The sequence below is a fragment of the Eleutherodactylus coqui genome, chromosome 8 (genome assembly GCF_035609145.1).
Source record: "Eleutherodactylus coqui strain aEleCoq1 chromosome 8, aEleCoq1.hap1, whole genome shotgun sequence".
In the NCBI taxonomy this organism is placed as follows: Eukaryota; Metazoa; Chordata; class Amphibia; order Anura; family Eleutherodactylidae; genus Eleutherodactylus; species Eleutherodactylus coqui.
In genome coordinates, this window is record NC_089844.1 from 168963148 (window position 1) to 169035236 (window position 72089).

Here is a 72089-nt window from a genome sequence, read left to right on the forward strand (position 1 = left end):
TAAAATGAGTCCATGAGGGGGGAGGGGCTGTGACAAGGTCTCATCTACTTGCACACAAAGTTTCAGTATGTAAGAAACTTAGGTTCAAAAGTGACCCCAGTATAATCTCCAGGTTGCTGCACAGGTAGACCAGAGGGGCAGCATATTTCGGGAAGCGTCGCCTCTCCTAGGCATTGATTGCACAATCTTTACTCTCACTGGAGACCTGGCAGTAGGGAAATTTTTATTTTATTGCATTCCAAAGGTTGGAAGTGACGGATGTCTCCTCCGTGAGCCAAGAACTGATGGGAAATCCATTGCCCAGTTTCCGTGAGTGCAGCCTTTTGCAGACATCTGTAATAATTGCACATTGGGTACAGTTTATAAAGTGACTACAGCCCACTGGTGTACTGGCAGAAAACGACCAGAATACCACAGCGGTGAGCTGCCAAAGCTGTGTGGTTACTACCAGTGGGCACCCCTCTTCTCCGCCACTATTTGAATGAACTGGGCATGGTTGGCATACAGGCTGCAGCTGCTGCTCATGTCCACCCACTGCACCTTGCCTGCGTCGTCACCAGCTTGTAACGTCAACTTGTCCAGGATGTGCCCTGTTAAGAAGATGGCAGAGACTGGCATCAGAGGTTAGAAGGAAAGGAGCAGCTATACTATTATTACTGGACTGTAATATACCAACCTGTCTCATCGTGGTAATTGACAGCTTGGGTCTCCATCCAGGCATTATCAGTGTTACGAGGGTCATCCACATACCCCCTGTACACCTGTAAAGAACAGTCATAAGTGAAGGCTTACACACAGCCATACAGACCACCCACCAGAAACAGTCCGTATCAATCAGTTTTCCTCTAGCTGGGATGATAACGCCAATATTAAATGGGCATGAATCCCGGTAAATGAGGACTACAAACCCACATTAATGTGGACCATCAGGAAGCATTACCGCTAAGTGCTGCTGAGAGAAGAGGCTCTGGATCCTCTGCTCCGTGTCCTTCTCTTCTCCTGTGCTCTCCAGAGAGTTCAACGCTTCCTCGCAAAACTCCCTGCGCAGCGTGGCAGTCACCAGCTCTCCGGGATCCACCATCCCCTGCCGGAGCACATTAACATAGTGTATAATCAGGAGTACACTGCAATAACAAGCAACCACACTGCACTACCTAGAAGAGATACTGAGATGCAACAATAGGGGGCAGTATTATAGTAGTTATATTCTTGTACATAAGAGCAGTATTATAGTAGTTATATTCTTGTACATAGGGGGCAGTATTATAGTAGTTATATTCTTGTACATAGGGGGCAGTATTATAGTAGTTATATTCTTGTACATAGGGGGGCAGTATTATAGTAGTTATATTCTTGTACATAGGGGGGCAGTATTATAGTAGTTATATTCTTGTACATAGGAGGCAGTATTATAGTAGTTATATTCTTGTACATAGGGGACAGTATTATAGTAGTTATATTCTTGTACATAGGGGGCAGTATTATAGTAGTTATATTCTTGTACATAGGAGGCAGTATTATAGTAGTTATATTCTTGTACATAGGGGGCAGTATTATAGTAGTTATATTCTTGTACATAGGAGGCAGCATTATAGTAGTTATATTCTTGTACATAGGGGGCAGTATTATAGTAGTTATATTCTTGTACATAGAGGGTAGTATTATAGTAGTTATATTCTTGTACATAGAGGGTAGTATTATAGTAGTTATATTCTTGTACATAGGAGGCAGTATTATAGTAGTTGTATTCTTGTACATAGGAGCAGTATTATAGTAGTTATATTCTTATACACAGGAGGCAGTATTATAGCAGTTATATTCTTGTACATAGGAGGCAGTATTATAGTAGTTATATTCTTGTACATGGGAGGCAGTATTATAGTAGTTATATTCTTGTACATAGGGGGCAGTATTATAGTAGTTATATTCTTGTACATAGGGGACAGTATTATAGTAGTTATATTCTTGTGCATAGGGAGCTGTATTATAGTAGTTATATTCTTGTACATAAGGGGGCAGTATTATAGTAGTTATATTACTGTATATAGGGAGCTGTATTATAGTAGTTATATTCTTGTACATAGGAGCAGTATTATAGTAGTTATATTCTTATACATAGGAGGCAGTATTATAGCAGTTATATTCTTGTACATAGGGGACAGTATTATAGTAGTTATATTCTTGTGCATAGGGAGCTGTATTATAGTAGTTATATTCTTGTACATAAGGGGCAGTATTATAGTAGTTATATTCTTGTACATAGGGGGCAGTATTATAGTAGTTATATTCTTGTACATAGGAGCAGTATTATAGTAGTTATATTCTTGTACATAGGAGCAGTATTATAGTAGTTATATTCTTATACATAGGAGGCAGTATTATAGCAGTTATATTCTTGTACATAGGGGACAGTATTATAGTAGTAATATTCTTGTGCATAGGGAGCAGTATTATAGTAGTTATATTCTTGCACATAGGGGGTAGTATTATAGTAGTTATATTCTTGTACATAGGGGGCAGTATTATAGTAGTTATATTCTTGTACATACGGGGCAGTATTATAGTAGTTATATTCTTGTACATAGGAGTAGTATTATAGTAGTTATATTCTTGTACATAGCAGGCAGTATTATAGTAGTTATATTCCTGTACATAGGGGGCAGTAATATAGTAGTTATATGCTTGTACATAGGGAGCAGTATTATAGTAGTTATATTCTTGTGCAAAGGCAGCAGTATTATAGTAGTTATATTCTTGTATATAGTAGGCAGTATTATAGTAGTTATATCCTTGTACATAGGAGGCAGTATTATAGTAGTTATATTCTTGTACATAGGGGACAGTATTATAGTAGTTATATTCTTGTGCATAGGGAGCTGTATTATAGTAGTTATATTCTTGTACATACGGGGCAGTATTATAGTAGTTATATTCCTGTACACAGGGAGCAGTATTATAGTAGTTATATTCTTGTACATAGGAGCAGTATTATAGTAGTTATATTCTTGTACATAGGAGGCCGTATTATAGTAGTTATATTCTTGTACATAGGAGGCCGTATTATAGCAGTTATATTCTTGTACATAGGAGCAGTTTTATAGTAGTTATATTCTTGTACATAGCGGGCAGTATTATAGTAGTTATATGCTTGTACATAGGGAGCAGTATTATAGTAGTTATATTCTTCTTGTACATAGGGAGCAGTATTATAGTAGTTATATTCTTCTTGTACATAGGGGGCAGTATTATAGTAGTTATATTCTTGTACATAGGAGGCAGTATTATAGTAGTTATATTCTTGTACATAGGGGGGCAGTATTATAGTAGTTATATTCTTGTACATAGGAGCAGTATTATAGTAGTTATATTTTTGTACATAGGGGACAGTATTATAGTAGTTATATTCCTGAACATAGGGGGCAGTAATATAGTAGTTATATGCTTGTACATAGGGAGCAGTATTATAGTAGTTATATTCTTGTGCATAGGGAGCTGTATTATAGTAGTTATATTCTTGTACATACGGGGCAGTATTATAGTAGATATATTCCGGTACACAGGGAGCAGTATTATAGTAGTTATATTCTTGTACATAGGGGGCAGTATTATAGTAGTTATATTCTTGTACATAGGGGGCAGTATTATAGTAGTTATATTCTTGTACATACAGGGCAGAATTATAGTAGTTGTATTCTTGTACATAGGGGGCAGTAATATAGTAGTTATATGCTTGTACATAGGGAGCAGTATTATAGTAGTTATATTCTTGTGCAAAGGGAGCAGTATTATAGTAGTTATATTCTTGTATATAGTAGGCAGTATTATAGTAGTTATATCCTTGTACATAGGAGGCAGTATTATAGTAGTTATATTCTTGTACATAGGGAGCTGTATTATAGTAGTTATAGTCTTGTACATACGGGGCAGTATTATAGTAGTTATATTCCTGTACACAGGGAGCAGTATAATATTAGTTATATTCTTGTATATAGGGGGCAGTATAATAGTAGTTATATTCTTGTACATAGGGGACAGTATTATAGTAGTTATACTCTTGTACATAGGGGGCAGTATTATAGTAGTTATACTCTTGTACATAGGAGGCAGTATTATAGTAGTTATATTCTTGTACATAGGGGACAGTATTATAGTAGTTATATTCTTGTACATATGGGGCAGTATTATAGTAGTTATATTCCTGTACACAGAGAGCAGTATTATAGTAGTTATATTCTTGTACATAGGAGCAGTATTATAGTAGTTATATTCTTGTACATAGGGGGCAGTATTATAGTAGTTATATTTTTGAACATAGGGGCAGTATTATAGTAGTTATGTTCTTGTACATAGGGGCAGTATTATAGTAGTTATATTCTTGTACATAGGCGCACTATTATAGTAGTTATGTTCTTGTACAAAGGAGCAGTATTATAGTAGTTATATTCTTGTACATAGGGGGCAGTATTAAAGTAGTTATATGCTTGTACATACGGGGCAGTAATATAGTAGTTATATTCTTGTACATAGGAGCAGTATTATAGTAGTTATATTCTTGTACATGAGGGGCAGTATTATAGTAGTTATATTCTTGTACATAGCGGGCAGTAATATAGTAGTTATATTCTTGTACATAGGGGCAGTATTACAGTAGTTATATGCTTGTACATAGGAGGCAGTATTATAGTAGTTATATTCTTGTACACAGGGGGCAGTATTATAGTGGTTACATTCTTGTATATAGCAGGCCGTATTATAGTAGTTATATTCTTGTATATAGGAGGCAGTATTATAGTAGTTATATTCCTGTACATAGGGTGCAGTAATATAGCAGTTATATTCTTGTACATAGGAGCAGTATTATAGTAGTTATAGTCTTGTACATAGGGGGCAGTATTATAGAAGCTATATTCTTGTACATAGAGGGCAGTATTATAGTAGTTATATTCTTGTACATAGGGGGCAGTATTATAGTAGTTATATTCTTGTACATAGGGGGCAGTATTATAGTAGTTATATTCTTGTACATAGAGAGCAGTATTATAGTAGTTATATTCTTGTACATAGGGGCAGTATTATAGTAGTTATATTCCTGTACATAGGGGCAGTATTATAGTAGTTATATCCTTGTACATAGGAGGCAGTATTATAGTAGTTGTAGTCTTGTACATAGGTGCAGTATTATAGTAGTTATATTCTTGTATATAGGGGGCAGTATTATAGCAGTTATATTCTTGTACATAGGAGGCAGTATTATAGTAGTTGTAGTCTTGTACATAGGTGCAGTATTATAGTAGTTGTAGTCTTGTACATAGGAGGCAGTATTATAGTAGTTATATTCTTGCACATAGGGGGCAGTATTATAGCAGTTATATTCTTGTACATAGGAAGCAGTATTATAGTAGTTGTAGTCTTGTACATAGGAGGCAGTATTATAGTAGTTGTAGTCTTGTACATAGGAGGCAGTATTATAGTAGTTATATTCTTGTATATAGGGGACAGTATTATAGTAGTTGCAGTCTTGTACATAGGAGGCAGTATTATAGTATATATATTCTTGTATATAGGGGGCAGTATTATAGTAGTTATATTGTTGTACATAGGGGCAGTATTATAGCAGTTATATTCTTGTACATAGGAGGCAGTATTATAGTAGTTGTAGTCTTGTACATAGGTGCAGTATTATAGTAGTTGTAGTCTTGTACATAGGAGGCAGTATTATAGTAGTTATATTCTTGCACATAGGGGGCAGTATTATAGCAGTTATATTCTTGTACATAGGAAGCAGTATTATAGTAGTTGTAGTCTTGTACATAGGAGGCAGTATTATAGTAGTTATATTCTTGTACATAGGGGGCAGTATTATAGCAGTTATATTCTTGTACATAGGAGACAGTATTATAGTAGTTGTAGTCTTGTACATAGGGGACAGTATTATTGTAGTTATATTCTTGTACCTAGGGGGCAGTATTATAGTAGTTATATTCTTGTACATAGGGGACAGTATTATACTAGTTATACTCTTGTACATAGGGGGCAGTATTATAGTAGTTATATTGTGGTACATAGGGGACAGTATTATAGTAGTTGTAGGCTTGTACATAGGAGGCAGTATTATAGTAGTTATATTCTTGTATATAGGGGGCAGTATTATAGCAGTTATATTCTTGTACATAGGAGGCAGTATAATAGTAGTTGTAGTCTTGTACATAGGGGGCAGTATTATAGCAGTTATATTCTTGTGCATAGGAGGCAGTATTACAGTAGTTGTAGTCTTGTACATAGGGGACAGTATTATAGTAGTTGTAGTCTTGTACATAGGGGACAGTATTATAGTAGTTATATTCTTGTACCTAGGGGGCAGTATTATAGTTGTTATATTTTTGTACCTAGGGGGCAGTATTATATTAGTTATATTCTTGTACATAGGGGACAGTATTATAGTAGTTATACTCCTGTACATAGGGGGCAGTATTATAGTAGTTATATTCTTGTACATACGGGGCAGTATTATAGTAGTTATATTCTTGTTCATAGGGAGCAGTATTATAGTAGATATATTCTTGTACATGGGGGGCAGTATTATAGTAGTTATATTCTTGTACATAGGAGGCAGTATTATAGTAGTTATATTCTTGTACATAGGGGGCAGTATTATAGTAGTTATATTCTTGTACATAGGGGGCAGTATTATAGTAGTTATATTCTTGTACATAGGGGGCAGTATTATAGTAGTTATATTCTTGTACATAGGGGCAGTATTATAGTAGTTATATTCTTGTACATAGGGGCAGTATTAAAGAAGTTATATCCTTGTACATAGGAGGCAGTATTAAAGAAGTTATATCCTTGTACATAGGAGGCAGTATTATAGTAGTTGTAGTCTTGTACATAGGAGGCAGTATTATAGTAGTTGTAGTCTTGTACATAGGTGCAGTATTATAGTAGTTATATTCTTGCACATAGGGGGCAGTATTATAGCAGTTATATTCTTGTACATAGGAAGCAGTATTATAGTAGTTGTAGTCTTGTACACAGGAGGCAGTATTATAGTAGTTATATTCTTGTACATAGGGGGCAGTATTATAGCAGTTATATTCTTGTACATAGGAGGCAGTATTATAGTAGTTGTAGTCTTGTACATAGGGGACAGTATTATTGTAGTTATATTCTTGTACCTAGGGGGCAGTATTATAGTAGTTATATTCTTGTACATAGGGGACAGTATTATACTAGTTATACTCTTGTACATAGGGGGCAGTATTATAGTAGTTATATTGTGGTACATAGGGGACAGTATTATAGTAGTTGTAGGCTTGTACATAGGAGGCAGTATTATAGTAGTTATATTCTTGTATATAGGGGGCAGTATTATAGCAGTTATATTCTTGTACATAGGAGGCAGTATTATAGTAGTTGTAGTCTTGTACATAGGGGGCAGTATTATAGCAGTTATATTCTTGTGCATAGGAGGCAGTATTACAGTAGTTGTAGTCTTGTACATAGGGGACAGTATTATAGTAGTTGTAGTCTTGTACATAGGGGACAGTATTATAGTAGTTATATTCTTGTACCTAGGGGGCAGTATTATAGTTGTTATATTTTTGTACCTAGGGGGCAGTATTATATTAGTTATATTCTTGTACATAGGGGACAGTATTATAGTAGTTATACTCTTGTACATAGGGGGCAGTATTATAGTAGTTATATTCTTGTACATACAGGGCAGTATTATAGTAGTTATATTCTTGTTCATAGGGAGCAGTATTATAGTAGATATATTCTTGTACATGGGGGGCAGTATTATAGTAGTTATATTCTTGTACATAGGAGGCAGTATTATAGTAGTTATATTCTTGTACATAGGGGGCAGTATTATAGTAGTTATATTCTTGTACATAGGGGGCAGTATTATAGTAGTTATATTCTTGTACATAGGGGGCAGTATTATAGTAGTTATATTCTTGTACATAGGGGCAGTATTATAGTAGTTATATTCTTGTACATAGGGGCAGTATTAAAGAAGTTATATCCTTGTACATAGGAGGCAGTATTAAAGAAGTTATATCCTTGTACATAGGAGGCAGTATTATAGTAGTTGTAGTCTTGTACATAGGAGGCAGTATTATAGTAGTTGTAGTCTTGTACATAGGTGCAGTATTATAGTAGTTATATTCTTGTATATAGGGGACAGTATTATAGTAGTTATATTCTTGTACATAGGGGACAGTATTATAGTAGTTATATTCTTGTACATAGGGGGCAGTATTATAGTAGTTATATTCTTGTATATAGGGGGCAGTATTATAGTAGTTATATTCTTGTATATAGGGGGCAGTATTATAGTAGTTGCAGTCTTGTACATAGGAGGCAGTATTATAGTATATATATTCTTGTATATAGGGGGCAGTATTATAGTAGTTATATTCTTGTACATAGGGGCAGTATTATAGTAGTTGTAGTCTTGTACATAGGGAGCAGTATTATAGTAGTTATATTCTTGTATATAGGGGCAGTATTATAGTAGTTATATTCTTGTATATAGGGGACAGTATTATAGTAGTTATATTCTTGTGCATAGGGAGCAGTATTATAGTAGTTATATTCTTGTACATAGGAGCAGTATTATAGTAGTTATATTCCTGTACACAGGGAGCAGTATTATAGTAGTTATATTCTTGTACATAGAAGCAGTATTATAGTAGTTATATTCTTGTACATAGGGGGCAGTATTATATTAGTTATATTCTTGTACCTAGGGGGCAGTATTATAGTAGTTATATTCTTGTACATAGGGGGCAGTATTATAGTAGTTATATTCTTGTACCTAGGGGGCAGTATTATAGTAGTTATATTCTTGTACATAGGGGGCAGGAATATAGTAGTTATATTCTTGTATATAGAGGGCAGTATTATAGTAGTTATCTTCTTGTACATGGGGACAGTATTATAGTAGTTGTAGTCTTGTACATAGGAGGCAGTATTATTGTAGTTATATTCTTGTACATAGGGGGCAGTATTATAGCAGTTATATTCTTGTACATAGGAGGCAGTATTATAGTAGTTGTAGTCTTGTACATAGGAGGCAGTATTATAGTAGTTGTAGTCTTGTACATAGGAGGCAGTATTATAGTAGTTATATGCTTGTACATAGGGGGCAGTATTATAGCAGTTATATTCTTGTACATAGGGGACAGTATTCTAGTTGTTATATTCTTGTACCTAGGGGGCAGTATTATATTAGTTATATTCTTGTATATAGGGGCAGTATTATAGTAGTTATATTCTTGTACATAGGGGGCAGTATTATAGTAGTTATATTGTGGTACATAGGGGACAGTATTATAGTAGTTATATTGTGGTACATAGGGGACAGTATTATAGTAGTTGTAGTCTTGTACATAGGAGGCAGTATTATAGTAGTTATATTCTTGTATATAGGGGGCAGTATTATAGTAGTTATATCCTTGTATATAGGGAGCGGTATTATAGTAGTTATATTCTTGTATATAGGGGCAGTATTATAGTAGTTATATTCTTGTACATAGGGGACAGTATTATAGTAGTTATATTCTTGTACATAGGAGCAGTATTATAGTAGTTATATTCCTGTACACAGGGAGCAGTATTATAGTAGTTAAATTCTTGTACATAGAAGCAGTATTATAGTAGTTATATTCTTGTACATAGGGGGCAGTATTATATTAGTTATATTCTTGTAGCTAGGGGGCAGTATTATAGTAGTTATATCCTTGTACATAGGGGGCAGTATTATAGCAGTTATATTCTTGTACATAGGAGGCAGTATTATAGTAGTTGTAGTCTTGTACATAGGAGGCAGTATTATAGTAGTTATATGCTTGTACATAGGGGGCAGTATTATAGCAGTTATATTCTTGTACATAGGAGGCAGTATTATAGTAGTTGTAGTCTTGTACATAGGGGACAGTATTATAGTAGTTGTAGTCTTATACATAGGGGACAGTATTATAGTAGTTATATTCTTGTACCTAGGGGGCAGTATTATATAAGTTATATTCTTGTACATAGGGGGCAGTATTATATAAGTTATATTCTTGTACATAGGGGGCAGTATTATAGTAGTTATACTGTGGTACATAGGGGACAGTATTATAGTAGTTGTAGTCTTGTACATAGGAGGCAGTATTATAGTAGTTATATTCTTGTATATAGGGGGCAGTATTATAGCAGTTATATTCTTGTACATAGAGGACAGTATTATAGTAGTTATATCCTTGTACATAGGAGCAGTATTATAGTAGTTATATTCTTGTACATACGGGGCAGTATTATAGTAGTTATATTCTTGTTCATAGGGAGCAGTATTATAGTAGATATATTCTTGTACATGGGGGCAGTATTATAGTAGTTATATTCTTGTACATAGGGGGCAGTATTATAGTAGTTATATTCTTGTACATAGGAGGCAGTATTATAGTAGTTATATTCTTGTACATAGGGGGCAGTATTATAGTAGTTATATTCTTGTACATAGGAGCAGTATTATAGTAGTTATATTCTTGTGCATAGGGGGCAGTATTATAGTAGTTATAGTCTTGTACATAGGGGACAGTATTATAGTAGTTATATTCTTGTATATAGGGGGAAGTATTATAGCAGTTATATTCTTGTACATTGGAGGCAGTATTATAGTAGTTGTAGTCTTGTACATAGGGGACAGTATTATAGTATTTGTAGTCTTGTACATAGGGGCAGTATTATAGTAGTTATACTCTTGTATATAGGGGGCAGTATTATAGTAGTTATACTCTTGTACATAGGGGGCAGTATTATAGTAGTTATATTCTTGTACATAGGAGCAGTATTATAGTAGTTATATTCTTGTACATAGGAGCAGTATTATAGTAGTTATATTCCTGTACATAGGGGGCAGTATTATAGTAGTTATATTCCTGTACATAGGGGGCAGTATTATAGTAGCTATATTCTTGTACATAGGGAGCAGTATTATAGTAGTTATATTCTTGTACATAGGGAGCAGTATTATAGTAGTTATATTCTTGTACATAGGGGCAGTATTATAGTAGTTATGTTCTTGTACATAGGGGGCAGTATTATAGTAGTTATATTCTTGTACATAGGGGCAGTATTATAGTAGTTATATTCCTGTACATAGGGGGCAGTATTATAGTAGCTATATTCTTGTACATAGGGAGCAGTATTATAGTAGTTATATTCTTGTACATAGTGGGCAGTATTATAGTAGTTATATTCTTGTACATAGGGGGCAGTATTATAGTAGTTATGTTCTTGTACATAGGGGGCAGTATTATAGTAGTTATATTCTTGTACATAGTGGGCAGTATTATAGTAGTTATATTCTTGTACATAGGGGGCAGTATTATAGTAGTTATATTCTTGTACATAGGGGGCAGTATTATAGTAGTTATGTTCTTGTACATAGGGGGCAGTATTATAGTAGTTATATTCTTGTACATAGGGAGCAGTATTATAGTAGTAATATTCTTGTACATAGAAGGGAATACTATAGTAGTTATAGTCTTTTACATAGGTAGTTTATATATATATATATATATATATAGGTTCTAGGTTCTGTTGCAGTAGATAATACACTGTAGTCCTACATGTTATGTGACTATTAGATTATGAACATTTCTGTTTTCAGGTTCAATCTTGTTTGTGAAGTAAGACTTTTTGATTACAGGGAATATATTTGCTGATTGCTGGTGGATTAATCACTGCTTTGTGTTGATATATTACCGTACAACCCAACCTGTTCTATTTGGGTAATCCGCCCCGTGAGAGCGATCACATATTGTGTAATCTTGCCCACATAGACTGTCACACAAGCAGAGTCTCTCAGTGCCTGATCTGTACTTAATGGGGATCATCACTGTTACACAGCCTCGTGTGACCTGAGACACCCCTGTTATAGCGCCCACTCCTGGTGATATTCCCCTATACATAGCTGATATACAGTAGCATCCTGTGCCTGAAGGAAGAGTGCGTTAGATTATGCTCACCCCGGGGATGGCCCATTGCCCGCAGTCCTTCCTCTGTATTGCTACAAACTGTAACAAGGGTTTCCCGGACTCGGGGTGCATTACCTTCTCCCCTGCAGCATCTCGTTTCCACCTGTAGGGGGAGCATGATATAAGACACATACTAGCACCATAGTAGCAGCTCCATGAGAGCAGTAGTAGTACTCACCTAGTTATGATGGGGTCCGCTGCGTGGTTAGGCCCCCATCGGCCTAATAATCCTCTTCCTATTACCCCTGTCCGCCCTGAGGGGTTCCTGAGAATGAAAGAGAATAATTGTAATCAGATCTGATTGCAAAGGTGATAGAAGACCCCTTTAAGACCCCCACTATGTCGGTCACACCCACCTTGGTGATCCGTCCATCACTTTGTACGTCCCTTCAAAGCTGGTTCTCTGTACCTGTCCATCGAGAGCGTTGTATTGTGGGGAGAAGCCTTCATTGCTGCAAATCACATGGATATTCTTGGCTTAACGAACTTTCTACTGATCACTCTCCAGTGACGACATTCAGTCTACTCCAGTCGCACCAAAAGCTGCATTCACATTCCTGCTGGTAGCTCTCAGGCAGTCGGATGTCTCTGTCACCCCTTGCTGGTTCAGTGTCGGACACAACCTGCTTTATCGGAGATGCGATCCTTGCATGAGCCAAGGGTTACACCAGTCCAGCTACCGTGTTCGTGCACAGTGCTGACAGATTCCAAGCAGCAGAAGGCAGAACTGTGATTGCAGCTCCGGGTGTTACAATACATAAGTGACTTACTAAAGCTGCTTAAAGGGGTTTTCCGGGCAAAACAATATTGATGACCTAACCTGAGCATAGGCCATCAATAGATAATTATTATAATCAGCGGGGATTCACTGCTTGGGACCCTGACCAATTAGCTGATCACACCGGTATAAATTGGGGCCGGAGTGGAAGCAGATGCTCCGACCCTTGAGCAGTGGCCGGCGCTTGTAAGTGCAAGCGCAGCTCTCATTGAAATCAATGGGACAACTGTCAGCGGGCATACAACCAGCTGATCGATCAGGGTTCCGAGCGGCGGACCCCAGCCAATTAACTATTGATGGCCTATCCTGAGAATAGGTCAGCAATAGTATTTTCCCTAGAAAACCCCTTTAATGGGGATCATTCTCTAGATGTAGGGCATTTGTAGACATGAGAAGGAAGATCTGCTGCACTGCTCTCATTGGAATTCATATACTGAATGGCCTCTTTATTAAAGACCCCCATCTAGTAACATCTGTGACCTTCATCACTGCAGCAATTCATCAGTAGGTTTTGAAATCGTTCTGCAGGAATACCGGCCCCTGCGGACAGGAGGCTTCCTGTAGTTGCTGCAGAATAGATGGAGATGCTGACATGTTCTGTCCAGCTGACAGGAAGGGGTCATCGATTCATGCTGCTTGCGCCAAATTCTGACCTCCCATCAGCAACAGAAATCTGGATCCCTCTGAGCAGGAGATGTTTTTCCGCTGCTCAGTGATACAAGTTTTGCGCTCTTTTCCCCTCAAAGTATCGCCTTTCTGTTTCTTTAAGACACAATGGCGCTGGAACTGGTCATATGCTGTTATACCCGTCCCTTCAGAGGAACGGACACATTAGTGTGAGCACAAGCATTGTATTCGGCTGCTCTTGGCTGTGTTGGTCAGAATGATTGCTGACATCCTCCTCCGACCCCTTTTGGTGATGAGTTGTTTCGGTTCAGAGGATCTCCTTTCACTGGATGTTTTTTCTGGCTCGCGCCATTCTCGGTATACTCTCCACAGTGTTAAATGAGAAACCCCCCACGGTTGGCAGTGAAATCCCAACCACCCACTAGTCTAGCACCGATGACCCGGCCTCATTGGAAGTCGCTCCGATCGCTGGATTTTCCCAACTAATGTGGATTCGCACTAAAACTGATCCACAGAAAACTTGTCCCGTGATTTTATGCCGCACTCCGGGGTCACGGGGAGAATCTCCATACTGGAAGGCGTCAATTATGAAAGGGCTGCATTTCTAATAAAGGGGCATTCAGTGTATAATGGATGTGCCCCCTAGTGGTTGTTCTGCTGTTTTCCACTAGAGGTTCCACCAATCAGAATACAAGAATGATTTGCGCACTTTTTAGCGTACCTGAAGTACATGTAGATGACCCCCACAGGATTCATAGTGAATGGTAAGCTGAAGTAGACTAATGGGTGGCTTTAGTGCATCTCTCACCTTTGCGGAGGGTCTGCCCAGGCGGGTTGGGCAAGGACTGAAGGGGCAGTGTATTCTACAGGCTGGTACTCTGGCCAGTCTTCTGACCAGCTGACCTTCTCTTGAGGAACCGGCCAGCGGTCCACCTTGGAGCCTGGGTAAGGAGAGGTCAACGCCTTGACGTGAGTCGTCATTGCAGGTGAGCGGCTGCGACACCAGTAAGACAGCAAGAAACTGTGGGAAGAACAAACAGATCATTCACACCTCAACCCACAAGAGAAAACCTCAGACAACGCCTGCCAGGAACACTCTCTGGGTGGGGCCAGCAGCTGCCACATCCTGAGCACCCCAATTCATGAATAGAATGCCAAAATACAGTTAAGACTGACACATGCAAAGCTATAGGAAAATAAGCAGGCAATACATAATAGACACTAATGGCATCGTACGGCCATGAGGGTTGTATGGAGTGGGTGCAGGAAACAAGTCTGTTCCATACCCAGTGGCAATCAACGTTCAGTCGCTGGCAACTGCCATGATCCGAGCTCCACCCCCCCATCCTCTCTGGGACACAATCGCAGGGTGCTGATGGGCTAGCATGGCAGCGCCGAGCCTGGAGAAGGAGCTGCCAGGCATGTATGCCTATTAATGCCTGCATGTAGGTAACAGTGAAAATCACGATATGCTGCAATACGGAAGTACTGCAGTATATAGTACAAGTGATCAAGCTATCGCAAGTTCAAGTCCCCTTTGAGGTCTAAATGTAAAAAAAGGTTTAATAATGTTTTTAAAAGTATTAAAAATAAAGAAAAAAATCTTAAAAAGTTCAAAACTCCCATTTTCCCAACAAAATATTAGCAATGAAAACCCCCACAGATTTGGTATCGCTGGGTTCATAAAAAGACAGAACTATTAAAATACCGCCCTCGCTATCCTGTACGGTGAAAGCTGGTCTCACACGACTGGAGACGTCCGACCCGCAGCCTATACGTAATTAACATTGCATATGGGCTGTGAGTACCCTCGTCATCGCTAAGCAATGAGCTAAGCTCTTGTCCTGAAGGGGTTAAAATAACCAAAAACCAATCAGTGGCCTTCTACTACAATCCATGTACAGAGCATACAACAGGAGGCAGTCACGTGTAATGCAATGTGCGCACCTTCCGAGCGCGGCGACCGCTGCAGCGATGGAGGCGGTGGTAATAAGTTGCATCGGGGGATGACCCGCCATCCGTGCGTCCGGCCAAACCCCTCAGTGTGGAGGCTTAAAAGGGAAGATGTGACAGGATGAGTGCATCAGCATACAACATGGCGGCACACACACACCGCTGCGGCGCGCCTGCAGGGAACGACACCTACTCTGAGGTGTGTGGCCTCAGCTCTGTTGATGGTGCACAACTGGAATGCCCACCTCAGCAAATGCCTGGCACACACCGGCCGGGCACAGCGCCCCCCCCCCCCCGTGCCTCCCATTATACACGGATCACGAGCCTCGGGTCCAGGCTGCACAGCAAAACTAAAACCTCTGCAGCCTTCTAACGCACTTTGTCTTTCAGTTCTAGACCATCTCCATGACTTCTGCTTGCTGTCAGTGAAAGGAAACCCTCTGAGGAGCCGCTTACAGACCTAATAAATCTCACAGCTGAGGGTTTGTTACCATGTATCAGTGAAGACACTCCTGGTGAATCCAAAGGGGTCTAAAATGCTGATGACTGCTAACGGAGATCCTGAAGTTCATCGCCTTTCTACGCGCCTGAAACTGAAACCTGTGCTCTAATTTTCACCATTTTCTGTCAGTTAGTAGAAGACACGGTGTAAAAAATTACGGTGTAAGCGTAAGATGAGATGACCAATCCGTCGCGGCGAAGCCAGCGCTGCGGAGCGGACCTCCCGGGACGCAGCATGACTATTTTTTTTTCCTGTTCCGTCCGCGCTCCTCTCTAACGGAGCGCCAGCCTCAACAGAGAAGCATGCGGCCAAGCCGCTCCAAAACCTGCGTCCAAGTGCCATGGGTTGTGAAGCTGCACTTACCCGGCGCAAATCTCGCGTTTTTTTCGCTGCAGCCAAACCGCAAGATTTCTGTCGGGATTGCGCCCCGTGTGAACCCAGCCTTAAGGTAGTTTGTGCAATTAATAATATGTGTTGTGCCCAAAAATATCTGGCGCCCCTCTCATACAGACGTGTAAATGAGCCCTTGGTGCAGGCGCAAAAGCAGACAGGTTTGGGGTAAAATAGAGCAAAATTGGTGGCTGGGTTAGTAATCCGATGTTTTGTGTAACCTACATCCTGCGTGACGTATTGATGATCGCGCGTCTGACTCCCGTGTGTTTGTGCCCTGCTCGTTGTCTAACATTGGGAGTTTTGGGGGTAAGAGTGGCTTTTTATTTATTTTTTACTTTTTCACATTTTGCACACAGTTTCCGTTTTTACGTGAGGCGGCCAGGAAGGGGTTAAAGGGTCTGCAGCTCTTCCTGTCAGTTGGGTATGGTCACTAGGCCTCACTGAGGTCAGCTCAATGCCAGGCTGCATGCTGCGACAGCACGCGGTACGAGTCGTCAGCGAGGCTGAAGAGCCCTTTCACATGAGCCGATCAACGATACAGCGTGCTGACCAGAGCAGGCCTTTCTGCGACATTTCCACCGGGCTGCGAGTCAAAAAGCTTCCGCCCGCGCAGAATCCACACACAAATGGAGCATGCTGCGATTTTTTTTTCCTCTGTGAGCAGAAACCGCAATTGATTTCCGCAGGTATGAAGGAAAAAGTGTTTTCTCCTATCATGCTATGGACGGCATTTGCTGCGGATGCGCGGTTCAGACGCCCGCCGCGGATTCCGCAGCAACAATCAGTCCGTGTGCGGGGGCCGCCATCATACAGCACAGGGCATCGCTCACACACACGGTTTATCAGCAGTTAGCGCTGCGCTGTCGGGGGTCCCATTGTTCCCGTATGGAGCCTCTCACACAGCCGCAGGCGGACGCGATTTTCGAGCGGAGTCTGTTGGGTATTTAGCGCTTACCAACGATGGAGCGCTAATAGCTGGTGTGGGCCGCAGCGTCGCCTCGGACGAAAACAAAAGTAAAACATGGCAAAGCGCTTTCAGCCCCCCCATGTGCGGCAGGCCTGGATGACACCATATTTTTTCTGCGGTTTGGTACGATTACGATGATCCCAAATTTATAGGTTTTTTTTTTTTTTTTTTTTTTTACAATAAAATACCTTTTTCTTGTAAATCGTTATTTTCTACATGGCTGCCCTCCCCGTCCCACAACCTTCTCCTCCCCCAGCAGCGCTCTGTTGTGTTCTGCGTGATGATCGGTAGTCGGCACCATTTCGGGGTGCAAGCAGCTTTTTGATCACTTCTATTCCTTGCTTTTGGTGGGCGAAATTAACAAAATAGGCATTTTAGCTGCTTCGTTTTTATTTTTTTTTAACGTTTTTTGCCCCGCAGGATAAATAGTGCGATTAGTTTGTTGTTCGGGTCGTTACGGATACAATGGCACCAAATATGTGGCTTTTTTTCTTATTTAGAGTGGAAAGTGCGCAAAAAAGGGGATTTTATTATTTTTGTAACATGTTTTATTTCCTTTTCACGTTTTTTATGTTCCTTTGAACCGTGAAGTTGTGATCACCATGACGATGCGTGGCAGTGCTTCCGCAGATCGCCCGCTGTGGGGTTTGTGGGGACACGTTACACCTCATTTTCTTAGTGAGATTTTGAAATCCACATGGCATGAACTAGAGGGGCGGAGTCACGCTGGTATGGGCACGGATTTCATGCAGCATCTGTACCCGGTGGGCATCCTGCAGGTAGCTGTACCGCCAGCCTGGACTCCCGAGTCCCATCGTGGTCAATGAAAAATTGACCGTTTTCCGTGTGAATTTCCTGCGTTTTTTGCAATTTTCAAGCATGATTTGCATCCGTTTCTCAGACGTGTATTTATCAGGACTTCCGGGGGGGGTATTTACTAATTAGTCATTTCAATCAGGGTGTCTTCTTTTAACGCACGTTACTATGGAGACCACATGAAAAAAGGAACCAGGAAGTGCAGAGAACATGTGTGCGAGAATCACTTGGACGGCCAGCCCTCCCCTGACTACAACCACACCGTCTCCAGGGACTACAGCCTCACTGCAGAGCACAGGAGGGGGTTTATATATGTAGGGACCCCACCACTGTGATTGGTGGAAACTAATGTCAATCAAGCACAGCTCGGCTTTGCATTGGCGGGGGGCACCGCGGTGGGCACTTACCTGCCCGGAGCTCTGTGATTGGTCGGGAGGAGACGGCGCTGAGCGCGGAGCACAAACACTACACACCCAGACGGCAAGAGGTGACTGGCGCGCACCGACAACCAGAGAGACATACTGCGCAGGTGCAGAGCAGGAGACCACGCCCGCTGACTTCATAGTGACGGCTGGCAGACACGGTGGGCGGAGCGTGGTTATTATACTAGAGTGGAGTGGGAAAAATGAGGCCTGACGTCAGAAGGTCAGGTGATATCTCCGGTCACATGACTGGCTAGTGGAGGCTGCTGTGTTGAAGATGCAGCACTGGAGGCGGGAGTGTTAGGGGTGAATTGAAGAGTACATAAGGGGCTGTGGGATGGTTTTGTGGGTGCACAAGGGGAGTTTCTTGGGGTCACTTGGAAAGCACATGGGGGGCTGTAGGATGCTTTTGGGGTGCACAGGAGTCATAGAGTTGCAATACTAAACTGGGCCACTACACTCTAGACAGCGCTGTGAGCATTCCAGATATCTGTAGTAGCTTCTCATAAGCTGATTGGTGAGGGTCCTGGGTGACAGCCCCCGATGATCTGCTGCTGGTACCCTATTCTAGGGCATCAATAGTTTCAGCCTGAGAAACATTTTTAAAAGTTTTAGATTGTGCCTAAACTTTGCAGATCTAAAGATTGTTTAAAACAAGTCACTTCTCCTGTATTATATTATTCCGCCCTCCTCACTTCTCATGTATTATATCATCCTGCCCTCCTCACTTCTCATGTACCTTATATGATCCTGCCCTCCTCAGGTTTATAACGAAGTAGTCTGAACATAACGCAGATGTTCGGTGTGGATATACTGCGCAATGTCCGCAACTTCCCTAAGGGGCTGTCAGAGAGCTTACAGGACTGCAGGGCGAACATGGTGATGGACAAGAGACAAAAGGGACATAAAGGCCATCTAGAACCGCGAAACCAGGCCGGCTATAGCCACTAAGCACCACACCGCGTACCTGCACTGTCTGCACTGTAGGGGGAGTATTATTCTATACTCCAAATACTCTGTAAGAAAAACCCAAATATCCAGCCCCAGAAGACGTTGTCGCTCTGCCGTATAACCCGTCCTGCGGCTCCATCTCAGGCAGATCTGTAATGATGAGAGTTGTGGTGATTAGATGGACGGTCTTGTCACCGGAGGTCCTACAAGTGGTTCCCCTCTTGGCCTATAAGAGGCTCTCAGAGGCTCCTTGTGTGTAGTGACCTCTTCTCCCGCTTGTAGAGCTTGTTGACCACTAGATGCCTCTACAATGCAGAGAAGAGATTTCACCTTGTTACCAGAGGGGGGCGCATTATTGGGATGTGAGAAACTGGATGGTCGTAGCGATGAATTGTGCCCACCGGGCCGTTCTGACCAGACTATTGGGGGCTGGGGGGCACACAAGGTGATCAGGCTCAGGACCCTCCTACAGACCACCAGTAAAGAGGACTGTCTGAACAGACTGTTTGGAGGTGTTGGGAACAGTGGATGTGTGAGGGCACACAAGGTGACCGGGCTCAGGACGCCCCCTACAGACCACCAGTAAAGAGGACTGTCTGAACAGACTGTTTGGAGGTGTTGGGACCAGTGGATGTGTGAGGGCACACAAGGTGACCAGGCTCAGAGCGCCCCCTACAGACCACCAGTAGAGAGGAGCATCTGACCAGACTGTTAGGAGGTGTTGGGACCAGTGGATGTGTGAGGGCACACAAGGTGACCGGGCTCAGGATGCCCCCTCCAGACCACCAGTAGAGAGGAGCATCTGACCAGACTGCTAGGGGATGTTGGGACCAGTGGATGTGTGAGGGCACACAAGGTGACCAGGCTCAGGACGCCCCCTCCAGACCACCAGTATAGAGGAGCATCTGACCAGACTGTTAGGGGGTGTTAGGACCAGTGGATGTGTGAGGGCACACAAGGTGACCGGGCTCAGGACCCCGCCAGACCACCAGTAGAGAGGAGCATCTGACCAGACTGTTAGGAGGTGTTTGGACCAGTGGATGTGTGAGGGCACACAAGGTGACCGGGCTCAGAACCCCTCCAGACCACCAGTAGAGAGGAGCGTCTGTCCAGACAGTTAGGAGGTGTTGGGACCAGTGGATGTGTGAGGGCACACAAGGTAACCGGGCTCCGGACGCCCACTACAGACCACCAGTAAAGAGGACTGTCTGAACAGACTGGAGGTGTTGGGACTAGTGGATGTGTGAGGGCACACAAGGTGACCAGGCTCAGAGCGCCCCCTACAGACCACCAGTAGAGAGGAGCGTCTGACCAGACTGTTAGAAGGTGTAGGGACCAGTGAATGGGGGCACACAAGGTGACCGGGCTCAGGACGCCCCCTACAGACCACCAGTAGAGAGGAGCGTCTGACCAGACTGTTAGGAGGTGTTGGGACCAGTGGATGTGTGAGGGCACACAAGGTAACTGGGCTCAGGACGCCCCCTACAGACCACCAGTAAAGAGGACTGTCTGAACAGACTGTTTGGAGGTGTTGGGACCAGTGGATGTGTGAGGGCACGCAAGGTGACCAGGCTCAGAACGTCCCCTACAGACCACCAGTAGAGAGGAGCGTCTGACCAGACTGTTAGGAGGTGTTGGGACCAGTGGATGTATGAGGGCACACAAGGTGACCGGGCTCAGGATGCCCCCTCCAGACCACCAGTAGAGAGGAACGTCTGACCAGACTGCTAGGGGATGTTGGGACCAGTGGATGTGTGAGGGCACACAAAGTGACCGGGCTCAGGACGCCCCCTACAGACCACCAGTAGAGAGGAGCGTCTGACCAGACTGTTAGGGGGTGTTAGGACCAGTGGATGTGTGAGGGCACACAAGGTGACCAGGCTCAGGACCCCTCCAGACCACCAGTAGAGAGGAACATCTGACCAGACTGTTAGCAGGTGTTGGGACCAGTGGATGTGTGAGGGCACACAAGGTGACCGGGCTCAGGACCCCCTACAGACCACCAGTAGAGAGGACCGTCTGACCAGACTGTTAGGAAGTGTTGGGACCAGTGGATGTGTGAGGACACACAAGGTGACCGGGCTCAGGACGCCCCCTACAGACCACCAGTAGAGAGGAGCGTCTGACCAGACTGTTACGAGGTGTTGGGACCAGTGGATGTGTGAGGGCACACAAGGTGACCGGGCTCAGGACCCCCTACAGACCACCGGTAGAGAGGACCGTCTGACCAGACTGTTAGGAAGTGTTGGGACCAGTGGATGTGTGAGGACACACAAGGTGACCGGGCTCAGGACACCCCCTACAGATCATCAGTAGAGAGGAGCATCTGACCAGACTGTTAGGGGGTGTTGGGACCAGTGGATGTGTGAGGGCACACAAGGTGACCGGGCTCAGGACGCCCTCCAGACCACCATTAGATAGGAGCGTCTGACCAGACTGTTAGGGGGTGTTGGGATCAGTGGATATGTGAGGACACACAAGGTGACTGGGCTCAGGATGCCCCCTACAGACCACCAGTAGAGAGGAGCATCTGACCAGACTTTTAGGAGGCGTTGGGACCAGTGGATATGTGAGGACACACAAGGTGACCGGGCTCGGGATGCCCCCTACAGACCACCAGTAGAGAGGAGCGTCTGACCAGACTGTTAGGAGGTGTTGGGTCCAGAGGATGGGGGCACACACGGTGACTGGGCTCAGGACCCCCTCCAGACCACCAGTAGAGAGGAGCGTCTGACCAGACTGTTAGGGGGTGTTGGGATCAGTGGATATGTGAGGGCACACAAGGTGACTGGGCTCAGGGCGCCCCCTACAGATCATCAGTAGAGAGGAGCATCTGACCAGACTTTTAGGAGGCGTTGGGACCAGTGGATATGTGAGGACACACAAGGTGACCGGGCTCGGGATGCCCCCTACAGACCACCAGTAGAGAGGAGCGTCTGACCAGACTGTTAGGAGGTGTTGGGTCCAGAGAATGGGGGCACACACGGTGACCGGGCTCAGGACCCCCTCCAGACCACCAGTAGAGAGGAGCGTCTGACCAGACTGTTAGGGGGTGTTGGGATCAGTGGATATGTGAGGGCACACAAGGTGACCGGGCTCAGGACGCCCCCTACAGACCACCAGTAGAGGAGCGTCTGACCAGACTGTTAGGGGATATTGGGACCAGTGGATGTGTGAGGGCACACAAGGTGAGCGGGCTTAGGACGCCCCCTACAGACCACCAGTAGAGAGGAGCGTCTGACCAGACTGTTAGGAGGTGTTGGGACCAGAGGATGGGGGCACACAAGGTGACCGGGCTCAGGACGCCCCCTACAGACCACCAGTAGAGAGGAGCGTCTGACCAGACTGTTAGGGGGTGTTGGGACCAGAGGATGGGGGCACACAAGGTGACCCGGCTCAGGACGCCCCCTACAGACCACTAGTAAAGAGGAGCATCTGATTGTCCAACAAGCATCAGCAGCTCCAACTGTTTTATTGTCTGCCATCCAGAGACAGGGGGCGCCATCGGTACTGCTCCGGGTTGTCTTCATCGATGAATCCAGGTGTAATTGAAACCTTGTAAAACACACCAAAATGAAGCCCATTTCACAATACTGGAGAAGGATACCCTTGTTTCCCTTCAGTGCCCCCCTACCCCCCGGCAGTGCTGTTTCCCGTAGATGTGATGGAACCTCCAAAGGGAATCACACAGTGCCTTAAAAACGTTGTATGACCCCCACCTTAGCTTCAGTTTGCCTCAGTCAGGCCCCATTCACGCCTGCGCTGGGTTTTCTGTTGCTCTGGTCTGTTTTTACAACATAGTAACTGAAGTAAAACGAAGATAAATGGATTATTTTTTCCTATTGATTTCAATGGGCTTTTAACAAAAGTTTTCGCTTCTGTTCCGTTTGGTTTCCTTTTTTAAACTGAACAATTCCCGCCTTCTGCTGCGATCTGCAGTTTACGGAATGGAAACCAAATGCAACCGGAGCGAAAACTCATCGAAATCAATGGGGAAAAAACATCCATTTACTTCAATTTCCATGTTCCAAAAACGGAACCGGGCAACAGAAAGCCCCCTTAGGCCTCATGTCCACGGGGAAAAGAAGATTTTAAATCCGCAGCGGATCACCCGCATGCAGATCCGCGCCCCATAGGGATGCATTGGACACCCGCAGGTAGATAAATACCCGCGAATGGTCAATAAAAGGGATTTAGAAAATTTCTGTAGCATGAAAAAAACGTGACATTCTCCATTTAGGTGCGGATCTCCCGCGGGGACGGCTCCCGCAGGCTTCTATTGAAGCCTATGGAAGCCGTCCGGATCCGCAGGAGACCTGCGCCTGAATTAAACTCACCTGCTCCGGGCGATGCAGGTCTTCCTTCCTTCGCAGCAGGATCTTCTTTCTTCGCCCCAGTGGATGTGCCCAGCGCAAGCACGCGGCACGCAGCCGGCGTGCCGAGCACATCTGCCGGGCTGAAGAAAGAAGATCTGGCCACGAAGAAGGGAAGACACGCACGGACCGCTGCAGGTGAGCTTATTCTGATTTTACTGCCTCATGTCCGCAGGGCAGGAGGGACCCGCTACGGATTCTACATGGAGAATCCGCAGTGGGCCTGATTTTCCCCGTGGACATGAGGCCTTAGTCAGCTGTTTCTCTGCTCTGTTAATAACCCGGCCTGACCTGCACACACATCAATAGCAAATGGCCAAAAAGTCCAAACCAGTTGCAAAGTTCTAGATGTACTAGCTAGTAGTCCTTAACCCTTTCCAATCCAGTGTTGGATCTCATCTGACATTGGGACTTCCCTGCATAGCTCCCATGTGGGGGAGGTCCAATACACGTTTATAGCACTATGCAGAAGAGAGCTGCAATGTCGGAGTTCTCCTCTGTGTATTACACTATGCGGGAGGAGAGCTGTAACATTGTAGCTCTCCTGTATATTACACTATGCGGGAGGAGAGCTGCAACATTGTAGCTCTCCTGTATATTACACTATGCGGGAGGAGAGCTGCAACATTGTAGCTCTCCTGTATATTACACTATGCGGGAGGAGAGCTGCAACATTGTAGCTCTCCTGTATATTACACTATGCGGGAGGAGAGCTGCAACATTGTAGCTCTCCTGTATATTACACTATGCGGGAGGAGAGCTGCAACATTGTAGCTCTCCTGTATATTACACTATGCGGGAGGAGAGCTGCAACATTGTAGCTCTCTTCTGCATAGTGTAGAACTGTGTGCTATACACATTGTATGCCGTTATAGCACGCCTCCGTATGGCACTGTATTACAGAGGCTGAATGAGAGAAATTAGAAATGAGTAGCCTTATACTATAAATATATTTACAGCATCATAACAAGTGATCTCTCATAACTCACGACTAATTTTCAAACATTTGCTAATAAAGTCATCATTTGAGTTAATTTTTTATGTATTCCTGTTGAGTAATTCTAAAGAACCCACAACACGCTTTCACACCCAAAATATATAAGAGCTGGGGAGTGTGCGGGCGGCAGGGAGATTGGATTGGAAAGGGTTAATATACAGCGTATACTGTGCAGATATATAACTTGGCTGTGTAGTAATTAAAGGGAACCTGTCACCAATTCTAAGTACTATTAACTAAGTTATGGTGCTTAAAGTCTACCGTAGGTGATGTGTAGTCGGGAGGGGGGAGTTCTTTTCATAGGACAAACAGCAAGCCTGACCCTTCTCAGAAGCTGTGTGTGCAGCTCCCATAGAGATGAATGGGAAGGTGCGTGCACTCCCTTCTGGAAAGAGTCGTGCTGACTGTGCCGGGGAACACCACAGGAACGGAGTCTGAAAAGAGGCTCCCCATCACCTAAACTATTAGCTCCAGAATTTAGTTTATGGTGCTTATAGTTGATGACACATTCCAATAATTGCACATATATGCCCTCTAGTGGTTATTTGTGGTACTGTAGTTTTTTTTTTTAACTGAATGTTTCTTTCTTGCACATACCTGTGTGTCTTATCCACAGTTATTAGGACAGGTATGAGGCGTATGAAGTGAGCTACATACAATCCAATGTAAAATCTAGATCTTAACTCCTAAAGGACCATTTCTGTTCGTACCGCAGCAATAGGACATTATAGTTTTGGACAAACAGAGCTTGTTCCACTTTAAGTGGTTGTAACTTCAGTTCTATCACTGTTGGGCTACTTTAACATGGGAGAGTGTAATATGGGGCAGTGAATCCCGTCCCTATACCGCACTCACCATCCATGTGAAAGCCCCATAGATGCAAGGCGATTTCATATGAAAACGGCCCCGCATCATTGCGGGGATGAAGGGAATCCCCCGCCACGGCTGTCACAGCTGTGCCAGAGGATTGTGGAGTTCTCCCATTGCTTTCGCGATACTACAACTGGCACACAGCCGGATAGAACATGCCGCGATTTGCTTCCCGCATAGCATCTCAATGGGGTTCATGTTTGTGCGTCTAAAAGTGATTATATCGCTCGTGTGAAGCCAGTCCTGGAATGTGGGGACACAGAAAAAGTCTTTTTGTTAAAAGTAAGTTTTATATTGTGCAGAAGTGGTAAAACATAAGAAAAGTATTATAAATTTGGTGTTTTCATAGTTGTACTGACCCGTAGAATCAAGCTAAAGGGCATCTACGGTCATTTATTATGTAGCTATCCCCCAGTAGAGGACTCGTCCCGCAAAATACAAGGTGTCACACAGCTACATTGACGAAGAAGTAAAAACGTTAGGAGTGATGGAACACAAATGGGGAAACTATTTACTGGCTCCTAAGGCTAAAATTAGTTCACTAAGGGGTTAAAAATGCACGTAAGGTGACTGAGTTCTCGTCAAATTTATTTATATGAGACAAATTCAAAATCTACAATAAAAAAGTGACATTTTCAGAAGGGTTTTTCCAACCTACACTTGACTGTTAGCTTACATTCACACAGACGTGCGCGATATCAGACCGAGAAACTCAGCCCAATATTGCACTTGCCAACTTGCGTTTTTCATGCCATTGTGTGTAGGTAGCCCAAGGAAGAGTAGAGAGGGATAATGACCTCACCTGATCTAGACTCTATGCTTCTCTTAATACATCCCAGAATTGTGTTTGCCTTTTTGGCTGCTGCATCACATTGTTGACTCATGTTCAGTCTATGATCTATTAGTATACCCAAGTCTTTTTCACATGTGCAGCTGCTAAGCCCAATTCCTCCCATTCTGTATGTGCTTTCTTCATTTTCTTGCTCAGATGTAGGACTTTGCATTTCTCCTTGTTAAATACCATTCTGTTAGTCACCGCCCACTGTGCAAGCTTTTCTAGATCGCACGGTGGATCTGGAGAGGTGAGTATGGGGTCTGTGCTGGTGGTGGTAGTGGGGGTGTCGGACTCCACTGCAATATTCTGCTGCGGAGTCCGACACAGCCGTGGGCATGAGGCTAACAGTTGCCTTGTCAATCCCATATTTGGTCATTTTTTTCAATAAGTATAGTATGAGATACTTTGTCAAATGCTTTACTAAAGTCAAGATATACTATATCCACCCGATGATCTGATGTTATCTAAGCAACCAAGTCTATTGATTATATATCCATTGTAGTCGCTGTATAGTAATCCATCTCTCATCCATGTGCGGCTATGATGGGGGTCATTGTCTTGTCTTCCAGCAGGTGGAGCCGCTCAGGTTAGTATGGGGTGTATTTTGTTATAAGTCTCCTCCTCTCCTTGTGTTTAGGGTTCTTGCTTGTTCTCATTTTATGGTGGAATGTCCACAGGATTCTCCGACCACAGACAAGGATGTTGCCAGTGGCGGGTTATGTGCGCTGTTTACGGAGTGTGCGCAGTCAGTCACTTCAGACCTAGAAGCGGAAGGACAGGTCGGTGCCGGACATTTCTTTCTGATAGTACTCATCAAATCTCTCATTCTGAGCCACAGTGAAGTGATTTTTCCAATCTCCGCAGATTCCTGGGAAAGGAGAGAGAAAGCACTTATCTCAGGGTCCCAGATACAAGTCCGTTTGGACATTTGCAGGAAAAGTCGACCGCAGATTCTACAGAGAATCTACTGTAAAATCCACGTGTGCCAAATGCAGATTTTTCCATGGATTTTGCAGTGTAATATATAGTGAACCTCGTATGGCTCGTAACACTCACAGGTATAATAACCTACTTAAAGGGATTGGACATCCGAACAAGAGTGAAAAGTAGTATTTATTTCCACATGTTAATACTTAGTGGGGCTCCTTTGGCCCTAATGACATCAGAAACTCTCCCTGGCATACTTTCTACTAACATCCAATATACTTCAGCTGGTTTTTCCCTCCATTCATCCTGCAAACATCTGACATGTTCTCTCGAAGAATATGGCCGCTGTTCACATTTCCTGACTTGGTGCTCCAGTTCGTCCATAAGATGTTCAGTAGGTTCAGGTTGGGACTCTGTACAGCCAGCCCAATCATGGAACATCCATAGCCTCAAAGCATTGTAGAACAGTGTTCAATTTGTGACCAGGAGCGTTGTCTTGTTGGAAGTGTGGCCGACCATTTTCACAGTATTGCCACACTGTCCAATGGCGACGCTCCTTACACCATTGTAGACAGGCTGATTCATCTTCTATGAGAGAACTTGCCAGGCATTTGCAGGATGATTTTAGGGAAATAACAGCTGAAGTGTATCAGACATTAGTAGAATATATGCCAAAGAGAGTATTCAATGCCATTAGGGCCAAAGAAGCCCCACTAAGTATTAACATATGGAAATAAATATTATTTCTGACTCTTGCTCAGGTATCCAATTACACTATACTAGCAAAAGTATGATATGTTCAATGACTAAATATTATTTGGTTGGATGCAAAGAATCAACTGCAGTACCACAAACAACCACAAAAGACTGCACTCACGTGTAATTAGCACATTAATTGAGACATATGGCCGTTTAAAATTATATATCTGCACAGTATATGCTCTATATGAAGGCCTACTAGCTCGAGCGCCTATAACTTGCAACTGGGTTTGACTTTTCAGGCCATTTTCTATTGATGTCCATGCAGGTTAGCATTGTCAGACCACTAACAGTCACATTGGTTCCTAAAACTGTCTCTTGAAAATAACCTCATTTTGTTCCCCCCCCTACTTCTTATTAAATTGGTACTTTCCTATCAGCTGTCAGAACAGTAGATGGGGCAAACAAGGTGACCGGGCTCAGGCCGTCTCCTGAAGATCACCAGTAGAGAGGAGCGTCTGACCAGACTGTTAGGAGGTGTTGGGACCAGTGGATGTGTGAGGGCATACAAGGTGACCAGGCTCAGGACGCCCCCTACAGACCACCAGTAGAGAGGAGCGTCTGACCAGACTGTTAGGGGGTGTTTGGACCAGTGGATGTGTGAGGGCATACAAGGTGACCAGGCTCAGGACGCCCCCTACAGACCACCACTAGAGAGGACCGTCTGACCAGACTGTTAGGAGGTGTTGGGACCAGTGGATGGGTGAGGGCACACAAGGTGACCGGGCTCAGGACGCCCCCTACAGATCACCAGTAGAGAGGAGCGTCTAACCAGACTGTTAGGGGGTGTTGGGACCAGTGGATGGGGGCACGCAAGGTGACCAGGCTCAGGATGCCCCCTACAGACCACCAGTAGACAGGATCATCTGATCGTCCGACAAGCACCAGCAGCTCCAACTGTTTGATTGTCTGCCATCCAGAGACAGGTGGCATGATCAATACTGGCCCCTGTGTCTGGGAACCATTTACCAGCACTTGGCTGAAGGACATTTGGCCAAAAGGTACTAAAGCCTCCATGCCCATGCATATCACATCTTGAATCCAAGCTAGAAGCGGTACAACAGGGTACTAGAGCCTCCATGCCCATCTGTATCACATCTTGTATGCACGCTAGGGGCGCTACAACAGGGTACGAGAACCTCTATGCCCTCCCGTATCAAATCTTGAATCCAAGCTAGAAGCGGTACAACAGGGTACTAGAGCCTCCATGCTGACTGTATCAAAACTTGTATCCAAGCTAGAGGCGGTACAACAGGGTACTAGAGCCTTCATGCCAGCCTGTATCACATCTTGTATCCAAGCTAGAGGCGGTACAACAGGGTACTAGAGCCTCCATGCCCGTATCACATCTTGCATCCAAGCTAGAGGCGGTATAACAGGGTACTAGAGCCTCCATGCCCACCTGTATCACATCTTGTATCCAAGCTAGAGGCGGTACAACAGGGTACTAGAGCCTCCATGCCCACCTGTATCACATCTTGCATCCAAGCTAGAGGCGGTACAACAGGGTACTAGAGCCTCCATGCCCACCTGTATCACATCTTGTATCCAAGCTAGGGGTGGTACAACAGGGTACTAGAGCCTCCCTTTAAGGGGTTAGATTTCCGCAATAAATGCTCCTTTTGCTCTGATGTGTAATCACTTATATCAATGTTACAATCACATAGAGAAAGTTTCACCCATCCAACAACTTCTAGGGGAGGGATTGGTTTTAACAAGCAGTGTAATCACAACTGCACTAAACAGAAATGCTACAGTTCTTATGGCCACCAGGTGGCAGTGTTTACCTTTCCTCATAAACGGAGAGACCGACTGGTTCATAATGGAAGAGTCGATGGCTGTGTAGTTTGTTACTGGGTTCTCCTTCATAGCCTTGAAGGAGGTATGTAGACATGTCTTCTCCAGGACATCATCCGAGAGATCCTTTCCCAGAAACCTCATTACTTTCCGAATTTCACGCTTTGGGTCCTATTAATGAAAGAGACGGATGGATGTTTATTTCAGACGATTAAGTCAATTGGGATGTAGAGATTCCTCATGTAGAAAAACAACATACAGCCCACAGGGTCGGAGAACTGCTGAGAGTTTGACTGGAGACACCACACCAGGCACCCCAAAATTCCAACATCGGGACCTTGTTAAAGATGTCCCAGTATGGTACTATTGTCTCCCCACCGAAGCCTTCTAGAGGTGGAGAAGACTTACCTCCAACATATCTTCATAGAACATATAAAGGATGTTTCTTTCTTGTTTTAGGGCCCAGAACTCTTTGACATGAGTACCCCAAGACCCAAATCCCACTAGGAGAAACAGAAAACAGGTCAATGACCAAGAAATGGAAGAATCAAAGAAATGAGTTAGTGTCCCCTGTGAGGTCTTACTGTTGCCTTGGATGAACTTGTCCACGTATCCCTCCCAGGGGCCCGGCTCCGGATGTAGTTGGTTCATCTTATCAAAGTGGTAAAAAGACACGGCCACGTCTTTAGGATTCCTCGCTACGTAGATAATCTGATAAAACAACGCAACGGACAAAGATCAGTGTAGGCCTCATTATACAGGAGAGGATACAGAACGGTATCCAGTACCTTACAATTCTTTTCCCAGAATGCCTTGGGAAAAAGAGAGACTGGTAAATGGGTTTTGACGACCCTGGGAGAAGGAAGAGAGTCTAAGACCTGACAACCTAGAAGAGAAAGAAGCAACAGTTACTTTATGTTAGGCTGCATGTCTGCGGGTGGGAATCCACCAGTGATAAATCGCCGGTGGATCACGCTGTGTGAAGCTAGCATTGCTATGGAAAGCGCAGCCGCGGTTTGCTGTGATTCTCCACCAGGAGCCTATCTGTCAGATAGGCTCACCGCTGAGACCTGGCAGCGCCCTGCCCCCCCTCGTTCCCAGAGAAGGAATATCGCTGGACAGGGGGGCTGAAAGGGAAACCGGCAGCATAAGGTGGTGACAGACATGCGCCTCGTGAATATCAGGGAACTCCTTGCTGACAACTCTGCTCACACGAAGCAAAAATCTGATGTAAATCCTCTATAACTAAACGCCTTCACACATTACATTCTTGTACATAGGAGCAGTATTATAGTAGATATGTTCTTCTACATAGAGGGCAGTATTATAGTAGTTATATTCTTGTACATAGGGGGCAGTATTATAGTAGTTATATTCTTGTATATAGGGAGCAGTATTATAGTAGTTATATTCTTGTACATAGGAGGCAGTATTATAGTAGTTATATTCTTGTACATACAGGGCAGTATTATAGTAGTTATATTCTTGTATATAGGGGGCAGTATTATAGTAGTTATATTCTTGTACATAGGAAGCAGTATTATAGTAGTTATATTCTTGTACATAGAGGGCAATATTATAGTAGTTATATTCTTGTACATAGGGGGCAGTATTATAGTAGTTATATTCTTGTACATACAGGGCAGTATTATAGTAGTTATATTCTTGTATATAGGGGGCAGTATTATAGTAGTTATATTCTTGTACATAGGAAGCAGTATTATAGTAGTTATATTCTTGTACATAGAGGGCAATATTATAGTAGTTATATTCTTGTACATAGGGGGCAGTATTATAGTAGTTATATTCTTGTACATGGAAGGCAGTATTATAGTAGTTATATTCTAGTACATAGGGGGGGCAGTATTATAGTAGTTATATTCCTGTACATAGGGGACAGTATTATAGTAGTTATATTTTTGTACATAGGAGGCAGTATTATAGTAGTTATATTCTTGTACATAGGAGGCAGTATTATAGCAGTTATATTCTTGTACATGGGAGGCAGTATTATAGTAGTTATATTCTTGTACATAGGAGGCAGTATTATAGTAAATATATTCTTGCACATAGGGGGCAGTATTATAGTAATTATAGTCTTGTACATAGGAGCAGTATTACAGTAGATATATTCTTCTACATAGTGGGCAGTATTATAGTAGTTATATTCTTGTACATAGGGAGCAGTATTATAGTAGTTATATTCTTGTACATAGGGGGCAGTATTATAGTAGATATATTCTTGTACATAGGGGGCAGTATTATAGTAGTTATATTCTTGTACATAGGGGCAGTATTATAGTAGTTATATTCTTGTACATAGGGGGCAGTATTATAGTAGTTATATTCTTGTACATAAGGGGCAGTATTATAGTAGATATATTCTTCTACATAGAGGGCAGTATTATAGTAGTTATATTCTTGTACATAGGAGCACTATTATAGTAGTTATATTCTTGTACATAGGGGGCAGTATTATAGTAGTTATATTCTTGTACTTAGGAGGCAGTATTATAGCAGTTATATTCTTGTACATGAGAGGCAGTATTATAGTAGTTATATCTTTGTACATAGGAGCAGTATTATAGTAGTTATATTCTTGTACATAAGGGCAGTATTATAATAGTTATATTCTTGTACATAGGAGCAGTATTACAGTAGTTATATTCTTGTACATAGGGGGCAGTATTATAGTAGTTATATTCTTGTACATAGGGGCAGTATTATAGTAGTTATATTCTTGTATATAGGGAGCAGTATTATAGTAGTTATATTCTTTTACATAGGGGGCAGTATTATAATAGATATATTCTTGTACATAGGGGGCAGTATTATAGTAGTTATATTCTTGTACATAGGAGCAGTATTATAGTAGTTATATTCTTGTACATAGGGGGCAGTATTATAGTAGTTATATTCTTGTATACAGTAGGCAGTATTATAGTAGTTGTATCCTTGTACATAGGGGGCAGTATTATAGTAGTTGTATTCTTGTACATAGGGGGCAGTATTATAGTAGTTATATCCTTGTACATAGGGGGCAGTATTATAATAGTTATATTCTTGTACATAGGAGGCAGTATTATAGTAGTTATATTCTTGTATATAGGGAGCAGTATTATAGTAGTTATATTCTTGCACATAGGGGCAGTATTATAGTAGTTATATTCTTGTACATAGGAGGCAGTATTATAGTAGTTATATTCTTGTACATAGGGGCAGTATTATAGAAGTTATATTCTTGTACATAGGGAGCAGTATTATAGTAGTTATATTCTTGTACATAGGAGGCAGTATTATAGTAGTTATATTCTTGTACATAGGGGCCAGTATTATAGTAGTTATATTCTTCTTCATAGAGGGCAGTATTATACTAGTTATATTCTTGTACATAGGAGGCAGTATTATAGTAAATATATTCTTGCACATAGGGGGCAGTATTATAGTAATTATAGTCTTGTACATAGGAGCAGTATTACAGTAGATATATTCTTCTACATAGTGGGCAGTATTATAGTAGTTATATTCTTGTACATAGGAGCACTATTATAGTAGTTATATTCTTGTACATAGGGGGCAGTATTATAGTAGTTATATTCTTGTACTTAGGAGGCAGTATTATAGCAGTTATATTCTTGTACATGAGAGGCAGTATTATAGTAGTTATATTCTTGTACATGGGAGCAGTATTATAGTAGTTATATTCTTGTACATAAGGGCAGTATTATAATAGTTATATTCTTGTACATAGGAGCAGTATTACAGTAGTTATATTCTTGTACATAGGGGGCAGTATTATAGTAGTTATATTCTTGTACATAGGGGCAGTATTATAGTAGTTATATTCTTGTATATAGGGAGCAGTATTATAGTAGTTATATTCTTTTACATAGGGGGCAGTATTATAATAGTTATATTCTTGTACATAGGGGGCAGTATTATAGTAGTTATATTCTTGTACATAGGGGGCAGTATTATAGTAGTTATATTCTTGTACATAGGAGCAGTATTATAGTAGTTATATTCTTGTACATAGGAGCAGTATTATAGTAGTTATATTCTTGTACATAGGGGGCAGTATTATAGTAGTTATATTCTTGTACATAGGGGGCAGTATTATAGTAGTTATATTCTTGTACATAGGGGCCAGCATTATAGTAGTTATATTCCTGTACATAGCGGCAGTATTATAGTAGTTATATTCTTGTACAAAGGGGCAGTATTATAGTAGTTATATTCCTGTACGTTGCGGCAGAATTATAGTAGTTATATTCTTGTACATAGGGGGCAGTATTATAGTAGTTATATGCTTGTACATAGGAGGCAGTATTATAGTAGTTATATTCTTGTACATAGGAGCAGTATTATAGTAGTTATATTCTTGTACATAGGGAGCAGTATTATAGTAGTTATATTCTTGTACATAGGAGCAGTTATATAGAAGTTATATTCTTGTACATAGTAGGCAGTATTATAGTAGTTATATTCTTGAACATAGGAAGCAGTATTACAGTAGTAATATTCTTGTACATAGGGGAAGTATAATAGTAGTTATATTCTTGTAGATAGGAGGCAGTATTATAGTAGTTATATTCTTGTACATAGGGGGCAGTATTATAGTAGTTATATTCTTGTATACAGTAGGCAGTATTATAGTAGTTGTATCCTTGTACATAGGGGGCAGTATTATAGTAGTTGTATTCTTGTACATAGGGGGCAGTATTATAGTAGTTATATCCTTGTACATAGGGGGCAGTATTATAGTAGTTATATTCTTGTACATAGGAGGCAGTATTATAGTAGTTATATTCTTGTATATAGGGAGCAGTATTATAGTAGTTATATTCTTGTACATAGGGGCAGTATTATTGTAGTTATATTCTTGTACATAGGAGGCAGTATTATAGTAGTTATATTCTTGTACATAGGAGGCAGTATTATAGTAGTTATATTCTTGTACATAGGGGCAGTATTATAGTAGTTATATTCTTGTACATAGGGGCAGTATTATAGAAGTTATATTCTTGTACATAGGGAGCAGTATTATAGTAGTTATATTCTTGTACATAGGAGGCAGTATTATAGTAGTTATATTCTTGTACATAGGGGCCAGTATTATAGTAGTTATATTCTTGTACATAGGGGGCAGTATTATAGTAGTTATATTCTTGTACATGGGAGGCAGTATTATAGTAGTTATATTCTAGTACATAGGGGGGGCAGTATTATAGTAGTTATATTCCTGTACATAGGGGACAGTATTATAGTAGTTATATTTTTGTACATAGGAGGCAGTATTATAGTAGTTATATTCTTGTACATAGGAGGCAGTATTATAGTAGTTATATTCTTGTACATAGGAGGCAGTATTATAGTAGTTATATTCTTGTACATAGGAGGCAGTATTATAGTAGTCATATTCTTGTACATAGGGGAAGTATTATAGTAGTTATATTCTTCTACATAGAGGGCAGTATTATACTAGTTATATTCTTGTACATAGGAGGCAGTATTATAGTAAATATATTCTTGCACATAGGGGGCAGTATTATAGTAATTATAGTCTTGTACATAGGAGCAGTATTACAGTAGATATATTCTTCTACATAGTGGGCAGTATTATAGTAGTTATATTCTTGTACATAGGGAGCAGTATTATAGTAGTTATATTCTTGTACATAGGGGGCAGTATTATAGTAGATATATTCTTGTACATAGGGGGCAGTATTATAGTAGTTATATTCTTGTACATAGGGGCAGTATTATAGTAGTTATATTCTTGTACATAGGGGGCAGTATTATAGTAGTTATATTCTTGTACATAGGGGGCAGTATTATAGTAGATATATTCTTCTACATAGAGGGCAGTATTATAGTAGTTATATTCTTGTACATAGGAGCACTATTATAGTAGTTATATTCTTGTACATAGGGGGCAGTATTATAGTAGTTATATTCTTGTACTTAGGAGGCAGTATTATAGCAGTTATATTCTTGTACATGAGAGGCAGTATTATAGTAGTTATATTCTTGTACATGGGAGCAGTATTATAGTAGTTATATTCTTGTACATAAGGGCAGTATTATAATAGTTATATTCTTGTACATAGGAGCAGTATTACAGTAGTTATATTCTTGTACATAGGGGGCAGTATTATAGTAGTTATATTCTTGTACATAGGGGCAGTATTATAGTAGTTATATTCTTGTATATAGGGGGCAGTATTATAGTAGTTATATTCTTTTACATAGGGGGCAGTATTATAATAGTTATATTCTTGTACATAGGGGGCAGTATTATAGTAGTTATATTCTTGTACATAGGAGCAGTATTATAGTAGTTATATTCTTGTACATAGGAGCAGTATTATAGTAGTTATATTCTTGTACATAGGGGGCAGTATTATAGTAGTTATATTCTTGTACATAGGGGGCAGTATTATAGTAGTTATATTCTTGTACATAGGGGCCAGCATTATAGTAGTTATATTCCTGTACGTAGCGGCAGAATTATAGTAGTTATATTCTTGTACATAGGGGGCAGTATTATAGTAGTTATATTCTTGTACATAGGAGGCAGTATTATAGTAGTTATATTCTTATACATAGGAGCAGTATTATAGTAGTTATATTCTTGTACATAGGGAGCAGTATTATAGTAGTTATATTCTTGTACATAGGGAGCAGTTATATAGAAGTTATATTCTTGTACATAGTAGGCAGTATTATAGTAGTTATATTCTTGAACATAGGAAGCAGTATTACAGTAGTAATATTCTTGTACATAGGGGAAGTATAATAGTAGTTATATTCTTGTAGATAGGAGGCAGTATTATAGTAGTTATATTCTTGTACATAGGGGGCAGTATTATAGTAGTTATATTCTTGTACATAGGGGGCAGTATTATAGTAGTTAAATTCTTGTACACAGGAGGCAGTATTATAGTAGTTATATTCTTGTACATAGCAGGCAGTATTATAGTAGATACATTCTTGTACATAGGGGGCAGTATTATAGTAGATATATTCTTGTAGATAGAAGGTGGTGTTGTAGTAGTTATAGTCTTGTATGTAGTGGGCAGCATTATATTTGTTACTCACTTATACATACAGACCTGCAGATACAATGGTCAGACCTCCCCAAGCTAACATTACCTTTCCAGTCGATAGATATTAAATGCTTTTTATTGGAATATTCTTTTAATAGTAACTAACATTACACCTTAACTGTGAGTCACAATATAATTGACAAGAATGAAGGTCATTTTTAATTTACCTGGGGGCACCACACCAGGCACCCAAAACTCCAGCATCGGGATCTTATTGAAGATGGCATCTCGCTTGCTCTTTTCTGTATCTCCGTCATTTAGGATAACATCCACAATCTCACTCATCCATGTTGTACCTTGATGATACAATCAATTCAATGAATCAACTAAGATGCCCACTAATTGTTACTCATCTCTGCAGGTTAAGGAACTCCTTCCTATCTGACCTGATTTGGGGTAGGTGGCAATGATAATATCCTCTTCTCTTGCCTGGAAATTATCAATCCTCTCCCAGTTTGAAGAACAAGAGCAGATCATTGGGACTCCGCGGACTTTAACCCAGTCTTTCCGTTGCCATTCTGATTGAGAATCCATTTTTTTCCTACTGCGATCTGTTGGGGAAAAAAGCATTAGATTCTGTAGCCTTCTCTGCCGCTCTGGTCTGTGACCTTCTACAATGTCCTCCTGTGCAGCTCATTTACATTCCTGTCCATACAATGGCACCAGCATGTAGGTCACTGCAGAACTGTCCCCTCACTGTCTTCAGCACTTTCTGTGCCTCCCTATGAAAGAACAAGGGTTAAGAATATAGAAGAATGGCGCCTCCTTCCCTCCTCCTCCTTCCCTCCCAGGGGACGGACACTTGTTTAACTGTTTGCAATGTTACGTCAAGTTTTATCAGCTTCGGGAAGTCCGTGCTAATAAATGGACGTCAGAAAGGATCATTAACCCCTTGAGTGGCGGGTTTCCTACCACCCTGTCGTGCCCACCAGGGCAGGTTTTTTAAAATGGTCTAATCATTGAATTTCAACTAATTTTGCAGTTGCGTCTCAAGAGCCATAACTTTTTCATTTTTCCATTGACATGGCCATATGAGGGCTTGTTTTTTGCGGGACAAGTTGCGATTTTTTTAAACAGGGGGGAGGAAAAAAAGAAATGGGGAAAAAAGAAAAAAGGGGCCATGTCATTAAGGGGTTAAATAATGTATTAACTTCCTTCTCTGGGTCATTACGACGCACGGATACCACATGTGTGATTGTATTTTTGATTTTTTACAAAGTAAAGGGAGACAAGTGTTTTTATAATTTTTTAAATAATTTTTTTACTTTTTTTTTTTACTTTTTTTTTTTTTTGTCCCTTTAGGGGACTTCCACAGGGACCCATCAGGACCCCCTGATCACATTCCAGGGGTCCGATGGTGACAGCTCTTTACATGCTGCAGTGACAGCCCTTTACATGCTGCAGTCACATAGACTGCAGCATGTAAAGGGTTAACACAGCAGAGATCTGAGGTTTTCTCTGATCTCTGCTGTAAGAGCTGGTACCTAGCTGTCCTCTCACAGCCAAGCACCAAGCTCTCCCTGCCACAGAGACCATCGGCTTGCTTCTGACAAGCCGATGGTCTCTATGGCAACCTGTAAACAAAGCAGGAGATTGCCGGCATATCGGCAATATCTTCTGCTGGTTTTTCAAAGCCCTTGCTTTGTTCTCTGTGGGTCTGTGCAGGCAGAGCACACTGTCACAGCTTGTGGCATTGTGCTCTGCAGCTCCCATAGTGATACATAGCCCGGAAATCTTCCGAGCTATGTCGCTATGAGCAGTGGAGCTCATCCCGGAAAATTTCCGGGCGTGCCACTCAAGGGGTTAAACCCAACGTGCATGCAGCTTTGGGTGCAAGATTTGTTTTAAGAGAATGAAAGTTCTTATTGAAGACTGCAGGTTGGGGATTGGGATGGATAGAGGAAGAGCAGTCACAAAAAGATCAGGCCTGCAAAATACAGGACCGTTTAATATCACTAATTGGCTCTGCAAATAATACATATGGACATAATATTTATAGTGCATAACTCTGACCAATGTCAAACTCTTACATCTGCGATTTCTAAGCAAGTAATATGATAATAGGGTTTGCTCGTGTGTCGCCAGTAGAGGGAAGTGTGATTGTTCTCAGTGAGAGAAACCAAGTAATCTTGTAGATATGATACCTTTTAATGCCTAACAAAAATACATGATGTTACAGCAAGCTTTTGGGATATCGCCCCCTTCGTCAGGCTGATGAATGAAACTAATTTGGATGGCACATAATTATAACATACAGATGCAGAGAGGAGGGAACACACCCCTCTTGATTCAAATAAATGTTCATATTTGACACCCTGAAGAATGGATTGGACCTCAGCCCGGGATTCTTGCATAAGTGGGGAATATGAAAGTTCTGAAAGAGGTCAAGATGGGTGTCCTCTTCCCTTCTCCTAAAAATTCAGAAATTGATTGTAAGCATGTTTCCTTCCAATAGGTGGTGCTGTTGGGGTAGTATTTATATCTTCTTATGTGTGCATTAGTGATAAGAGAAATTTCATAAAACTGTCGCATTCCTCAGCTCTGTGGACTGATTTAGTGTTTGTCTCTCTGCTCAGACTGTCTTGTGTGTTTTTAAGTTTCACATTTCTGTGTGTGAACATTTATTTAGACCAAGAGGGGTGCCTTTGTTAGCCATTAAAAGCTATCCTATCTACAAGATTACTTGGTTTCTCTTTCTAATGCAATGCAGTACAAGCGATTTTCATCTTCGTTCTTCACGTGTGTGAAAATCGTATGTTGTGTCAATAAGAAAAAGGTAAAATCCCATCGCACTGGCGTAAAACTCGCATGTACATTTTTTTAACTCACCCATAGCAAATAATGGGCGAACGGTCAGCTATCTCACAGAAAGTTAGAACATCCTTCAGTCTGTCTCACAGGACCGCTGCGAGGGGATAAACGCCAGTGTAAATTAACCCATCGGAAACAAAGGGTTAATGCATCGCACGAGTTACGGACATTGCGCAAATGTAGTGAACTCGTACAATTTTTTTCGCCTTTGTAAATAAACCCTAAGCCCAAGTTACTGAGATCTGGGACCAAATCCCAAGAAATCCGCTGAGTAGAACAAGTATTCCAAGTATGTGCTTTTCACACACTTGCAGAACTAAGTTTTTTTTTTTTTCGTGGGCGAGACAATCGCACGAGTTCTGTGTGTTTGTATGGAATTGTGGGATTTTGCTTGCAATGGGATTTTCCTTTTGAAGTGATCCTGCAAGACATAAAACTTCAACTTCTCCGTTTTTTTCTTTTAGATCGCAGAAAACTTGCCCAGTATTTGCAATTGGCGAGTTAAAATCGCCTTGCCCACGCATGAAGCACCCTTGTGCCATGCAATTTTAATTTTTTTTGCATATTATAAGAACATGCGATTTTCACGTTTGTGTAAATCCCATGTACTGTGATACATTTTTCTTGCAAAAACGCATCGCCCTTGCATAGGAAACAGATTTCAGAGTGCAATATTGGAATCACCGGGGCAGAGGGGGTATCTAAGTCAGAAAAGCCCTTCAAAAGAAAAGCTCCCTAACAGCTCCAGCCCACTAGCGATATGTTTTCTTGTGATGCGATAGCGAGTGAAAACGCGCAATTATGAAACCAATGATTTTCAATGCTTTCATACTCATTTGTGTTGTGTGCACTCAAGCCTCACAGTGCTGAGAAAAATCTGCACTATTGCCCATTGCTTTCAGTGGGGCCAGCGGCAGCAGCAGGAGTACATCGTGCTCCCCTGCCACAGCTGTGGCAGAGGTCCAGGATGCTATCCCAATGCTTTCAATGGGGCCAGCGCTGCTGCATCCCCATTGAAAGCAGTAGGTTGCAGGCAACCCCCACAGCGATGATTTTTGGGGAAGGGCTTGAAATATAAGTCCTTCCCTGAAAATCATGCCTAGCTGTAAAAAAAGGAGAAAAAAAAGTTAATCATTTAGAAGAGCTATCTGGTTCTTCTCTCCAGCCCCAGCAGTTGTCTTTTGGAGATTCATTGAATTCAATGAATGGCTGAGCACTGCCTGTGATTGGCTGAGTGCTGTGACCAATTACAGGCAGCGCTCAGCTGTCATTCAATGACAGTTGGTCGCTGCCTGCGATAGGCTGAGTGCTCAGCCAATCAGAGGCAGTGCTTTGTGCAGGTGGGGATTTTTCAATCTCCCGCCTCCAGAAGATGACTGCTGGGGCCGTGGAGAAGAGCCGAACAGCTCTTCTAGGTGAGTAAGTTTTTTTTACTCTTTTTACAGCTAGGCATGATTTTCAGGGAAGGGCTTATGTTTCAAGCCCTTCCCCAAAAATCATCGCTACATGGGTTGCCTGCAACCCACTGGTTTCAATAGGGCTGGCCCCATTGAAAGCATTGGGATAGCATCACGGACCTTTGCCACAGCTGTGGCAGGGGATTCCTTCATCCACATGAGCTATCAAAATGTTCCCATTTTGATAGCTGATGATTGAATGTATTGCTTCTAGTTCACTCAAATAGCTTGTGATTTAATAAAATTGCTCCAAAATGAACACACTTCTTTGAGCACCAATCAATGTAGCACTCGAAGGACCAATCAGAGCCATCGATTCCTGGAGGCGGGGTTTATGAACCCCGTTACCAGCAAGCAATCATCTGTCGGCAGCTGAGGACTACAAGCAAGCACGCCAGAGCTCAGGAGACCAGCGTGAGGGACCCGGACGGCGCCTGCTAGGTAATGTATTTCTATTTTTTTCATGTAGTGTAGCTAGGACTTATTTTCGGGGTAGTGCTTACATTTCAACTCCTCACCCCACCAAAAAGGGTAGGGCTTACTTTAGGGGTAGGTCTTATTTTGGGGGAAACACGGTATTACTGATGAGGCCTCACCCGGGGTCTCTATTACTACTGGGGCCACTGTGGGGTCCACTATTACTACTGAGGGCACTGTGGGGGTCACTATTACTAATGAAGCCACTGTGGGGGTCACTATTACTACTGAGGCCACTGTGGGGTCACTATTACTACTGAGGCCACTCTGCACGTGGCAGCATACCTCAAGCTTAGGGTATATTTACATGTGGTAGAAATGCTGCAGAATGTTCGGTCATGTACGGCGGCGCTGGTCAGGTGGTGCTGGCCAGGTGAGGCCACCACATGCCACTGAGAACCAGAAGCCAGGAAGCGCCGACAGCAGGGAGGCTTCGGAGGAGGTGAGGAGGAGCACTGCATTGTGCAAAATCAGCTGCGGATATGCAACTGATTTCCAGTCAAAATCCACATGAGTGTTACTCCAATGCTCCAGCTAGGAAAAAAAAAAACACACACACCATTCCTCCCTGTCTATTTTGAAGCGTCCCTATCCTTTTTATAACGGCGGCGGTAAAAATCATACATGGTGATAAGCCCCCCCCCATACTGTGTTGTACTTTGCTATAAATAAGTGGGATTTGGGTTGTAGTTTGGTTTGATTTGTTGGAATTCATTCTGACACACAACTTCTTTCTTTTTGATGGTTTTTTCTTCCACCAGCTAAGGGGGACTGCAATGGGGAGCCCCTGTGCCCCCTCGCATGCTAATCTCTACCTGGGCTTGTTGGAGGAAAAATGTATCCTCTCTGAGACCTCAGACCTAAGATCCTCCTTTTTCTTAGATATATTGATGACGTTCTAATCTTATGCATTGACACCACGGCATCTGACAGTTCAATGACCTGGGACTGAGGGTGGCCTCTGAGATACAGCATACATCATTCTCCTTTCTTGACCTGACTATTATGAAAACTGGAGATGGCTATGTATCCTCTACCATCTTTTGTGAACCCCCAGTGACCAACAGCCTGCTGTCTTGAAATAGCTATCACCCCTTACCCCTAAAATGGGGGATCCCAAAGGGACAGTGAAAAGACACTGTTCCGATGAGGTGGATTTTATTTCCAAGACTGGTAAATTGCGAAATAGATTTCTACAACGTGACTATCCACAGGATATTATCAGCTCTTGTGTTTGCATCTGGAAAGAAAAGGGATGGCTTACTTGTACCGTGACTGTGTGAATCATCTGGGGACAAAATCAGATTGCTGGGCACCTTTGACACTGAGGGTTATAACATTCAGTCTATTCTGGAATATTATTGGGAGATCTTACATGAGGATATCGATATAAGGGACATTCTTTCTGAGAGTCCTCTGATAACCTACCATCTGGGTAAAAATTTGAGAGAGATTGGTTAAAAGCCATCTAACTTCAAAGATTAATCACGACGTGTTTGGGTAAACACAAGTTTGTTGGTACATATGCCTGTTCCAATTGTCTGGCTTGACAATATATCAAGAAAAGTCAAACATTCTCCAGTGCATCAACAGATAAACGATACCATAACAGAAGATTCATAAACTGCAAGACATCAAATGTGATATACGAGGGGCATTCATTAAAGATTTTACCTGACCCACTTCTATCTATCACAGGATGCTGGAACTGCACAAGTGTAATGATATAAGCCTCTATAAGTTACATGCCAATTTTCAACTCTGTACTGATAACGATCTTTCTTTTAAAGGTGCTTAAGTGGTGCGAGGTCTGATAATGGACCCAGTGGAAGACAGAGCAGTCAACAAGTTCCTTTACTTGAAAGGCCGCACACCAAGGGAGACGTTCGATGACATGGAAGACGTTTATGGGGGGATTCCCCATTATATGTTGTAGTCAAGAACTGGCATCATCAATTTAAATGTCGTCGGACTTTGGTGGAAGCGGCCCCAATTCCAGAGCGACCCCACTTCGTTATTGATGAACACACTATCTAGCAAGTGGAGGCTGCCATCACCGCGTAACCATTTGCGACCAAGCCCAAAATGCCAAGATTAGTGTGGGGTCCGTGGAAAAAACCATCCAAGACCATCTTCACATGCATAAGGTATCCGCTCGCTGGGTTCCCCGGCTGCTCACACCTTTCCAGAAGCAGGAAAGAGTCGAATGCTCCACAACTCTTTTGACGATGTCCCATGGCAAAAAACCATCCAAGACCATCTTCACATGCATAAGGTATCCGCTCGCTGGGTTCCCCGGCTGCTCACACCTTTCCAGAAGCAGGAAAGAGTCGAATGCTCCACAACTCTTTTGACGATGTCCCATGGCAACCAAGAGGACTTCTTCAACAGACTGATCACACAGGATGAAAGCTGGGTCCATCACTGATCCAGAGACTAAAGTCCAGTTGATGCAATGGAAGGCTTCTTAAGAACCCTTGACGGATTTCCTAGCAACAGGTATCACGATTACTGTGGCAATGGCGGGAGGCCATCAAAACCAAGAGACGTGGCATGCTCACCAAAGGTGTCCGCCTTCTGCAAGACAATGCCCCAGTTCACAACTCACATGTTACCCAAATGGAAGCACGCTGCTGCGGATATGAAATTTTACTGCATCCCCATTATTCACCCGACCGCGCACCATCGGACTTCCACCTCCTTGTAAAGCAATGAAGTCATTTTTGAAGGGCGAGTATTTTTCAGATGATAGGACTCTGATTTCTGAAGTAACAACATGGCTTTTGGAGCAACCTGTCGCCTTCTACAAGCAAGGAGAAGTGTGCGTCCCTAGGTGGCACCGATGTAGAGAAGAACTAATAACTGTGCCAAGTTTCATTGTTCTCAGTCCACTGGAACTGCGTCAGGGGAAATCTTTAATGAACGCCCCTCGTATCTGGCAAAGCAATCCTGCCCTTGAGATTATGTCGGAAAACATCTCAACAGTTCAGACGTAGAATCTTGGCCCATGTGGGAAACATTGAACGTAATGAAGATACACCACTGGCCCAGTGAATGAGACAATATCCTAATAATGATCTGACCCAACTGTGATTGCAGGGAATAGAACTTATAGCTACAAACGGCAGCAGAGGAGACTCAGAGAAAACATTACTATGTAAAGAGGCTGCATGGACTTACAGAATCATTTCGGCAGCAGCGGAGGGCCTGGATGAAAGACTTACATCTAATTGCTTCATTTGAACTCACATTCTGGTCCATTAGTGGATGCTGTTCTTTCCTTCTCTCTCTGTACTGCTGTCTTTATAGCCAAAATGAACGTATTGCAACAGCACTTCCAGAAGATCACCACTGTTAGTGGGAGGCGTGCATAGTCATGCAAAGCCCATAGTCCAGACCTGACTCAAGTCCAGTGTAGTGGTCATAACTGCAGACTGATGAGCAGCATACCGAGTGTCTTCATAAAAGTAACTTGCATCTACGAAGATGCTTCTTTATTAAACTCCATGAGATACATGTAGCAATGTTTCAACCCCAACGGGGTCTTTGTCAAGCCAAAATGCATTTATAGCCAAAATGGTCATGCTCCATATGTACCATATTTCTGATCTGTTGATTCCTTTCGAATCCCTTCGATCCATGCTTTGCACCATGAGATTTTATGTTCAACTGTACCTCTGATACTAATATAATATGCAAGTAATTATTAGGAAACTATAGTATTGCTGTTCCTTGTAGCGCAATGCACTAATTACTGATATGATATAGGGAAAGGGAAAGGAGTTGTAAGCACATAGCTGCTGTTTTAGGACCTACTGGTTTAGGACCTGTAATGACGTCACCGTTGTCGCTTACATGCACGGTTGTCACGCACACAAAGCTCTTCTACATGCATGCCACACACACACACACACACACACACACACACACACAGAGCTCTGCTACATGCTCGTCACACAAACAGAGCTCTGCTACATGCGCGTCACACACCACACAGTTCTACATGTGCATGTCACACACACCACTCATAGCTCTGCTACCTGCGCTTCACACATCACACATAGCTCTACTACATCTGCATGTCACACACACCACACACAGCTCTGCTACTGCACGTGTCACACACACAGCTCTGCTACATGTGTGCGTCACACACATCACACAGGTCTGCTACTTGCATGTGTCGCACACACAGCTCTGCTACATATGCATCACATGCACCACACACAGCTCTGCTACTGCACGTGTCACACACACAGCTCTGCTACATGTGTGCATCACACACATCACACAGGTCTGCTACTTGCATGTGTCGCACACACAGCTCTGCTACATATGCATCACATGCACCACACACAGCTCTGCTACACATGCACGTCACAGACACACACAGCTCTCCTACAAGCTTGTCAGACACACACAGCTGTGCTACATGCACATCACAAACACCACATACAGCTCTGCTACATGCACGCCATACACACCACACACAGCTCTGCTACACGCTCGTGTCATGCACACCACACACAGCTCTGCTATACGCACGTATGACACACACCACACACAGGTCTGCTACATGCACATCACACGCACAGCCTGCTACATGCGCATCACACACACCACACACAGCCTGCTGCATGCACATCACACACACCGCACACAGCCTGCTACATGCACATCACACACAGCCTGCTACATGTGCATCACACACCGCACACAGCTCTGCTATATGCGCGTCACACACACACCACACACAGCTCTACTAAATGCACGTGTCACACACACCACACACAACTCTGCTAGATGTGCATCACACACCACACACAGCTCTAATAAATGCATGTGTCACACACACCACACACAGTTCTGCTACATGTACGTCACATACACCACACACAGCTGTGTTACATGCACATCGCACACACCACACAGCCCACTACATGCGTATCACACACCACACACAGCTCTGCTATATACGTGTGTCACACACAGCTCTGCTACATACATTGTCCATCGCTCTCTGCTGGTTTAGGATCTGTGATGTTACCATCATGTGAGCGGGCGCGAAACTAAGAGCCGGTGATTGATACATTATGATCAAAAAGAAGCGACTTGGCAGCATCAATAGGTGCAGATAACAAATCTGTTTATTTTCCCATAATGTACAGATACAGGCTACGTTTCGACCAATATGGTCTTTGTCAAGCTTGACATGTGCGTGTCACACACAGCTCTGCTACATTGCGTGTCACACACACCACACAGCTCTGCTACATGCACGTCACAGAGCTTTGCTACATTCATGTCATATACCACGCACAGCTCTACTACGTGCGCGTGTCACACGCACCACACACAGCTCTGTTACATGTGTGTGTCACGCACACCACACACAGCTCTGCTACATGTGCATCACAACACACAGCTCTGTGACATATGCATCACACACCACACACAGCTCTGCTATATATGCGTGTCACACACACCACACACAGGTCTTCTACATGCACATCACACACACAGCTTTGCTACATACATCGTTCATTGCCCTCTGCTGGTTTAGGATCTGTGATGATGTTACCATTATGTGATCAGGGGCGGAACTAAGAACCAGTAATTGATCACATGACAGTCGAAAATAGTGACTCAGCAGCATCTAAAGGTGTGTTATAGGAGAATAAGCAGATTTATGTTATTTGCACCTATTGATGCTGCCAAGTTGCTTCTTTTTGTCTGGATTATCTAGAGGAACTACGATATGGATTCCTTGTTTGGCTGCTGCATCTTTACAGTCCTACCCAGGGTGCCTTCCTGATATGCTGCTGGTATATCTTTTTTGTTTCCTGATCACATGGTGGTGATATCATCACAGGTCCTGTCAGCTCACTGCTGCTGTCAGCCTCTGCATGTTTTATGTTTTAGGACCTGCGATGATGTCACCATCATGTGATCACAGGGTGTAGCATGTTACGCACTCACTCACGGACAAGTGGTCATTAGTACTTTGACTATCTAATTACATCTTAAACCTCTGCGTTTTTCCTGATTGGGATACAGTAGATGATAAATTAGCAGCAGGCATTATTAGGAAACCTTGGTCACTGGTAGAAAAGAGGTGTTGCTGCATTTCGGATTACCCCATTATGTCGTATAGAAGGGGACCCAACCTTAAAGACAAATTGGTACATTCTCTATTCAATCCAGAAAATATTTCAGGGCAAAGGACTCTGCCCTCGGTGAAGATGGGGAACTTCCCTTGTCTAAATTGTTGTAGAAACCTACAGAAGGGGAACAAATTTAGACACCCTATGACAGGCAAGAGCTATACCATAAGGGATAGGTATACGTGTTCTTCATCATATGCGGTATACCTAATAGCCTGTTCTTGTGGCTTGGGTTATGTGGGTGAAACCACTATGGAGATCAGGTCCAGGATTTATACATTGGACCCCCTAGCCCCAAAGGGACTGAATCTAGATATCACATATAATGGAATATCCTCATCGCTATCTTGCTGAATTATATGCATTCTAGTTAATATTTAATGAGATTTTGTGCCATTTGACACATTCTTATTATTTTAATTGTTATATGTTTTATTTGCAGGTCCATGGGGAATCTGGGATCTATAGGTGTCCTACCTGGCCCTGTCTACAAGATGGCCCCCTGGTGGTGTTAGAGTACATGAGCTCCACTGTACACATGTATTTGCTATACATCCTGTTCTCTTCATAGTGATATATAAAATCTATTTAATACATTTGATTTTGATTCAGCAACCTAGTAGACATTGACTATCTAATTGTTCTCGTCAATTAGGATTTTTACCTAGAGCCATACATATGGAAGGTGTGACATATATAATACACTAAGGGGAGTGAGGTATATTTGTGATTGAATGAATATAGGGTCATGTTTCCCTCCTTCACTGCTGGGTGATGAGCTTAGGGGCTCCCTCTGTGAAGTTGCCAGGCTCTCGTGATATAATCGCAGAGAGCCTGGCCTGTTGCCATGGCAACAGGATGCCAGACACTTGCGTCCTGTGTTGCCACTGCCTGCAATCATCAGAGGGATACAAGTTGTGTAAAAAAAAAAAAAAAAGATTAAAAAATGAATTTAAAAAAATGTAAAAAAAGTAAAAAAAACTTTTTTAATGCTTTTTCTCATATTAGCATAAAAAAAAGGTAAAAAAAAATTAAATCGCCACATATTCAGAATTGTCGCGTCCGTAACGACGTGTGCAATAAGCTGCACATGCTTTTGACTGTGCACGGAAAAAAGCGTTTAAAAAAACGCTAAAAAACTGAGGCTAAATGCTAATTTTTAGCATTTTGCCTCCCTAAAAATGCAATAAAAGTGATCAAAAAAGCCGTATGTACCCCAATATGGTACCAATAAAAACTACAGCTCGTCTCGCAAAAAATAAGCCCTCATAGAGCTCCGTAAATAAAAAAAGGAAAAAGTTACAGGACTTTGAATGCAGCGATTTAGAAAAAAAAAAAGATTTACAAAAAAAGGGGGTTTTATTGCAGAAAAGTGGAAAAACCTAAAAAAAATGAATAAAAAAAATTTATCGTTGTAACCGTACCGCCCCGCAGAAAAAATGGATTGTCTTATTTATGCTGCATGATTAACACTGTAAAAAAAAAATCTATTGCAGAATTGATGCGTTTTCTCTCCCTGCGATCATTAGAAAAAAAAAAAAAAAGTTTTACAATATAGTCTATGTACCCAAAAGTGGCACCATCAAAAACTACAGTTCGCCACGCAAAAAACAATCCCTTATACGGCCGTGCCGACGGAAAAATAAAAAAGTTATGACTTGATAAATGGAGAAGAAAATCCGCCAAAAATCGTTGCGTCCTTAAGCCCAAAATAGGCCGTGTCATTAAGGGGTTAATCTTTGTTATGGAAAAATAAAAAGTTTGGGTTTTATTGCACCATAAGTGCGGCCACTGGTGTTGGATTTTTTGGAAACAGATTTGGAATCAGGATTCAGGTTCTTCTCTGGCTGTGCATCTAACCTCGCCTCACCTATTGGAAGTGTGCTGCGGGTAAACGTGTGGTTTTGGTACTAAGAATTTGAGTTTCCTCCCTATTGCCCTGCCCCTGGAGGGCCATGTTGTTAATGTGGCCAGTAGCAGTCTGCATACCTTGGTATGTGTTTAGTGTGCAACCCACCCCTTACCATCACCTAGTCTGGCCACAACCCCCGGTGGCCATTTCCGTGCCGGTCATGGCCCAGCAGCCATTTTAGAATCTGCTGAAATCTGAAATTAACAGTCTGTTAACACTGATCTTTGTTGTATGACTCTTCTTCATACAAGTGTCAGGTAGTGTCCGCACTAAGGGGACAGGTCACTATAGGTGACCGTATCATTGGTACGGATCAGAAGATAGCAGACAGCAGTAGAAAATCTTTCAGAGAGAGAGAAAGGATTATTATGTGATAATTTGATAGTCTTGAGAGAGTGCAAGAGTGTTCTTGTGTCACGTTTGGGATAGGATAGGAAAAAAGGTGTATGATAATAGACATATGTATAGGAAAGGGGAATGCAGGCTACACTAGCATTGAATGGAGTTGCATTTACAAATGGCTTGATGAGATACAGGCTCTGTGTAGTTTACAAATGGTTAATAGAATGCTTGATTCTCGCAAACCTCTGATTAAGCTGCAGTTTAACTTTTGCCCTCAGCCCTCCCATTCAGCTTTAGAGTTCAGCGAAAGAGAAGGGAGGGGGGAGTGTGTGTTCACCTTCTAATGAAAGAATTCTGGCAGCGGTACTCGGCCTACATGAATGGAATAGAAACTTGTAATGAAAACAAACTTGTAATGAAGTGAATTACACTGTTTTTATTATGTTTATGCAAATAGGAATGTTAATTAAAAGCTATCAAAAAGGGGATTGTCCATACCTTTTTCGTACTCTGTTTAGTATTAAGGAATGTTGCTGTATTGACACAAGTTTTAGGGAGTGCCTGACAGACCATAATCCCACCTAGTTGCCATATATCCTGATGTCGACCCAAACTGGGATGCTAATAGTGACATTGGAAAAAAGTTACAGCGAGCAATGGCTGGAGAACAAAGGACTGTTAAAGAATGAAAAAGATGGCAGACTTTTTGGCTGCAGCAATCCAATCGAGACAATGCCCGAAAAAAAACGCCTCCTTGATACGTACAGAAGGGTGGGCCCCAACACTGCCCCCATGATGGAGACTAATGCAGAAGGTGCAGGAAGCACGACCACTCGAGTAGAGACTGCCTCCTCACTTCCTCTGTTCATACAGGAAGAGAAGAAGGAAAGGGCCAGGCCCAAAATGACTGCTACCAGAGATGAGCCCATTCAGGCCTGCCCACACAACTTCCATATTGTTTTGCTCCTATTGTTCTTCTGTATGAAGATAATGCTGAATGAGGATGACCAGATTCCTATCTGCTGGGCCTCCAGGAACCTATGGTCAGAGTAAATATATGGGGCCATTCTGTGAACTTTATAGTTAATACCGGAGCTGAATATTCAGTTGTAACCCAAAGAAGTCACTCATCAATTCCTGTATCAACCAGACTTTCCAATACTAAAATTGGGAAAGGATATGACGAGAAAACTACAGGCCCAAATGTACTTTGAACCGGAAGGACAGATGCCTTTACAACTTGGAAAAGATGTTCCAACTCCCGCCCACATCCTCTCACTCACAATGCCTTAAGAGGAAGAATGGAGATTGTTTGCTGTCATTCATGAGCCAGATCACTCAAGTCCCACCCGGGACCTAGTAATGAAGCTACTAGGAGTATGGGTGGAAGATGATCCACCAGGACTAGCTCAGAATTGTATGACAGCTTCTGGCTGCTGCTTTTACAGTGATCTCTGTTGCTGCTGATCTCCAGTCTGCTGTAGCTATTTGCAACTTGTGTTCTTTCCAGGTTCTCTGTTACCTACTCTCACCCTTGACCTCTGTTCCTGCTTGGTATGACCCGTTCTGGTGTTAGGGTCATGACGGGGTTAGTCATTGCCCAGGTTCCAGCTCTGGGCCATTCTTGTCAGGACTATGACCCTGCTCTCTGTTAGGCAGGGATTTCCTATTCCTCACCAGTGCAGGGCTAGCTTAGTCCTAGTTTCCACCTCGTACCAAGCTACTCGCTGAGGAGTGAGTTTCCGGTCTCTGGGTCAGCTGTCAGTTTCACCAAGTGGTTTTCCTGCCCAGAGAGATGACACAGTAGTTCTACACGTGACTACATAACAAGAATGTACCTCCAGTCACAGTACAGCTGGAGCCAGGGGCACAACCGGTATCCATCAAGCAACACCGCCTGCCATCTGCTGCCTACCAGGGCATCACACTGCATTTGGAAAAGTTTCTGAAGTACAGTATCCTGAAGAGATGCCAATTCCCCTGGAACACCCCTCTCCTCCCTGTAAAGGAACCTAGGAGAACAGAGTATCCTCAAGTACAGGATTTCAGACCAGTGAATCAAGCTGTGGTTACTTTGCATCAAACAGTGCCCAGCCGGCCGTACACACTGCTTGGACTGATACCTGGAGAAGCTACTCACTTTGCTGTGCTGAATTTGAAAGACGCTTTCTTTACCGTCAGGCTGACAGAGGGCAGTAAGTTTATCTTTGCCTTCCAATGAGAAGATCCAAGAACTGGAGAAAAGTACCCTTTGCCCCAAGGGCTCAAGAAGTCATGGAGAGGCTCTTGCTATTGACCTAAGAAGAATTCCCAGCCAGGCAATGTATTGCTACAGTATGACCTACTCATAACTGAATATACCTATGAACGAAATCTGCAGAACACTAAGACAGTGTTTCGTCATCTCTATGAAGCCAGATACAAAGTCTCAAGGAAGAAGTCACAGATCTGCCAAGCAACTGTCAAATACATGGGATTTCATATCTCACAAGGGAAGGTACAACTGGGAGTTGAAAGAAAGTAGGCCATCTGCAATATCCTTCTACCAACCACCAGAAGAAAAAGTTAGAGAATTCCTTGGAGCTGCCGGATTATCCAAAATATGGACACCTGGCCTTGTTGAAATGGCCAAACCCATTATGAAGTCACAAAGGGAGGTGAAGATTCCCCCTTCTGCCGGAAGCAGGAACATACAAGGGCCTATGACAATCTCCAGCAAGCCCTTCTAAAAGCATCCATACTGGCCTTGCGTAATCTGGAGAAACTACTTATTCTGTATGTTGATGAGAAGAAGGGACTGGTGATCGGTGTACTCGCCCAGATGATGGGATCATGGCATCAACCTGTTGCCTATCTCTCCAAGCAATTTGATAATGCAACCATGGGATGGTCTCCCTGTCTGAAGGCAATGGCAGCAACAGTGCCCTTGGTTAAGGAGGTTGACAAGCTAACCCTGGGTCAAGATCTTACAGTACGAGTGCCACCTTCTGTCCTAACTCTGATGGTCACCAAAGGTCACCACTGGCTGACAAATGCTCGCATGACCAAATACCAAGGCCTCCTATGTGAAAAGACTGAAGTTGGAAGTGTGTACTACTCTAAATCCAGCAACTATGTTGCCCACCAGAACTGAAACCCCTGACTATAACTGCTGTGAGGTGATAGATGAAGTCTTCAACAGCCTTCCTGATCTACAGGATACACCTCTTGAAGCTCCTGATGTCGAATAGTATACAGCTGGTAGCAGTTTCATGGATGAAGGCATATGCTATGTTGAATATGCATTGGTCACCCTACAAACTACTACAAAAGCAGAACCGCTGTCCAAAGGAACTTCAGCTCAAAAAACAGAACTTATTGCACTTATCAGAACCCTACGGCTGGCAGCTGAGGTGAAAGTGAATATCTTCACTGAATCAAAGTATGCCTTCCTCACACTCCATGTTCATGGGGCCCTGAGAAAAGAAAAGAGTCTGATCCCTTCAGCGGGTCAAGAAATGAAGAACGATCCTTTCATTCCAGAGCTGTCAGGAGAGGTGTGGATCATTCACCATAAAGGAAGACAGAAGGAGACTCACTCAATGCACAAGGAAACAGAGAGGCAGATGCTGATGCCAAGCGAGCTGCCACTCTCCAAAGTGCCGAAAGTCCTGTCAAGCTACAAGCCTTTTTCCTGATTCCCCTCAGCAACTGGAACCCCAGCTACAATCGAAGTGAACAGGAAAGACTAAAGACAGAAGATGGAAAATACACCCATGAGAGCTGGTTCATCCCCTCTGATGGAAAAAGTGTGGTTCCAACAGCACTAGCAACGGAGATGGTCAAGAAAGTGCACGAGGACACACTATGGGTCCACCACTATGGAAGATCTGATCCAAGATGCACTGTACATCCCAAAATTTACCAGGCAAGAACTAGAAAATGTGTCATTTACGCTGAAAATGGTCCCAGACAAGGACCTCTGAAGACTCCAGGGATACAATCTTATGGAGCTGCTATTTTCCAAGATGTACTAGTGGACTTTACTCGAATGCCTGCAGCTGATGGATGGAAGTATCATCTGGTGTATGTCTGCACTTACATGGAGTGGGTGGAGGCCTACCCCACTAGGATTGAAAAATTGACTGAAGTGTCCAGAACACTACTGAGAGACATAATTCCAAGACACAGCCTACTGGTGCAGCTTGGGTCGGACAATGGACCAGCCTTTGCTGCAGAGATCAAACAAGAGCTAGCCAGCTGCCTCAAGATCAGATAGAAATTGTACTTTGCACACAGACCTCAGAGCTCAGGAAAGGCTGAGCGCATGAACTGGACTTTAGCACTTGGGAAGCACTATCAGGAGACTCACCTAAAATGGTCACAAGTCCTACCCATTGCTCTGCTCAGAATCAGATCTGCCCCCACCAAAATAGCTGGTTATTTCCCTCTTAAGATGATGTAGGGTAGGCCTATTCAAGTAGTGTCGGGGATTAGAGCAGACAACAAAGTAGTGGGAGAGATGATAAATCACCTGCAGATGTTTGCCTTGGGTAAGACCATGGCGACCATCACAAAAAGAGAAGGAGAAAGGTTACCTATTTGTTTGACTATTGCTGTGCAAAAGTTACCTATATGTCTGGATACTGCTGTGTACTACTTTTTTCTTCCAGGGAAAAATATCTGGGTGAAAGATTGGCGCCAGAGGCCACACAAATCCAGATGGAAGGGTCCATACACCGTTACCCAGTTTACCCCGACTGTTGTTAAAATTGCTGAGATGGGACCTTGAATCCATCAGACCAGAGTCAAAGTGGCCTACACTGTTGTAAAGAGTAGACCAGGCAGCATCTGATGTAGTTTTAAATGATTATCAAACCTTCATTCCTCCATAAAAAGACCAGCGACGTTTCGGCCACTGATTTGGCCTTTTTCAAGCTTGGTCAACCAACATACAAAGACACGTATATATACCAACAACATAATAACAAATACAAAACAGGTGTGGACACGGCATCTGACCAATTAGTGAACTGTTTAACCCTGTCAGTGCACATACATACCTTACAGTGTTGTGGACCATTCAGGATCCAATGGCGACATCCAAAGAAATACAATGTATGGGTTAAAGTGGGTTGGGTAGACATTGTGATCCGCATCAAAACCAATTAGGGCATCATGTGACATAAGTCGTCATCACATGTAGATTATGCTCTATGCTCATGTATATCATCGCAGCCCAATCCCCTACCCGCTCACGTGACCACCGACATCACGTCAGCGACGTAATGTACGTCATCGCGTAATGGGCGGTACGCCCCGTGTTAATATATGTAACCAACCTATTTAGCCAAGGGGCGTATCAGTATCATCCCTCAGTGGGACCTTAACGGCGCGCGTCACAGCGCTCATTTAGTGAAGCGCATAGTCATGTGTATAGTCACGCGCCTAGTCATGTGATTAGTGATCCACCTCACATGACCCTACCCCCCAAAGAAATGGCTATGTTTATATCCATAATTGCCGATTCTAGAATGTAGAAGCGCAGTTATAATAACCTTTCTATGATATAAGATCCTCTTATTATTTGGCTTTTATATATCGGGCGGTTTACCGCAACAATGCATCATTCAAAAACCCAAATAAATGTCACAAATAAACGCAACATTCCCCCAGTCTGAACATCAATCAGGTTATCAATTAATAATAAGGGGATATGTTGACTATAATTTGAATCTCAGACAAAAATAATAATATAACCAATATCCATGATGTCACAAACTCTAATGTGTCTTATCCCAGTCAAGATTTATTATCCCCCATCCGGGCAAATCTGTAATCAATCACCCAAAACCCAATTTTGAGGAATGTATATTTAAACGACTGTGGAGACTAGTAATATTTACTGCAAACAAGCATTTTTGTCTTATCCCCTTCTTTTCAAAAAATTTTTTTTTGAAAACCCTAAAATGCTATTGAGTTCATATACAACACAACCCCGTTTGATTTAACCCTGCTAATTGACAAATGCTTATGATATGGGGTTATAACAGTCTGATCCCTATATTTTGTACTTACCTGAAGGGGATAAGACTACTGGGTCTTGATCCGGACCTAACTGGGCTAGTGCATCCATTCACTCCTCGCTGCATACATAGCAGAATATCAGAATCGGATTGAATTGATTCTATGAGAGTGCTGCAGTTGATCTACACTGTTTAAAGTGGTCTACACTGACCGTGCCTGCTTACCACACCCGGCAGATCCCCTGAAGCTCACCTTAAAAGCCTCCAGAAGTACCTTGGACTAGACAGGGACCTTGCCCCTCCTGGAAGTCTAAGAGGCACCAGCTGACAGTGTTTTCTTCACAGAACTAGTGTTTTCTTCACAGAGACAGTGGTTTTTGCACATAGAATGAAGAACCTACTAAAGACTGTGTTGAGGGTGGTGGGATTACACTAGAGATGAGCGAGCGTACTCGGAAAAGCACTACTCGCTCGAGTAATTTGCTGTATCCGAGTATCGCTGTGCTCGGGTCTGAAGATTCGGGTGCCGCTGCGGCTGACAGGTGAGTCGCAGCGGGGAGCAGGGGAGAGCGGGCGGGAGAGAGGGAGAGAAAGATCTTACCTCCGTTCCTCCCCGCTCTCCCCTGCAGCTCCCCGCTCCGTGCCGGCACCCGAATCTTCAGGGACGAGCACAGCGATACTCGGATAAAGCCAATTACTCGAGCGAGTAGTGCTTTTCCGAGTACGCTCGCTCATCCCTAGATTACACTATACAGGAAATTTGGACTTGTGCCAATAACTTAGATAAATGTATGCAAGAAGCTAGAATGGGTACACGCATCACAAGAACATTAGTGTGCCATACTTACTACATGGGTAAGGGGAGACAAGTAGGGGGTTGCACATACAATAAGACCACCTACTACATGTGTGAACATGATTTACAGATCACATGCTATAATCATAGAATGGTAGAGTTCGAAGGGACCTCCAGGGTCATCTGATCCAACCCCCTGCTCAGTGCAGGATTCACTAAATCATCGCAGATAGATATTTGTCCAGCCTTTGTTTGAACATTTCCGTTGAAGGAGAACTCCCCACCTCCCATGGTAACCTGTTCCACTCATTGATCACCCACACTGTCAGAAAGCTTTTTTCTAATATCTAATCTGTGTCTCCTCCCTTTCAGTTTTATCCCATTGCTTCTAGTCTTTCCTCGTGCAAATGAGAATAGAATGATCCCTCTGCACTGTGACAGCCCTTCAGATATTTGTAGACAGCTATTAAGTCTCCTCTCAGCCTTCTTTTTTGCAAGCTAAGCATTCCCAGATCCTTTAACTGTTCCTCATAGGACATGATTTGCAGACCGCTTGCCATCTTGGTAACTCTTCTCTGAACTTGCTCCAGTTTGTCTATGTCTTTTTTTAAAGTGGAGTGCCCAGAACTGGACACAGTATTCCAGATGAGGTCTGACTAAGGAAGAGTAGAGAGGGATAAATGACCTCGCGTGATCTAGACTCTATGCTTCTCTTAATACATCCCAGAATTGAGTTTGCCTTTTTGGCTGCTGCATCACATTGTTGACTCATGTTCAGTCTATGATCTATTAGTATACCCAAGCCTTTTTCACATGTGCTGCTGCTTAGCTCAATTCCTCCCATTCTGTATGTGCTTTTCTCATTTTTCTTGCCCAGATGTAGGACTTTGCATTTCTCTATGTTAAATACCATTCTGTTAGTTGCTGCCCACTGTGCAAGCTTTTCTAGATCTTTTTGAATGCTCTCTCTCTTCTCTAGTGTTAGCTATCCCTTCTAGCTTTGTGTCATCTGCAAATTTGATCAGTTTACCATCAATTCCCTCCACCAGATCATTTATAAAAATGTTGAACAACACTGGGCCCAGGACAGGGCCTTGTGGTACCCTACTTAAAGGGGTTGTCCCGCGCCGAAACGTTTTTTTTTTTTTTTTTCAACCCCCCCCCCCCCCCGTTCGGCGCGAGACAACCCCGATGCAGGGACCTAAAGAAAGCTTACCGGAGCGCTTACCTTAATCCCCGCGCTCCGGTGACTTCTATACTTACCGGTGAAGATGGCCGCCGGGATCCTCTACCTCCGTGGACCGCAGCTCTTCTGTGCGGTCCATTGCCGATTCCAGCCTCCTGATTGGCTGGAATCGGCACGTGACGGGGCGGAGCTACACGGAGCTACACGGAGCCCCATAGAGAACAGGAGAAGACCTGGACTGCGCAAGCGCGGCTAATTTGGCCATCGGAGGGCGAAAATTAGTCGGCTCCATGGGAAAGAGGACGCTAGCAACGGAGCAGGTAAGTATAAAACTTTTTATAACTTCTGTATGGCTCATAAATAATGCACAATGTACATTACAAAGTGCATTATTATGGCCATACAGAAGTGTATAGACCCACTTGCTGCTGCGGGACAACCCCTTTAATACATTCTTCCACTTGGATGTGCAGCCATTTATGACTACTCTTTGAGTACGATCACTCAGCCAGTTCTGAATCCACCTAACAATTGCCTTGTCAATCCCATATTTGGTCACTTTTTCAATAAGTATAGTATGAGATACTTTGTCAAATGCTTTACTAAAGTCAAGAAAAACTATATCCACCGCATTTCCCTGATCAACCCAGTCAGTGATACTATTATAGAAGGAAATTAGATTTGTCTGGCATGACTTGTTTGTTACAAACCTATGCTGGCTCTGGTTAATTACTCCATTTCATCCAAGTACTTGCATACATGCTTTCCCGGTATAGAAGTCAGGCTCACTGGCCTGTAGTTTCCTGGATCCACCTTCTTCCCTTTTTTGAAGATAGGGACAACATTTGCCTTTTCCCAATCATCTGGAACTTCTCCTGTTCTCCAGGAATTTTCAAAAATTATGGAGAGTGGTTCAGCAATTACCTCTGCTGCTTCCTTTAGTATCCTAGGATGTAATTCATCTGGACCTTGAGACTTGAATTCATTTAAGTTAGCTAAGTGTTCCCTTACCATCTCTCTGCTTACAGATAGCCTGCATTCTTTTATTTCCCTAATAACATAGGGAAGATCTATTGATGCTCCATTTACTTTCTGAGAGAAAACAGATACAAAATAAGAATTTAAAAGTTTAATCCAGTATATTCTGCCTCTAAAACATGAATAGACACTGATGGAACATGGGATACACAGGCTATTCTCAAGTCTATGGGGGCATAAACCCCTAAATTAGGATGATAGGCTATAAGCCAGTGATAGCTATCAAAGGGAAGAAAATAAGGTACGAGGATATGGAAAAAATGAATGTACTTTAACTTGAAGGATGCGAATTGACCAGAGTCTGTACACACATAAAATAAATACCATTTCCTGAGGAGATCCTGAGTTGTCCTGTCAAATGTCGTATAACACTGCTAACCCTTGTTCTTGTTCCTAACTCTTAACCAGTCCCCGTTTTCCTAATTGCACACTCTATATAACCTGGTCTAGCACCTCCCATCCTTGCATGATTATTGTGCTCCCAATCCTGTAGTTAAGCTCAACCACCTGCCTACTCCTCCATACTGCAAACGGATAAACTTGAGTACGGACCTCAGTCTTCCCCTGACTACACTTGTTGTCTGTTCCTTTATACCGCAACTGATACTACCCATGTACCAACCTCTGTCTTCACCCTGACCACGCTACTGGCTCGTACTGGTCGGTAGAGGCCCCGAACCTGCACCTAATCATGACAGTAGCGTGGTGGAGTAAGATTCAGTCAGGTTGGAAGTGACCCTGTTGTATATATCTCTTTACCGGTTTCTGGCAGAGCAGTTGCAGGAAGGAGGTTGTTGGAAATATTTGCAGTTACCAATTAGAGTCTTGATCAGACACAAGTTGAAACGTAAGGCCTTTTTATTTTGTGTGTGTGTATATATATATATATATATATATATATATATGGCAATTTGGAGTGTGCTTGCCACGGGATCGCTGACCTCTCAGACAGGAATATAGCAACCACACATGCAGAAACACTCCATGAGACGTGGATTCTCTTTAAGACTGGCACCTGCCTGATTTTATTTCACAGCAAACAGCGTATACAAACACAGTCCATATGCAATCCTGGGTTCACAACCCACAGGGTCCTGTCACTAACCCCTCCTGGAGCATCTGGAGGGCGTCTTCCTCTGTCAGACAGGGTGACAGGCCCAACTGGTCCACACGGATCAGGCTCCCAGTTCCTGACACAGCATCTCCACCACTTCCACTGGTCCACACTGGACCTCAGGCTTTCAGCCCTTCCAGCTCACTTGAGCTGTAACTTCCCCCTTGCTTCTGGCAGGAACTGGCTTATATGCAGCTAATTCCTGCTGCAACCCTATCTTTCCTTTTCCAAGTTTTAGACTGCCTGACTAGCACCCTCTGCGGGTCATTCTAATACCGCACTGCTACATACCCTCCCCCCCATCACCTGATAAAGGCCGTAGGCCGCATCACATTTTCTTTTGGCCCTCCAGGCTCAGGGGGGTCTATGTGTGGGACTATCACTGCCACTTTCTTCACGTTCTGAAACACTAACAACATTTTCATTTTTCTGCGTGTTCTTAACGATCTTCTCCTCAGTCTGATCATTAACTGGCCCTTTCCTAGCCATCACCTCTGCAACTTCTTTTACAGGACTTTCTTCACCTGTAACTTCTGAGGTACCTTTCCTAATCTCTACTTAAGTGGCCTTCTTTGCTTCAACATTTTCGCCTTCTGCCTTCTCCTTGGCCTCTTGTACTTCAGAGGTCTGTTCAGTCTTCAACTTTTGCTCAGCTCTCACTTTCTCAATGACTTTCACAATTTTTATCTCCTTTTTAGAATTCAACAGGATCTTTTTTCTTTTCACTTGTCTGAACTGGGCCCTAGACCTCTCTAGTCTCTGAACCTTCTTTTCACCAATATGACCCTTTGATTCCCAGAGTTTCATCGTCATGCTTAAATTCTTAGCAGACTTTTGGAATACCGCTTTTTCTTCTGACACCACCTATAGGGTGAACGTCAAGGTTAGCGCTTCAGTCTCTTTCTTATTATTCTCCAACAGGGTCTCCATTCCTTGTACCGGCTGTTGGAACACACCTTTAAGCTTTTCCCGTATCAGGGTTCTCTTTTCAGAGTCTGCCTTGGTGCTAATCTAGTCTTGCATTTCAGTGCGCACCTGCTTGTTAACCCGTTCTTTTGGAACTTTAGGAAACACTGATTTCTCCTCGGTAAGCCACTGCTCACACGTCTTCTGTTTCTTCTCCAGTTGGACATCATCTGACATTGGTAACCAAGCTTCACACTAATGTCTTCTACTTCCTGCTGAAGACTCACTGTAAACTTCTCAAGTTCATCATAGACATCAGTTTGAAGGATAAACAGCTGATTTATTGCTTTCTGTTTTCTCAGAGCATCTCGTAGACTTCCTACGAGCTCTCTCATTTGACTGTCTTCTTCTTCTCTAAGTTTCAGGATTGCTTGAACCTGTAAGTTTACTTGAACCAAATCTGCCTCTCTTTTTGCCAGAGCCATTTCAAGTCTACTGTTGTGTTCATATAGAACAGCATTGGAAAGTCCAAGTCCTTTCCTTGTTCATGCTCTTCAGCAGAGACTCAGCATGCAGGGTTCTCATCAAGTTTCTCTTTCAGAAGTAACACCTGCACCTGAAGTGTTGCAATCTGTTCTGACAGATTCCCCTAAGTTTCTGCATCTTCCTCTAACTGCTTGAGGAACACATCTCTCTCATCTTGCATAGTCTTCAGGTGTGCACTAAGACCAAGCCTCTGCTGTGTCTCTTCTTGCACCAGCCTCTGAGACTCTTCAGTCTGAGCTTCCAGCTCCAACTGGAGTCTCTTCACCTGCTCAGACAACGCTGTCTGCACTCTGTCACCTCCAGTGACTTTTACTTGTAGCTCTTGGAGCTGCGTTTCCACTGTATTTCTCTTGCACTCAAATGCACACTTGTCTTCCAACAACCCCTTCACCTTTTGGGTCAGCTCAATACACTCAATTTTCCATGTTTCTTTGACTTTTTCAATTTGCTTCAACTGCTTGGACAGTTCCCCCACAACTACAGCATGACTTCGTTCCAGCTCCTGGATCTGGGTTTCCTGTAGTTCAGCTTTCTCATCCAAGCTCATTTGTAGCTGGGACACCAGTCTCTTATGCAGTGCTTCCTGGTTTTCCTTGTAACTCAGTCTGTCTTTTAAGATCTCTGCTTGCTTCTCTACCTGACTGCAAGCAGCTTTCTCTAGTTCCAGCTTTTCCTTAAGCCAACTTATCTGGAACTCCAATTCACCATTTTTCTTTGCTAACTGCATTTTCAACTCTGCAACCTGATTCTGCAAACCTGTAGTTTGATTACGTGCATCTGTAGAAGCTCTTTCTAACTTGCAACACATCATATCCAACTCTTGGGTTTTCATTTGCAGTTTCTTACAGTCATATTCATACTGCACAGATTGTGCTTCCAGACATACTCTGCGGTCAGCCTCATCTCTAGCTACATCTCTGAGGTCTTGTATCTCTTCATGGGCTGTTGAAAGATATCCCTCATACTTCTTTTTCTCACTTCTCATCTCTTCTAAGCTCTGTTCACACTGAACATTCTTCTGTTTCAGCAATACCCTGTGTTTAGCTTCCTCCTTAGCCAGTCTCCTAAGGTCCTCATTCTCCTTTAAGAGAGCTGCATTCTCTGCTTTCAGCTGCTCAGCTTCCTGGAGAATACTTTCCTTTTCTTTTAGGATTTCATCTGCCTGCTCCTCTGCTAACAGCCTTTGCCTCTTGGCCTCTTCTCCAAGCAGACACAAGTTGGCCCTTTCTTTTTCCAACTGCACATCATATCTTTTATTAGCCGTTTGCCATGCTTCCTCAAGAAACTTTATATAAGCTTGCATAGGTGCAAATCCCTCCTGAATTTTAAACAAGCGTTCTCTTGCTGTGTCACCCGGAACCTCAGGATCTGCCCTGACAACCTCACTTGTCTCACTAGCAGCAGCCCTTTTCTTCTTTATTCTCTTCTTTGCACTTTTAGTATGATCTGTCCCCTCTCTCTCTCTAAAGGCATAGTACTATTAACTCCAGCATTTCTAGTCCTACACACTATCTTCATTATTTCTTTCCTTTTTCACTAGAGGTATATTTGCACTGACTCCCACATTGGCGTTGGCTGCACTCCTTATTGCAACCTGTTCACACTGTGGAATATTTCTATCCACATCTTACCTAGAAAACATCCCATAATCACAACCCACAGGGTCCTGTTACTAACCCCTCCTGGGACATCTAGAGGGCGTCTTCCTCCATCAGACAGGGAGACAGGCCCAACTGGTCCACACAGATCAGGCTCCCAGTTCCTGACACGGAATCTCCACCACTTCCACTGGTCCACACTGAACCTCAGGCTTCCAGCTCACTTGAGCTGTAACGTCCCCCTTGCTTCTGGCAGGAACTGGCTTATATGCAGCTAATTCCTGCTACACCCATCAGGTGTTAACCCTATCTTTCCCTTTCCAAGTATCAGACTGCCTGACTAGCACCCTCTGCAGGTCATTGTAATACCGCACTGCTAAAATATATACAGAGACAACACATATACACAGCTAACATATACCAGCTATGCAAAAAGAAAATTGTCTACTGCTTTATGGTCATTCTTGCTTATATATAATTACCCCCCCCTCCCATCAAGTAAAGAGTGCTGAGCTGACAATTCAACCCATTATCCACATGTTGAAGTTAGCCTTACAATGGAATAACATAAGGGGTCTAAAGGTTGTTTCTCCAGACACATTAACCTTACCACGAACTCCTTATCAAAAGAGCTATATTGAAGAAGGTCAGTGGCTTACAGACTAAATACACATTAGGAAAACTAAATAATGATCTTATATAGTACAGTATTGCATTTGATCTAAATATGTATACAATTATTCCAAAAGTGGTTTACTGTCATTCGTTTCCACCTTATGCTGCAGGGTTGGTGGGATGTCACCAAGGTCATTATTAGAGATGAGCGAACGTACTCGTCCGAGCTTGATATTCGTGCGAATATTAGGGTGTTCGGGATGCTCGTTACTCGTAACGAGTACCACGCGGTGTTCTGGTTACTTTCAGTTTCCTCTCTGAGACGTTAGCGCGCTTTTCTGGCCAATTGAAAGACAGGGAAGGCATTACAACTTCCCCCTGTGACGTTCAAGCCCTATACCAACCCCCTGCTGTGAGTGGCTGGGGAGATCTGATGTCACCCGAGTATAAAAGTCGGCCCCTCCCGCGGCTCGCCACACATGCCTTGTGACGTAGCTGAGGGAAAGTGCTGCTGCTGGTGCTGCTGTAGGGAGAGCGTTAGGAGTCAGTGTAGGCTTCAAGAACCCCAACGGCCCTTCTCAGGGCCACATCTACCTGTGTGCAGTACTGTGTTAGCACAGTATTTTTTATTTTTTTGTCCAAAATTGGATCTGCAGAGCATTGCGCCCTGCAATAGGGACAGAAGTGGTGGTTAGGCAGGGAGAGTGTTAGGAGTTAGTGTAGGCTTCAGGAACCCCAACGGTCCTTTCTAGGGCCACATCTACTAGTGTGCAGTACTGTGTTAGCACAGTATTTTTTTGTCCAAAATTGGATCTGCAGAGCATTGCGCCCAGCAATAGGGACAGAAGTGGGGGTTAGGCAGGGAGAGTGTTAGGAGTTAGTGTAGGCTTCAAGAACCCCAACGGTCCTTTCTAGGGCCACATCTATCCGTGTGCAGTACTGTCCAGGCTGCTGTTAGCAGTGTTGCATATTTTTTTTTTTTCTCAAAACCGGCTGTGCAGACCATTGCACCCGGCATTAATACTACAGGGATAGAATTGTGTAGGCAGGGCCAGAAGACATTTATTATTCATTGAATACACGCAGTGGGGTCTTCCCTTTGCTAAAAAGGAAAAAAATTATATTTTGCCTGCCTGTGTCAGTCCTAAGGTCTCCGTGTACGTGTGTGCTGCGTGTACAACGTACAAAAATCAGACGCAACCAGCTACGCTTTACTGCAGCCTAGCGCCATTGTCTTTCCTGACTGGCAAATACCTGCTCTGCTAGAGTTAATAACTCTGCTACACTATAGTTGTGTGACACTTTTTCAGGGCCACACCACAGATATTAAACTTCTTGTTCATTGAATATACGCAGTGGGGTCTTCCCTAAGCTAAAAAGGAAAAAAATTATATTTGGCCAGCCTGTGTCAGTCCTAAGGTCTCCGTGTACGTGTGTGCTGCGTGGACAACGTACAAAAATCAGACGCAACCAGCTACGGTTGAGTGCAGCCTTGCGCCAATTTCTTTCCTGCCTGGGAAATCAAATCACTGGTAATACAGCATGCTGAGGGGTAGGGGTAGGCCTATAGGACGTGGACGCGGCCGAGGACGCGGAGGGCCAAGTGAGGGTGTGGGCACAGGCCGAGCCAGTGCGGTGGCCAGGGGTAGAGGCAGGGCCAGACCGAATAATCCACCAACTGTTTCCCAAAGCGCCCCCTCGCGCCATGCCACCCTGCACAGGTCAAGGTGCTCTACGGTGTGGCAGTTTTTCACAGAGACGCCTGACGACCGACGAACAGTGGTGTGCAACCTTTGTCGCGCCAAGATCAGCTGGGGAGGCACCACCAACAGCATGCGCAGGCATATGATGGCCAAGCACCCCACAAGGTGGGACGATGCCCGTTCACCGCCTCCGGTTTGCACCACTGCCTCTCCCCCTGTGCCCCAACCTGCCACTGAGATCCAACCCCCCTCTGAGGACACAGGCACTATCGTCTCCTGGCCTGCACCCACACCCTCACCTCCGCTGTCCTCGGCCACATCCAACAATGTCTCTCAGCGCAGCGTCCAGACGTCGCTAGTGCCACAGTTTGAGCGCAAGCGCAACTACGACGCCACGCACCCGCACGCTCAAGCGTTAAACGTGCACATTGCAAAATTGATCAGCCTAGAGATGCTGCCGTATAGGCTTGTGGAAACGGAGGCTTTCAAAAGCATGATGGCGGCGGCTGCCCCGCACTACTCGGTTCCCAGTCGCCACTACTTTTCCCGATGTGCCGTCCCAGCCCTGCACGACCACGTCTCCCGCAACATTGTACGCGCCCTCACCAACGCGGTTACTGCCAAGGTCCACTTAACAACGGACACGTGGACAAGCACAGGCGGGCAGGGCCACTATATCTCCCTGACGGCACATTGGGTGAATTTAGTGGAGGCTGGGACAGAGTCAGAGCCTGGGACCGCTCACGTCCTACCCACCCCCAGAATTGCGGGCCACAGCTCGGTGGTGGTATCTGCGGCGGTGTATGCTTCCTCCACTAAAGCACCTTCCTCCTCCTCCTCCTCCTCCAACGCAACCTCTGTCTCGCAATCAAGATGTGTCAGCAGCACATCGCCAGCAGTCGGTGTCACGCGGCGTGGCAGCACAGCGGTGGGCAAGCGTCAGCAGGCCGTGCTGAAACTACTCAGCTTAGGAGAGAAGAGGCACACGGCCCACGAACTGCTGCAGGGTCTGACAGAGCAGACCGACCACTGGCTTGCGCCGCTGAGCCTCCAACCGGGCATGGTCGTGTGCGACAACGGCCGTAAGCTGGTGGCGGCTCTGCAGCTCGGCAGCCTCACGCACGTGCCATGCCTGGCCCATGTCTTTAATTTGGTGGTTCAGCGCTTTCTGAAAAGCTACCCCCACTTGTCATACCTGCTCGGAAAGGTGCGCCAGCTCTGCGCACATTTCCGCAAATCCCACACGCACGCTGCCACCCTGCAGGCACTGCAACATCGGTTTAATCGGCCAGTGCACCGACTGCTGTGCGACGTGCCCACACAGTGGAACTCTACGCTAAACATGTTGGCCAGACTCTATGAGCAGCGTAGAGCTATAGTGGAATACCAACTCCAACTTGCGCGGCGCAGTGGGAGTCAGCCTCCTCAATTATTTACAGAAGAGTGGCCCTGGTTGGCAGCCATCTGCCAGGTCCTTGGAAAATTTGAGGAGTCTACCCAGGTGGTGAGCGGCGATGCTGCAATCATTAGCGTCACCATTCCTCTGCTATGCATCTTGAGAAGTTCCCTGCAAAGCATAAAGGCAGACGCTTTGCGCTCGGAAACAGAGCCGGGGGAAGACAGTATGTCGCTGGATAGTCAGAGCACCCGCCTGTCTATATCTCAGCGCGTTGAGGAGGAGGAGGAGGAGGAGCATGAGGAGGATGAGAAGGAGGGGGAAGAGACAGCTTGGCCCACTGGTGAGGGTACACATGCTGCTGGGCTGTCATCCTTTCAGCGTGTATGGCCTGAGGAGGAGGAAGAGGAGGAGGAGGAGGATCCTGAAAGTGATCTTCCTAGTGAAGACAGCCATGTGTTGCGTACAGGTACCCTGGCACACATGGCTGACTTCATGTTATGATGCCTTTCTCGTGACCCTCGCGTTACACGCATTCTGGCCACTACGGATTACTGGGTGTACACACTGCTCGACCCACGGTATAAGGAGAACCTGCCCACTCTCATTCCCGAAGAGGAAAGGGGTTCGAGAGTGTTGCTATACCACAGGGCGCTGGTGGACAAACTGATGGTAAACTTCCCATCCGACAGCGCTAGTGGCAGAAGGCGCAGTTCCGAGGGCCAGGTAGCAGGGGAGGCGCAGAGATCAGGCAGCATGTACAGCGCAGGCAGGGGAACATTCTCCAAGGCCTTTGCCAGCTTTATGGCTCCCCAGCAAGACTGTGTCACCGCTCCCCAGTCAAGGCTGAGTCGGCGGGAGCACTGTAAAAGGATGGTGAGGGAGTACGTAGCCGATCGCACGACCATCCTCGGTGACGCTTCTGCCACCTACAACTACTGGGTGTCGAAGCTGGACACGTGGCCTGAACTCGCACTGTATGCCCTGGAGGTGCTTGCTTGTCCTGCGGCTAGCGTCTTGTCAGAGAGTGTGTTTAGTGCGGCTGGGGGAATCATCACGGATAAGCGTACCCGCCTGTCAACCGACAGTGCCGACAGGCTTACTGTTACGGCACTCTGCCCCCCGAGCGCCAGTTGGGGTGCCCTGATCTCCTGCACCCCACTGTCCCTGCCTACTTGCCTCGGCCCTGGCTAACCCCAGGCGGACAACTGGGCGGCAGTCCCTGCACTGGCTAGGGACCTGGCGACTGCCTAGATGGAACTACTAACAGGGGACAGAGTGCCGACAGAAGAGGCAGGTGTAACAAACCAACAAAACTTACAAGTACAAGCAGGGCTGGAGATGGAGCTCACAGGCAGATAGACAGGACCTGAATAGCAACTAGTGCTGACTGGGACAGACCAGACTAGGGGCTAACAGGACCAACAGAAACAGGCTGAGAAGGATAGCAGGGCTGACAGACACCTAGGGACTGGCTGAGGTAAACTGCAGACAGACTGACTAGATGAAAGCAGAACCAATAACTGGCAGTGAGCTCACATCACTGCCAGTCTCTTAACCACAAGGTTCCGCCCCCGGGCGGAGAGTGGGAGGAGGCAACTCCACCCACTGCTGTATAAGAAGAACGGAGGAGTGCGGGCGGCACCCTACAGGTGGACACGCCCATGCCGCCGCCCACCGGCCGTCCCAAGCTGCTGGGATAACCTCGACACAGGGCTCCAGGCTGCTGGAGCCGACGCCGGAGCGACGCGCGCCGACCGCGGGACCCCGTGCCGCGCTGTATGGTAACATTACCCCCCCTCTGACGGGGGACCTCCGGGCCCCCGGAAACTCGACCAGGCTTATCCAGGAGGCGGCTGCGAAAACGCTGTACCAACCCGAGAATGTGACCCTCCTGGGCGGTCACCATGGGCTGATCCTCAGGTCCATGACTTCGGTAGTCTGTGGCTGCCCCATTTCCTTCAGGGCCAACCGTTGACATATCGTCATGTTTCAGGTCGTCTTCCGAGTCAATGTCCAACCATTCACCACTGTCTTTTAACCCATCCTCGCTACCAATGACGCTGCCTTCAAAATCTGAGGCATCTCCAACTTTAAAATCACTGTCATCTGAGCTATCATACTCCAAAAAACTCTTCCGGGCCCCCAAATATTGTAAGGTTCCTGTAACCCGGCGAGAATCCAGGATCTCCTGGGCCTCGTATTCAACTTCATCACGGACCGGGGTGGGCGGCGGGGGACCGGAGGTGGGCATCACCGAAGGGACAACAGGTTTCGACACAGACTTATGGAACCCCCTGCGACCCCTCTTTTTGCGATTTCCAGAGGACCGGTACCCCTTCTGTCCCGCCCTGTACGGCTCAAACACCGACAGACTCTCCTCACAACGCAACTGCATACGAGACCCCACCCCTTTCTTCCGTCCCCCCTGCAGGGCATCGGTGGCGACATCAGCAGCAGGGCAGGCGGACGGGGTGTGAAGGTAAGTGGGACCTCGGGGACTGAGTGCGGTCTCGACTGAGCAGGGAGGATGGGAAGCGCGATGGCTATGGCAGAACGGGCCCCACTGGGTTAGCTCCCCAGTGGCCCAATCGAATTGGGGGTTATGCAACGCCAGCCACGGCATCCCTAGTACCATGTCTACCGACATTTTCTCCATTACCAGGAATGATAGACCTTCCGAATGGCGACCCCCCACAGTGAGTTGTAACACTGGGGTCCTCCATCGTACCAAGCCCGAAGCCAGAGGAGTAGCATCAATGCTAGCAAAACGAATTGGCGTCTTCAGCGCCAAAAATTCCGCCCTCAGGGGCTCAACGAGACGCATGCTTACCAGGTTAGCGGCTGCTCCGGAATCAATAAATGCCTGCCCTAGGCGGGAGAAGTTCCGGAATCTAACCTGGCAGGGTATTAGAAGTCTAGGACGTACCTGTGGTCCTAGGCGACCCTCCCTGCAATCGCCTAGGACTGGGAGTCTTTATGCCGATTCGGACTGTGGGCGCTGAGGCCTCAGGGGGCAGGTTATCACCCGATGTCCAGCTTTCCCGCAGTAGAGGCAGAGATGATGCAATAACCGAACTCGGCGTCGCTCCTTGGGATCCAGCGGGTCCAGTTCCATAGGTTCGGGAACAGAGACTGGTACGGAAGAGGAAGAAACCGGACAAACGACCTCCCTGACTCTACTGGTCTGCCTGTCCTGCTTCCCAGCCCTGAGCCTCCTATCTGCCTTCACCGCTAGCTCCATGGCCTCCTTTAAGGACCCGGGAATGGGATGGGAGATCAACAGCTCTTTGACCGCGTCCGAGAGACCCTGCAGAAAAACGTCCTTCAGGGCACTCTCGTTCCATGCAGTGTCGCCCGCATAGCGTCTGAAACTGGAGCAATAATCCTCCACACAAAGCGACCCCTGATGCAGCGCCAGCAACCGTGAAACCGCCAACCCCACTCGGTCCGGCTCATCGAAGATGCCCCCGAGTTCCTGAAAAAAGGAGTCCACCGACTGCAGGGAGGGGGAACCCTCGGGAATAGAAAAGGCCCAAGTCTGGGCAGAGCCCCGCAGCAGGGACATTATAAGCCCGACCCTCTGGGCCTCTGAGCCCGAAGAACGGGGACGCATCCGAAAAAACAGGCGACACGCCTGTTGAAAAACGAAAAACTTGTTCCTCTCCCCAGAGAACACCTCGGGGAGAGGGCACTTGGGTTCGGGACTGGTAAAGGCGTTCTGCCCCTGCGACAACGCCCACTGCTCCTGGGCCACCATGCGAGCTGACAAATCCCGGATCACCGGCACCAGGTCTTGCAGCTGGTTTGCAAGGGCGCTGATCGCCGCCATGAAAAAAAAGTATTTTAAGGGCCAGTTATTATGTTACGGCACTCTGCCCCCCGAGCGCCAGTTGGGGTGCCCTGATCTCCTGCACCCCACTGTCCCTGCCTACTTGCCTCGGCCCTGGCTAACCCCAGGCGGACAACTGGGCGGCAGTCCCTGCACTGGCTAGGGACCTGGCGACTGCCTAGATGGAACTACTAACAGGGGACAGAGTGCCGACAGAAGAGGCAGGTGTAACAAACCAACAAAACTTACAAGTACAAGCAGGGCTGGAGATGGAGCTCACAGGCAGATAGACAGGACCTGAATAGCAACTAGTGCTGACTGGGACAGACCAGACTAGGGGCTAACAGGACCAACAGAAACAGGCTGAGAAAGGATAGCAGGGCTGACAGACAACTATGGACTGGCTGAGGTAAACTGCAGACAGACTGACTAGATGAAAGCAGAACCAATAACTGGCAGTGAGCTCACATCACTGCCAGTCTCTTAACCACAAGGTTCCGCCCCCGGGCGGAGAGTGGGAGGAGGCAACTCCACCCACTGCTGTATAAGAAGAACGGAGGAGTGCGGGCGGCACCCTACGGGTGGACACGCCCATGCCGCCGCCCACCGGCCGTCCCAAGCTGCTGGGATAACCTCGACACAGGGCTCCAGGCTGCTGGAGCCGACGCCGGAGCGACGCGCGCCGACCGCGGGACCCCATGCCGCGCTGTATGGTAACACTTACACTCATCAAGATGAACAAAGGCTGGATTTCCCCAGACTTCTGTTCTCCACCAGCGGACAGCAGCGATACGTAAGCAATACGTAGGCTGCACCCGCGGATGGAAGCTACGTTCTCTCTCACCATCCAAAACCGGGACATTTCTGCTTCATCAATCTGTGTCTAATATTCCTCCTCCTCCTCCTCCTGCTCCTCCTCCTGAAACCTCACGTAATCACGCTGAACGGGCAATTTTTCTTAGGGCCACAAGGCTCACTCATAATTTTTCTAAACAATTTTTATATGTTTCAATGCTCTTAAAAGCGTTGAAACTTTAACTTGAACCAATTTTTCGTTAAACTGGGCTGCCTCCAGGCCTAGTT

The 72089-nt window shown here is 44.3% G+C and overlaps 2 protein-coding genes across 3 annotated transcripts; both read right to left on the reverse strand.

Moving 5' to 3' along the window:
• Positions 1 to 209: 209 nt before the first annotated feature.
• NUDT9 (nudix hydrolase 9) lies at positions 210 to 18628 on the reverse strand. 2 transcript variants are annotated; one of them, XM_066576935.1, is made up of 9 exons: positions 18476 to 18580; positions 15385 to 15488; positions 14246 to 14458; positions 12389 to 12484; positions 12211 to 12297; positions 12024 to 12135; positions 941 to 1084; positions 677 to 761; positions 210 to 590 (listed from the first exon to the last, which is right to left on the reverse strand). In XM_066576935.1, the coding sequence occupies exons 2-9, from the start codon at positions 15453 to 15455 to the stop codon at positions 445 to 447; spliced, it is 954 nt and encodes a 317-aa protein (XP_066433032.1). In that variant the 5' UTR covers positions 15456 to 15488; positions 18476 to 18580; the 3' UTR covers positions 210 to 444. The 2 variants fall into 2 exon arrangements, with proteins under 2 accessions (XP_066433032.1, XP_066433031.1); XM_066576934.1 differs by lacking the exon at positions 15385 to 15488 and having other exon boundaries at positions 18476 to 18628.
• A 7624-nt stretch (positions 18629 to 26252) lies between these two features.
• On the reverse strand, positions 26253 to 37850 carry LOC136577159 (sulfotransferase 1B1-like). Its single transcript, XM_066576936.1, has 8 exons — positions 37750 to 37850; positions 37495 to 37659; positions 37276 to 37404; positions 30788 to 30885; positions 30584 to 30710; positions 30408 to 30502; positions 29990 to 30170; positions 26253 to 27384 (listed from the first exon to the last, which is right to left on the reverse strand). Exons 1-8 carry the CDS (start codon positions 37775 to 37777, stop codon positions 27278 to 27280), a joined length of 930 nt encoding a protein of 309 aa, XP_066433033.1. The 5' UTR covers positions 37778 to 37850; the 3' UTR covers positions 26253 to 27277.
• Positions 37851 to 72089: the final 34239 nt, after the last annotated feature.

Coding starts and splice junctions, on each gene's coding strand:
- NUDT9 (XM_066576934.1), bottom strand. CDS start 18,588: ATGTCTCTCTGGTTGTCGGTGCGCGCCAGTCACCTCTTGCCGTCTGGG. Junction 12,298..12,388: donor GTGATGGACGGATCACCAAG/GTGGGTGTGACC, acceptor TTTCATTCTCAG/GAACCCCTCAGGGCGGACAG. Junction 12,136..12,210: donor GCGGACCCCATCATAACTAG/GTGAGTACTACT, acceptor CTCCCCCTACAG/GTGGAAACGAGATGCTGCAG.
- LOC136577159 (XM_066576936.1), bottom strand. CDS start 37,777: ATGCTGGTGCCATTGTATGGACAGGAAT. Junction 30,886..37,275: donor GCCTGGTGTGGTGCCCCCAG/GTAAATTAAAAA, acceptor TTTCTCTTCTAG/GTTGTCAGGTCTTAGACTCT. Junction 30,171..30,407: donor TCTATGAAGATATGTTGGAG/GTAAGTCTTCTC, acceptor TTTCATTAATAG/GACCCAAAGCGTGAAATTCG.